Source organism: Petaurus breviceps, unplaced genomic scaffold (genome assembly GCF_028583685.1).
Source record: "Petaurus breviceps papuanus isolate PSGF00001 unplaced genomic scaffold, PetGlider_PUasm1.0 37, whole genome shotgun sequence".
Classification (NCBI taxonomy): Eukaryota; Metazoa; Chordata; class Mammalia; order Diprotodontia; family Petauridae; genus Petaurus; species Petaurus breviceps.
This window is the reverse complement of record NW_027186296.1, coordinates 51,954,434-52,026,522: the sequence shown is the minus strand read 5'-3', so window position 1 is coordinate 52,026,522 and position 72,089 is coordinate 51,954,434. Positions and strand designations below refer to the sequence as shown.

Genomic DNA, 72,089 nt, shown 5'->3' with positions numbered 1-72,089 from the left:
TCTTTATCGATATTCTCTTTCCTAAGCTCTCTTTACCTAGAGTTGACAGTGGTCTCAATTTTTAACAACGTGCTGGAACACATGTGAAAATAGGTCTTTTTTCACAAAATAAGAGAGCTAGAAATAAACCTACTACTTCTCTATAGCTATGATCTTCATTGTGAACAGTAATGTGGGTCCTACTGGAAAAAGCTCATTACTTAGGTTCAAGAGATCTCATTTGTACTTCTATTACACCCTGACTCATTCTGACTCACTCTGTTACATTGAGCAAGTTGTTCAACCTCTAAATGGTTCCGTTTTCCTGCTTGTAACATGTGGATAACATTTGCTTCCTTCCTTCCTGACATTTATGTTCGAAGGATAAATAAAATGTCATACTACCACCACTATATATTTATACTGAGTATCACTTTTCTTCTGCAGAACTCAAGGCATTCTATTTATCACTACTCTATCTGGTACAATCCAATGAGAATTGACTAAATATCACCTAATAATCTCCTGTATTAAGTACTGGGGACACAAAGACAAAACCAAAAATAGTCTCTGTCCTCAGGGAACTTGTATTTCAAACAATCAATAAACAGTTGTTAGGAGTGCCTATTATGTGCCAGGCATAGTGCTAAGTTCTGGGGATACAAAAAGGTAAAACACAGTCCTTGCCCTCAAGAAGCTTACAATTAATGAGGGAGACAACATGTAAACAAATATATACAAAGCAAGCTATATACAGGATAAATAGAAAAGGATTAAAAGAGGGAAGGCACTGGAATTAAGAAAGGCAGAAGAAGGCTCCCTGTAGAAGGTGGCATTTTAGTTTCGATGTAAAGGATGCCAGGGAAGTCAGTAGTCACGATGAAAGAGGGAAGACATTCCAGGCATGGGGAACAGTAAAAAAAAAAAATGCCCAGAGCTGAGAGATGGAGTGTCTTGTTTGTGGAACTGCCAGGAGTTCCACAAACTAGATCAAAGTGTAACTAGATCGAGGAGAACATGAATCAATAAACATTTATTAAGTGCCTACTAGATGCCAGGCACTGTGTTAGAGACATACAACATATGAACAGAAAAGCATATACAAGCTGATATGATAGGGAGAAAGCACTGTTAGCTAGTGATAGTACTATTAACTATTTTTTCCCATAGGAGGGTGTCCATACACTGAGCACTGAAGCATATTTGGAGGTTTATGAGTCAAAGGAACAAGGGGGAGTGCATTCTAGGAGTGGGAGATAGTTGTGCAAAGGTATGGACGTGGAAAATTGAATAATGACTCATAAACCTGAAAAGGTAGGCTAGAGTTAGATGCTAAAAGACCCTAAATGCAAAGCATTTATTTTATTTATACTCAAACTTCTTTTTAGAGTGAATAATCACATGTTATTTATATGTCACCTAATAGGCAGAAGTTTTTCCTAATAAATATGGAGCCAGGTGATGCCAGCCCCATCCTTCTTTCCATAGTTCTTACCTGATACCTGCTCCCTATGGACAAGTCACTTAATCTCTCTGAGTTTCAACTTCTTCACTTGTAAAAATGGGAATAATACCTGGAGGATCTATCTTGTAGGGTTATGGTGAGGCTCAAGAGATCATAAAAAGGAGTTTGGAAATCTTTAAAGTGCTATAGGAACAACAGTTATTATTAAATTAGTGTTATTGCTCTCTGGGCAGCTAGGTGCCACAGTGGATAGAATGCTGGTCCTGGAGTCAGGAAGAATCATCTTCCTGAATTCAAATCTGACCTCAGACACTGACTACCCATCTGACCCTGGGAGAATCACTCAACCCTTTTTGCTTTGGTTCCCTTATCTATAAAATGAACTGGAGAAGGAAATGGCAAACCATTCTAGTATCTTTGTCAAGAAAACCCCAAATGAGGTCACGGAGTGTTGGACACAATTGAAATGACCCAACAACAAATTGCCTCTGCACAGAAATCTTATTGATTCTACAAGGCTTTCTCTTCATTTTTCTAGAGTGGGTAGCATGTAAATCTCTTTTTGGAGCTTTCTGTGAGGGATAAGAGCGGCTGACTCCCTCCCCCATCTCTGGAAGTTATGGCAGCGTGGAATAAATGTGTTGGGATTATGGACTTCTAGTTGCCTCTTCTACTTTCTGTTTCTTTTTCCTGAGAACAGGTGCCTGAGTATTGATCTTGAGAGATGGACCTTTGGAGAATGACTACCTTAGGAATTTCTGGTTTCCTCAGTCATAGAAAGGATCTTCTGTAGCTACTATAAGACACCTCAGAGAAGGTGACTATGGACAGAAAGAAGCACCCAGTCCCTGGCCTGGTTTGCCAGAAGACATTTACCTTGAGGAAACAATCCAGAAGGTGTAGAGCCAAAGGAGAAGGTGCAATGCTTATTCACCACTTCGACAAATCATTTCCTGTTTGGATGCTTTAGGTATTTAGGTATCTAGCTGTCAGGAGTTGCTATGCTACTGCTTCATATTTAAGTCTTTGCTAATACACCCATGTGCATTGTTTCTGTTTTGAGCATTTCTTTTGTTTGTAGCAAATACATGGTCATTCTCTGTCTGATCTACAATGTCCACTGACTATCTTTGTGCTTCCTTTTGGGGAAGAACCTAGACATGAGCCAAACCTAAGTTTCCAGGGATTCTCCCCAGGGCTCTGGCTTTAAAAATCTAGAGAATTAGAGAGAAGAGACTGGTCTGCCACCATTCAGAGGTCAGTTTTCCCCTAATACTGGGTCCAGAGAAAGAGGGCAAATATCACAGCTCCCGTGGACTCAGTAGCATTTTGTTGTTGTTCAGTTGTGTCCAACACTTCATGACCCCATTTGGGGTTTTCTTGACAAATACTCCAGTGGTTTGCCATTTCCTTCTCCAGTTCATTTTACAGATGAGCGAACTAAGTCAAACAGGGTTGAGTGATGTGCTGTAATGGGAATGGGAACCGTGATCATGGGCACTGTAAATATTGCATTGGCACTACATTTTCCCAGGGTCACACAGCTACTAAGTGTCCAAGGGTGGATCTGAACTCAGGAAGATGAGAGTCTTCCTGACTTCAGGCCTAGCACTCTATCCACTGTGCCACCTAGCTGCCCTCTGTAGCACTTTGAGTTGTTGTATTTCCATATTGGAATTTATTGCTAGTGCATACAGCAAGGGTTCCATGGGCAGCTTTTCCAAATGCCACTTATGAATTTTATTTCTTTTCTAACTGATCAATTCATTATTGGAATAGTAGCCTTCTTAGCCCATGACATTCTCATATATCTTATAAACTTGGGTGGTGACCCATATACTTGCATCGTCTAAAACAGAAAATCATGTCTTGTCCTGTCAAATGTCTTCTTTAATCCAGGCTGACTAGGTCATCCAATCATCTGGTCTCTTGCTTAGTATGTTTCAGTATTTCTCTTAAGGTGACTAAGCAGATTGCCATCTCTATTCCTTTTATTGCACTGTCTTGGGCTCTGCTGGGATTTCTCTATGCTGATGGGCTTCCTGGCAAGACATACTCAAAGTATCATTTCACAAAACTCATTTTCCTCATGCTGCAGTTTGGTTGGGGTGGGGGGTGGGGGTCTGCTTCTCATTTTTATTTGCTACTAAAGTAATATATGATGAAAATGAATAAGCTTTTGGCTATTCCAGTCTTCTAATTTCTTTGGCATCCTACATTTTCATTTTTGAAACTGAGAATGCAGAAAAGATTAAATGATTGTTTGAGCTTCTTATTAAAAATGGCAGTTTAATTTAAAATTATAGTTGCATTTCTTTTTATAACAGTGGTTGGCAATGTAGGGGTAGCTAATTTAGAACCAAAAGGCAGCTGTTCAGTTCTGAGTCATGAATGGTTTAAATAGCTTACCTGTAACTACAGGTGACCACCCTTGTTCCAGAAACTTCTTTTCACATTTTTAAATACTTGTTAGTAAGCACTCTACTTTACCTAGCAATTTAAGAAAGCTTTGATGTGCTGGATACAATCACAATGGTAGAATCCCCATTTTTCAGGGCCTCATGCTCCCAGTAAAAGTAATATGTGTATACATTTGTATAGTTTTTGTTTACTCACCACCAATTCCAACACATCTGCTTCTACATATGATAGGCCATATAAACCTAGGCTGAATATCAAAGGACTATTCATAAAGCAAGGTTATGATGAGTTTTAAAAGCTAAATGACCTCAACCAGGGAACCAGGGAATGATTAACTTCTCAATTAAAATATTTAGAAGTCCAAATCAAAGATGGAGACTCAAGGTTTGGAGATATTGGCCCAGAATGAAGCATAAAAAAGAAAAGTAGGGGAATGTTAGCCTTGCACTGCCTTTAACTGGTGCCATGTATGGGCATGCAACTAAGGGGGTGTGCTCTTGGGGGCATTGAACTAGGACATATTAAAGAACCAAAGGTAGCCTTCTGCTTCAACCTTCATGGGACCAACTGGCTATGGAATCTGTATTCATTACTTAAGGCAGGGGCGTGCTAGTAAATGTTTAACAACTAACTCTGTGGGGAAAAAAAAGTATTCAATGCAAGTTTAATACGCATTATTAATAATTTCTCAAGTCTATACCACCAAAAAATAATAAAGTCCTGATTTGTAGTCTTTGCTGATTTCCGAAATGCGAATGCTCACACTGAAAATTTAACAATCAGCTTGTGAACCCAGTTGGACCTAGCTCTAGCACATCTCTGCTCTGCAGATATCACTGGAGAAAAGTAGAGGCTAGGGCATGTAAGTGTGTGTGTCCCCCTCAAAGTGTGAGGGACTGATCCCTCTACCATTCTTGACAGAGATTAACATAAAACTTGCCTATTCCCCAGGTACCTATGACCTAGGCTTTCACTATCCTCAACCTAGGTTAGGGCAAGGGAAGAGAACAGGAGAATTATAATGTCAATTCAAATTTCACCTTCTATGATTTTTCTGATGAATAAATAACCAGAGATGAAACCAGCAGATTTAAAATTATAAAATTATGGAGAATTATTTTTATGGGATTAAAAAACTTTTTTGGTTTCAGTTCTTTAATTAAGGGATAAGGGAGCAGACCCCACTTTTACCATGGCAAGATAGCAGTTACCTAGGACTGGGAAATGTTCTGGGAAATGTTTAAAAACCGGTTCTCCAGGAGGGATGAAGTATGCATGACACATGTTTAAATTTAATCTGCATTATTAACATTTTCTCCATTACTTTCCTAAGTCTAGAAACCAGCAAAGCAATAAGTGAAGCCTTGATTTACAGTTTGCTGATTTCTGAGGCACAAATGTTCCTAAATGAACTGACTCGAACCCATCCCTGCTTAGGACACACCCTGTGCAGGGAGCAGGGAGTGATGAGCAATATTTTAAAATATTGGTGGTTTGGTTTGGTTTTTAATTTACTTATATGAATGACAGAGATGACATTTGATCCTAGATATTTCTAAACCTGACTAATCCACTATACCAACCAACCTCCCTTATCTGTGATACATTCTAGTTGTTGACACTTGAAATCTAAGATTTTAAGTTTCAGAGCTGGTATAGCTCTGCATTAGTAAAAGCTTCTTCATTTGGACTCATGATGAAAAATGTTTTCCACAACCAGATAAATAACGGTTGGACTCTAAATGCAGATCAAATCATGCTTTTTTCACTCACTTTATTTTGTGTGTGTGTGTGCGTGTGTGTGTTTTCCTTATGGTCTATTTCTTCTTTCACACCTGTGACTAATATGGAAATATGTTTTGCATGATTGCATATATATAAATATATGTGTGTACATATACAAACATGTGTGTACATATATACATATACACACACATATATATATATATAGATATATAAAACCTATACCAAATTGCCATTTTAGGAAGAGGGGAGGGGAGAGAGGGAGGGAAAAAAATTTGGAACTCAAAATCTTGTAAAAATGAAAGAAAGAAAAAATTGTCTTTACATATAATTGGGAAAAAATAAAATATCATTTAAAAAGTTTCCTTATTTGGAGCTTGCTTTACCAATTAAAAAAAAAGGACCGGTAAAAAAAATGTTAATGTCATAAAATTCCACTATTGATAATAACACATAGTACTTATTTTATGTTATAATGGAGAGTCAAAGCTTTGGTATTTAGCAACAAATATCTTGTCTCTGTTATGTGAACTGTTGCCTATTGTATTGGTATGTGAGACTAATTTCTGGCAGATTTCAGAAAACATGGAACATTAGAATGTTGGAGCTGGTAGGGAACTCTGAGACCACAAGATCCAGCCCCCTCTGTTCACAGGTGAGAAAATGGAAGCTTAGAGAAGTAGTATGTGTTCACACAGCTAGTTAATGGCCAAACCACAATAAGAACCCATTTCTCCTGTGTCCAGAGCTCATCTGGTTAAGCTTGTAGACTCACATAAGACCCTTAGAGAATTGTAACTTTTGTGGCCATCTATAACAAGGGTTGTCTTGGGGTTTTTCCCCCTTCCTTCTAGGATCACGTTCTATTAAGGGGAATGACATACACAGATTGATACAAGGTAAATGCCCTTTGTACGTTTAGAATTCACAAACTCAAGTAATAAAAATGATTATTTACAGGTCAGGTTGCCAATGGATCAGGAATACATCACTTTCTCATCCAAGCTGGTCTTCATCACTGTCTAATTGTTCTCTCTTCTTCAGTGTCTTAATAGTATGTTCCTGACTATATCAATATTTCCTATATGTCTAGAAATTTGACAAAGCACCCCAGATCTCCTCCCCCCCCAACAACATTCTGCCTCTACCAATTAGTGTATGTGACAAGGAATGTTTTGGGAAATATTTAACAACTATCTCAAACAAACCTAGTTCAAAAGAAAGATTTCCTTTCTTTAACCAATAGTTCTCTGAAAAAAATATACACAACACATTTTTAAGTTTAATCTACATTAACATTTCCTTCATCACTTATTTTTAGACAATCAACAAAATAATGAATCAAGCCCTGATTTAAAAAAAAGAAAGCCTTTGCTTTTTCCGAGGTATAAGTGCTTACATTGAAAATTAACCATTGACTATCTTGAGCCAGTTTGAACTGGCTCCACCACACCTCTGGTCTTGACTTCAGCAAGCCTCTAGGGAGGAGTTACTCAAGTTACATGAGGCTGCTTCCCACCACATCCTGGGTAAATGAATAAGCAGAAAAAGCCACGTGATTAGATCTTCTACCCAGCTCCAGTAAAGCATTCAGATTTTTTTTCACAGGAAATATTACCTAACTGTCCCCCACTCCCACCCCCATTCTGTACTTGTGAATGTTTTATTTTTTTCCTCTTAACTTTCATTCTATTAGATTTGATCAGTCTTTCCAATATTTGGGGATTTTCATGGTTCATGAGTGCTATCTCTTCAGACTTTGTGTCTTCTCCAAATTTTACTGCCATGACATCTATATAAGAGTAATGGAGAAGGGTGGGTGGAACTAGCCAAGAAGGGCCCCAAAAGTTCTTAGAGCATGTATATCTGCTTGCTGCCAAGCCACATGAAGGCCTGGTGAGTCTGTTTCAGGAAATTTGTGATGGAAGGGCCTTTTCCCCTCCCTAATTTAGAGCTCAAGCAAGTATTTTCTAATTTCTCAGAGATGAAAATCAGTCTGGCCAGAAGTAAGTACTGTATTTTTGCATACAAGACTTGAATAGGGGAAGTTTGACTCTCTTTTCTTTGTTTTGTTTTTGTTTTCTTTGAGCTAGGAGGTAGAGGAAATGTTGTGAGTCTCTGGGTGAGGGGAGAGGTAATGGGAAAGCTGCCCTATGTCTTCACCTAGGTTGTTCTGTTAATCAACCAATCCACTAGAATTTATTAAATACTGACTATGTTCCTGGATAAAAAGATAGAGGGAGGAAAAATCTCCCTGCATCTCAAGGAGTTCACTGCCTAACGGGGGCCATTCATCTACAGAAGATTCTCATCTATGTAAGATTCCCAAAGGAGTATGAGAAATGAAAATTATTCAAATGAAATAAATCACCCTAAGGCAACTTGGAGAGCTTTATGGAGAAGTAGCTTTTGAGCAAGGGTGTTGAAAATGTAGGTACTCTTTCCCTCCTTCCTTGCTTGGAAGTGATAAGATCTGCAATCTGGAGGTAACAGAACTGAAGGTTTGAAAAAGTCAAACAGAAGGAGATTCTGTCACTCCGAAACTAAAGTTTGAAAGATCTTTGTAGCACTCTAACCTAAAGGAGCACTGTAACACTCCAACTGAAAAGAGCACAGTACCCCTCAGCCTAGTCATTGGTTAAAAGAGGAAAAAAGATCATAACTTTCCATTGAACAATGATCCACAGATCAACCCATCCAGCAGAAACATCATACCCAATTAAGTGCCCAGGAGTTGAACAAACTGCCAAGCCACTGCCCAGTCTAGTCCAGACACAGTGGAGCCCAAGGTGTGTCTTCTGCAAAGTCCCTAAGTAACTTTCTTGAGCTGATTAAGCAGCAGGTTGACCTATCCAGCTGAGATACTGTACCCTAGGAGTCAATCAGTGAACAAACCTTTATTGAATTTTTACTGTGTGGGGACTGTGCTCAGGAAGAAGAGTTTATCAAATGCTTACTATGCTCTAGGCCTCATTTGATCCCACAGCAATCCTGGGAGGTAGTCACTGTTATTGTTCCCATTTTACAGCTGAAACTGAGGCAGACAGAGGTTAAGTGACTTCCCCAGGGTTATATAACTAGTATCTGAGGATAGATTTGAACTCTGGTCTTCCTGACTCCAGGTCCAGGACTCTATTCACTGTATCATTTACCTGCCTTGAAGGAGAATGAGACCAACAGAAATATACCAGCTGCAAAAAGCCCTGCATAGAGCCAACCCATCAGCCCATCTGAACAGCAGAGTGACTCAGAAAATTTCTTGAAAGGAGAAAGGATATTGATGATGTATAGTTTCTAAGTTGTGAGTTGCCCAAGCTGCATATAAGCCCTACAACTATGACAAGTGCCCAGGATCTTATAGATACAAGGACAAAGGTGGCAGGGTCAAAAGAAATACCAGGTAGGTGAGAAGAGTGTTGGACTTACTCTCAACACCTGCTGTCCTTGAGTTCCTGGAATTAGCAGCACATGACCATGGTATATCCCATGCCCTGTGACTCCAAAACTTTGTCAGTCTGTCCCACATGCTTCAGGGGTAGCACACGTGGTGTTTCTTCATTTCTTGTCTCTATCTCCTGGGGAAACCCTGAGATAATTGCTGCCACAAGTGTTTTTTTCAATGCCCTCTTAATTTTGCACTACATGACAAAGTTCTGAATGCCCTCCCCTAGTTATGTCTTTGTCAAGATGGCATGTAGTAGTATAAGATATAATTCTTCACTTTTCATGGATTGTATGGATGTTCCAAACAGCTCTATAGTAGATATGCACTTAATAAATTCTTGTTCTTTTCCCATTCCTCCTAGGGCTGGTCTGTCTGTATGTCTGCTCTCCACCGAATTTTCTATCCACATGTCCTAACAAGTCCAAAGGGATATCACAGTAGAAAAAGATGCTACTAAAGTAAGGAGAGGGTAAGAAGAATCCTGCATGCACTTTCTCTACTTTACAAATGTTGATTGATTCATAGACTAGATAGTAGATCTGGTTGTTATCCTCATTGATCTGAAGCCCTGTGAGTAAATCAGCTCCCTAAGGGAATCAGTGTAAACAGAGAAGATGGAGCTTTACTGGTCTCTCTCTTTTTTTCCCCACATGCCTCAGGTTTTCTGCCCATCAAGGGGGACAGATCAGCACGTCTCACATTGGAACTCCTCTGCAACTTCCTTTCCCTGATCCCAAACCTCTCCCTCTTGAAAAATGTTGCTGTAACTTGATGAGATGCCATGGATTTCCTTCATCCCTTTGGGAATATGATGAGCAGAAACATTCCACAGAATTGGGAAGGGTACAGGGCATGGAATTGCTATCAGTTGAGTCTATCAAAGGTGGAGTTGGGCAGGGACATATTACATATAAAACTCTGCCTGACATGTGGAGCTCCTGGAGCCTCACTTTCTTTGCTCCTTTTGTGGGAAAAAGAAATAATGGAATAGTTAAAATTTACCTCTTGGTTTCTCTTTCTAAAATGTTCTGTCTCCACAGCTCCTCCCTCTTCCCTATGGCACCCTAACAACCTCCCCCATATACAGACATTCAAGCACATAATATCTTCATGTTCTCTTCACCCCAATTAAATCCTCTTCTCTAGCAAGGAGACGGTGAATGTGCTCACATTAAGGTGTAAATAACTAATAAGGTTTGAAGTACTACCCATCCCAGGAGAATTTGCATTTTAACAGGAGATTAAACCTTCTGACACCCCAAATTCACCCTCCCTACTATTAATGGTGGAGTGGAGGGATTCCCACCTATGGACTGCCAACCCTTGGCAAGATTGAAACTGGGAGTGAATCCATTAACAATCAAACTTACTTTCTGTAGAGTTAATACATAATTATGTCTCAAAAAATTCAATGTTAATATTTTCAAAGACATGTAAATACTGTTGTGATTAAGAAAATTGAATACAAATTCATTTAGAAGTCTGAATTCACAGCAGCTAGTCATCATTATGTATTTTCTCAATCAATGAATCTTAGTAGTACAATCAGTGTGATGTGAAGAGCCTCAAAATTTTCGGGGGGGAGGGGTTCTAAAAAGGAGAGCCTATTTAGTTGAGATTCAACATTTAAGAAAGAAGATAAATTCAATCTCATTCACCCCTCATATCTAATCTGTCACCAAGTCCTGCTCATTTTACCATAGCAACATCTCTCCCTTATATCCCCTTTTCACCTCTGAACAGCCACTACCCTGGTGCAGCCTCTCATCAATCCTCACCACCCTGAAACTGGACTATGACAATAACCTTCTTGTTTATTCCTGCCTCAAGTCTCTCCACACTCTGGTCCATCCTCCACTCCATTCGTCTTTCCAAAGTTATTTTCCTAAAGAGTAAATCTGACCATGTCACCCCCCTCCTTCTTCCCCACTCCATAAACTCTACTGACTCCAATTATCTCCAGGATCAAAGTATAAAATCCACTAGTATTCAAAGTGCTTAATAACTGGCCCTTCCTCTTCCAGTTTTCTTTTCTTTTTTAATTAAAAAAATTTTTTTTCCCTTCCAGTTTTCTTATATCTTAAAACCCCCTGCCATATACTCAACAATCCAGTGACACTGGCCTTCTGTTTCTTGTTGTTGTTTGTCCTCTCTCAAAGGGGACCATGGCATCAAGAAGGTGATGCCATGACTTGTAAATGAATTCGATTTATGTGAGGGAGGGCTATGCAAAGACAACAGCCTCGCTTTCTCCTCTGGAGTCATCTGGGTCCAGTGGAGACTCGGAAATGTCTCTCAGCCTCTCGATTATTCCTCAACAAGACACACCTTTTCTGGACTCTGGCAGCATTTCCATTGACTGTCCCCTCTGCCTGGAATTCTCTAGCTCCTCATCGCCACCTCCTGGCTTCCTTAGCTCCCTTCAAGTCCTTGCTAGAAAACTGCACCTTCCACAAGTCTTTCCTAATTCTGATTAAATTTAGTGCCTCCCCTCTTTTGATTGTTTGCAGTTTATCCTTGATATATCTTGTATTTTCATAGTTGTTTGTATGTTGCCTCCCCCATTAGAATGTGAGTTCCAAGAAGAAGAAGAAGAAGAAGAAGAAGAAGAATGTGAGCTCCTTGAGGGCAAGGGCTATTTTTAACCTTTCTTTTAACCCCTTTTGACCCCAGAGCCTAGCACAATATCTGGCACATAGTGAGTAAGCATTTAATTAATGCTTGTTGACTAGACTTGATTTGAAACAGGGAATTTACCTAGCTATTATTTATTTTAAAATTTCATTTATTTATTTATTGATGTTCACACAGTGGCTTTTTATGGGTAGTAATATAATCTGTGATTCTATTCCTTTGGTATCATTTTATTCCTGAGAAAGAGTTATTATAACATATTATTCTTTTTTAAAAAAAAAAGGATGGAACGAGGACATATACCAGTCTGTGACATAGCCACCCAGGAGCTCTTTGTCCTGATCTAGGAAATGACACAGCACATTAATTAACTCCAGTCAGGAGTTGATCAGCTCTGCTGGAACTGCACAGTAACCTGAGTGGCTTTTGAACATCTGGACTTAATCTGTTTTGTATGCAGAAGTAAACAGAGAGATCAGAGCAAATTTGGGAATATAGGGTAAGCATACACTCCCCGATTTAGGTTGTCATCTATACATCTCTCTTCTCTCTGAAGGAAGGGACCTAGTCTGACCATATGACTCTGAAAAGATTGGAAACCACTGGTACAACAGGAAAAATCCTGGAGGAGTCAAAAGACCGGGTTTGAGTCCCAGCAAAATATTCTACTGGCTTTTTGACCCCAGGCCAAGTAGTTTTATCTCCTTGGTCCTCAGTTTCCTTGACCATTAAAGGGGAATAAAGGGGGACAGGGATTTTTTGAGGAATAAGATGAGGTCCTTAAAACATTTTTAAAATGTGTCTATTATAAAGTGAGATCGTCTTCTTCTTTGGCCTTCTTTTCCTTAGCTGACTAATAATTTTGAATTTTTATTATTTTCCCTAAGAGCCAAAAGATGATGGTGACTTAATGGTATCAATTTATGACTTGGGGTTCTTTCACTAAGAATTGGGTTTCTGGGCCAAAAGAAGTGGCGGTTGTTGTTCAGTCATTTTCAGTCATGTCTGACTTCATGACAGACTTCGGGAACTGAGACAAATGAGACAGAGACCTTCTAGCAGTCATTGAGGGCAGAGGCTAGTAAAGCTACAGTAGATAAGTGGCCGACTAGGAGTCAGGAATACTCCTCTCCCTGAGTTCAAATCTGTCCTCAGACACTTACTACCTGTGTGACCCTGGGCAAGTCACTTAACCCTGGTTGCCTCCGTTTCCTCAACTGTAAAATGAGCTGGAGAAGGAAATGGCTAGAAGCACCTGAGCTGCTGCCAGGACCTGCATTCCTAGCTGCAGAAACAGGGAATGGCAGCAGAAGAGATGAATTGAACTAGGAGTTAGAATTGACTATCAGGAACCAATATACAGAGCAGAGTCTAGACCAGGTGTAGGGAACCTGCAGCCTAGGTCCTTGGGTGTGGTCAAAAGAGAGGGTCCAACTTTTACAAAACAAATCCTTTTATTAAGGGAATCTGTTTTGTAAAGTTTGGATTCAGTCAAAGGGCCACACCTGGGGACCTAGAGGGCCACACGTAGCCTTGAGTCTGCTATTTCCCCACCCCTGGTCTAGACCTAGTGAAGAGTCAAAGTTTCTGAAACCCCCAGCAGCTGGTGCAAATGCAGAGAGACAATGGTGTCATCAAGGATCTCTAACACTTCTAGATAATTAACATCCCCAATCACTTTCTTCATTAGTCTTTGAAAAGTGTCTGGTGCCCTTGGGATGCCTCGGGGCATTTGCTCAAACTGCTACCCGTGTTTCCCCGATAATAAGACCTATCCCAAAAATAAGCCCTCTCTTTACTGTGTAAGATTCCTCTAAAATAAGCCCTCCCCCCGAAAATAAGCCCTATTGAGATTGCTACTGTAGTGAAGGTGATCCCCTGCGCTACGCGCTACACGCTACATTACGGTACCCTCTGTATGCACCGTCCCCCCCCCCTGAAATGCACGCCGCGCTCCGAGCTGCATCCAATCAGAGCTGCAGTAGTGAGCGTGTCATCCTGTTTTGCTTGCTGGCGCCATTGAGAGCAGTGCCGCGGAGGAGAGCTGAGGCAGGACAACATAAGCCCTCCCCTGAAAATAAGCCCTCTGGTGTTTTTCTTTCTAAAAAATTTAATGACAGTGTCTTATTATCGGGGAAACACGGTAAAATCCAGCTGGACAGATGAAAATAATTTTTTGCTTGTTTTTTCTTGGGCATAGGAATCTGGTAATATCCATTATGCAAATTCAATACCAAAAACCACGAGCTGCCTAGCAGACAGTCCAGGGCATAGTGTACTTGCCCACTTTAGTCCTTTTGCTCAAAGTTTGGTAATCAAAATACATCCAAATCTTTCCATTTTTCTTACGTACCACCACAATGGTAATGTATAAGGATTGATGGATTCTCTGATGATGCTATTAACCAACATTTCTTTGAAGCAGTTTTCAAGATCTTCCACCATAGACAGAGGAATCTTCCTGGATCTTTCTCTGAATGGTTAGGAATCAAGTGAGTTGGATTCTGTGGAATGTACCTCAAGTATATCCCACATGCCACCCATTCAATGAGAGCACACCTATCCTCTGGCTGGGTCTAGGCTCAACCTATCCTTCTACTCTTATGGTGTTGAGGAGTCCCCAAAGTCTAATACCTCAGGTGCTGGGAGGGAGGTCTTCAAAGTCTACTACCTCAGGATATAGTACAGAGGTTGAATGCTTGGGGCTCTCTAGTGTGCTCTGGACTCTCTTGTTTCCATTCTCTCATTAGTCTCTGGACATGGTCTACATGGATGGTCCAAGTGTGCAGGTATTAGGTCCCAGTCTATCCCTATCCTACTAGAATTTTGAAAAGATGAGCATTAGTTTTAGTCAGTGCCAACACTCCAGTGAGTGTCAGAGGATTTGGACATACCAGAACCAGAGTTTCTACTTTTCTGTTGACACTAATAACTTTCTTAGGAAATTTCAAGCTCACCTAGATGTGTCCCAGGTAGGATTACTCTTTATCACACAAACTACCAAATCCAAGTCCTAACATAGGCTGTAAAGCTATTTCATCCAAATACTTTACATATACAGATTAGAAATTATGGTAACCTGAGATGCACTGTCCAAGATAGCGTTGTAGTTCAGATTCTCAATTTTACCGTCACTCCAGCATGAGATCCTATGAGTCTAAGTGGAATAGATCCATAAAGAATTGGTTCTAAGGTCAGCTTGACTGTCCTTGGGGCCAGTGACCTCCCCTAGAACCACTCTGGTTTTCTGAAGCAACTGAAAGTTTGGAGAAGACTCCAAGTACCAGGTTTCACCAGTACTCCTCCCTATACTTTGCCTGTTTGCGACTGTTTATACTGTCTGATAGCAAGAGGAGAGCCAAACAGGAAGAAGCCCCTTTCCTGAATTCCTTCCATGACCCATGGGAGCACATGCTGTGGGACTGACTGTTTCTAGGCACCCCAAAGAAACAAGAAGCTAAGGGGAAAGAGGTTTGGAGAAGACTGGGTGAATTGAAGCACTACACTTGTGACCTGCTTTATGATTTGGGGGCAGTTTTACTTTATTATGCTTAATAAACCACGGGCCCAAAGAGAAGTTGATTACCTGTGAATCATCAATACAGAGAGCAGGAAATTTCCCAGATGTAGGGTTAGAGCTCATGCCATAGAAATGTATATATTTTAATAATCTCGAACCATATTTTATAATCGTACCCTAGATTCATTCAGGACCTGGGTCAGTGAGAGGGTCCTTTTGCCCAGTTCTTTGAATTGGCACAGCTTGTCAGGGTTGGGCTGCTTGTGCATATGTGCAGAGGGGAGATTTTGTCTTTCTGATAAAACTGAAAAACAAAAAACCCATCAGCTACTGGATGGAGCCGCTCGCCACCTGGTGGGAAAAACTATAAACTGCACTACTTTCCTTGTTAATGGTATGGTGAAACCCCATCTGCCTGTGAGCCTTCAGGAAATGAGCCTGGTGTGAACTGCAGTATCTCCCACCAAGTGCATATGTAGTTTATCCCAAATGCTACATTTACCAGAAATTAATTTAACAGATAACTCATGTATACTTTAATATTTCCATGGATCTGCGAACTGATAGTTTCTCCATTTGGGGAGGAACTATGTTTCTGCATTGGTGAAGATTACAACTTCAATTCACTGGAAATTGTGTTATTTTTCCATGATTCATAGTCATACAGCATTACCAAGAATACAGTGATGTTGACAAAATGGCTTTTTGTGTCAGTGATAGCTTAGAATTCCTAAAAGCACTGTGTAATTTACCAGAGGCAATTCAATCTATGCTCATCCTTCAATTCAATTATGGGCCCAGATCATTGTCTGTAGTGCCTATCACATATTATATAATACACACATATTATACGTAGTATAATAGTTTCAGAGCAATTTTAAACTTTAATAATATGTGTGTGTAATATCAATACCTTGTTACTTTTTCCCCTACCATTAATCGTCTATGGGGATGGACTGAATCTGAGAAATTCTATAGTGTTTTTTAAATAACTCTAAGATGTCTCTGAAACAAAAATTGACTTTATTAATACCATTGTACTCCTGGTAAAGCTATGTTTACAAATCACGAAATACCACAATTTCTAAAGAACTAAAATTATAATCTATATATATACATATACACATATGTATATATGAGTTTTATATTTTTATTATACACATATACTATATATTCCTGTGTATGTGTATATAAACACATTATATATTAAATATGTATAATATATGATGTGCGCATATATACATATACACAGGTGTATAGACTATTTAACTATATACATATCATAATCTAGACAAAAAGTGTTTTTCAGCTAAGGGTCATTGGAGTACTTGGGCTCAACTTCAGTTTTGGGGACTTCTCTACAGATCATTGCCCCAACCCAAAAGTATTCCCTGGTAACTACAGAATCTTTTTGTCTCTCCAATGGTTTTCTAATACTCCACAAGCATCAAAATCCCAAAGCATTAAGGCAGAGTAGGTTTACTAAAGGTATGGAAATAACAGTGAAAGGGCTCATGTCTGAGTCCCTTTCACAAAGTACTAGATATACTTGTAAACTCAGTTTCTCTCCTTAGGTGGGATTCAGTCACAGACCTTGCAAAACTTACTCCAGCAATGAGTGAAGATGTAGCAGTAAACGAGAGTTAAGTGATTTAGTAAAAGGCTTCATCTAAGTATAACCATTTGTCTGGCTTCCTTCCAAGGCATATACTAGCTTCCTGAACTCAGTCTCACTCTTGTGGCAATTATTCTTGGCTACCATCTAACACCGTTTTTCCTGGTGTGCTATGTGTGTAAATAGAAATTTCATTTCAGAAGCTGAAGTCAGAAAGAATGACTGGACTAGACCGAGTACACACAGAGGAAATCTGTGCTGGAGGCTACACAATCTTGAAAGGATTAAGTGATCCTTTTACAACATAACTATCTCAGGAAGAAAATGATACCAAAGGAATGAAATCAGATTATTTTACTATCCATAAAAAGGCATTGTGTGAACATCAATAATAGCCGGTCTATGCCTCCTTTCACATATTTACAAAATCTTTATAAGTAAAGATACAATTAACAATATATCTTTATATATTATTAAATATATATGTCTTGTGGATACAATAAATGCTTGTTGATTGACTGAGAGTGATATTACTTATAACAGATGGGGTCTCAACCTGAGATTTAACTGGCATTCCTGGGTGAAGGAACTCCTTTTTGAGTGAAAGTTGACACTTTCTCTAAACTTAGTCAGTGAGAGTTATAAAGGGCACTGAGAGATTAAGAGATATGTCCAGGACCAAACAGCCACTATGTGTCAAAGATAGGATTTGAAGGCAGATTATCCCAGCTATGAGGTCTGCTCTTTGTCCATCCTAGCAGGCTACCTTACATTTACCAGTACATAAAGGCAGGAAATTGGAACTGGGTAAATATGACAATGTTTGCCTACTTCTCAATTTTGGTTTATTAGAAAAAGGATGCCTATCTAGTTTCCCAAAGAGAAAAGACTTCTCTGAAGTGAAGTTCTCAAATTAAAAAAAAAAAGAATGTTTCACAAATACAAATATGAGAGGTATCATAGAGAGGCAGAAATAATACTAGAGTAGGAGTCAGAAGAGTGGATTCTAGTTCTAACTCTGCTAATTGTTACCTTGACGATTTGGGGAGAGTCACTAACTTATCGAAGCTTTATTTTCTCATACTATAAAATGGATAAAATACCTGCCCCTCACACAGAAGAATTGTTGTGAGAATCAAATGAGATAACATGAAAAGGTAAAGGGCACTTTGTACATTATAAAATACTACACAAATATAACTTATTATTATGCAGAATGAAGATGGATGAGGCCACTGCATTCTTCTTTGTTCTCTATCAATTCTTCTCACTTTGGAAGTGGTTTTTTTTCCATGGAGTATGTTTGGGAATGGGACTGCAGAGACTGTCCCATAGCATCTAGGATATTTCTGGGGAAGCCTGTGCTCACCTCTTCAGGATTTGTGGCTTTGCAATGACACAGTAAATGCTGAGAAGTCTGGTCCCTCGCTCCTGATGGTTGAAAGCAGAGGAGGCTTTGTCAAAACTTCATTAGATAGGATTGGCTACTGAAGCAGTAGGAGTAGCCCACTCAGTCACTATACCTTAAAAAGGGAGTGACTCTATCTTCTGTCTCTCCCATCCTTTGACTCTCCAGGATACATGGCTAGAAACTCTACTATAACATAGGGGTAGGGTGCTGCCTTTCCTTTCTCTCCAGACACATGGTGGCTATAAGAAAATAGCAGCCAAAGTATGTGTCTTGAATGGGTGAACTTAAAAGTTCAAAACTTGGATCTTGGAGCCCCAGCTTCCTCTTTTGTTTTGTGTTTCTTTGTCTGACTAGGTGACCAAGAAGTGATACTAAGATGGACATTTACAGCCTTGGGGGCCCTCTTGTTAGGCTGAGAGACTCAGAAATCCTCAAATGTTGCTGGAATGTCTTCTCTTCATTTACATAGCATTTCTTGGGGGAGAAGACATCTAGCTAGACTCTAGCTGCTAGAGGATATGCCCAAACCTTAGGCTGACTTTCCAGAATATATGCAAATGGAAGGAATTGTTTGGACAGTACAGAGCCAAGGTAAAACATGAAATGCCTATTTGACAGTCACTAAAACTTCTTCGTATTTGGATAAGTCCTGACCTCTTGGAAGATTATACAATAGTTATAATAGTTACTGTATAATTACAAATTATTGCTTCCGTTTTGAGTCTTTGTCAATATTTGCCTTGAGTTTGTGTTTCTTAATTATATCATTTGTGTAGAGAAAAATAAATAGCTGTCTTATACCTTATCTACATTGTATACTGAGTGTCTTTCTACTTTCCTCTACTTTGGGGAGACCCTATATATCATTTAAAACCTAAGGTTTAAGTCATTTCCCCCAAGGACTCAAGAGTAGAAATGTACAAGGCCAAAGAGTTCTATATAAAAGAGCCTAAATCTTCTATGTGATCAGGATTCTGAACCTGATCCAAGAACTGAGAAGGGCCCCTCAGAGGAAGAGAGGGCAAAGCACTTCAGCCTTCTTGGGCTTAGCAGTGGTTATTTTTTTTTTCCTTTTTGCAGGTGGGGGGCAGGGCAATTGGGGTTAAGTGACTGCCCAAGGTCACATGGCTAATTAAATGTTAAGTGTCTGAGGCTAGATTTGAATTCACATCCTCCTGACTCCAGGGTCCAGTGCTCTATTCACTGTGCCACCTAGCTGCCCCAAAGTGGTTGTTATTTTTGCATTACGAAACAAGAAGGAGTACGAAGGGAAGAAAAGGTAGAGGTTTAAAGGTTAGGGATTAGGGACTAGATTAAATAAAGCATTTATTGAGTTTTTACTATATGTCAGGCACTGGGAATACAAAATTGTCATTTGTCCTTTGTTTTCAAAGAGGACCAATGACATCAAAAAGTGATATCTTGACTTGTGTGTGAAGTGGATTTAAGTGAAACAGAATCGCACAAGTCTTCAGCTTCATTCTCTTTATCAGAGTCATCAAAGTTCAGTGGCAAGACAAAAGTCAGGACAACTGGCTATGGCCCGGGATGCAGTGGATGACCTTTGTGTCTCTTGTGCCTGACCAAATTCTACATGTTCTATGGTGCCTGCTTCAGTCTGCCTTCATGGCTGTTGGAACAAATTGTTCTCATTAATCCATTCCTCTGGGAGAAGTCTTCACATGCTTGGGGTAAACATCCCCCTAACTCAATGAAGGTTTGGTGCCTATCAGTTACCCTCAACCCAGTTTAGTTTGTCTGTCAAGATGCTGTTACCTGGGTGGCCATTGTGCATGCTACAGCTTTTTGGAGCCACAGGTGACAGTTGGGTGACAGGTAGACACCAAAGGTGGATAAGCAGCCATGAAAAGGGCTCAGCAAGCCCTCACACCAATGGTGCTAGTCCTTCCTGGACATCCCATAGACCCCAGGAATACAAAATACCAGCAAAAATACAATCCCTGCCCTTGAGGAGCTTACATTTTAATTGGTGAAGGGAGGGAGGCAGATAGAACACATGAAAAGGAGTTGAAAAATGTCGGCAAGATAGAAAAGTCTGGAAAGCCAGGATTGACCCAGGTTAGAAGCATGGTTGGCATGGGTCTTTCCTTAAATAGAGGTTCCAGGGAGGAACTCATCAATCAGAGGAGGATAGGCATCTCCAATCTGTGAGGGTGGTCATGCAGGAAGAAAATTACTCTAGGGAGTAAAGGACTGAGTCGTCTTAGAAAGAGGCAAGGCAAAGAGAGAAGTAGGCAACAAGGGAATTAAGGGAAAAATAGAAAAGAGCAGGTAAGGAAAGAGAGGGAAGGGAGATAACTCAGGTCACCTCTCTAGTTGGTCATAATATTGAAAATAAGACCAAATACATGCTTTAAAAATCAGTGGAATTTCCCCTAACAATAGCTATACAGAGGTATGGATAGGATAGAATGGTGTGATGGGAGGATAGAGAGAGCTGTCCAAAGAGCAACTCTGTTTTCATAGAGTACCTTCCCAATATAAAATGCTCCTCCACACTTACTGGTAGCTAGGAGGCTGTCATTTGGACTAATGTGGAAAATGACCTCTTCCCCCTAGACTGGAGCTATTTGTGTTTCATAATAATGTCTTTGGAAATGAAAGTGAACATCTTAAATACTGTGACGTCACAATGTTTCCAAGAGTTTCTTTTTCCCAACTTGGGCTGGGATGCAACAAGATGACACTGCTGCTCCATTCTATATTCCAGGAGTTCCTAGGGGGTTCAGAAAGGGGTTCAGCAGGGACCAGACATCATTTGTCATCAAACAGGGAGGCAGGAAAGTAGAGCTTTAAGAACAAGCTGGCAGCACCTGTTACTAACAGGCCTCTTGTTCACTCTGAGGCTACCTATAGGAAGTATGTAAAATCTGGCAAAGCTGGGATACTGTTTCTTACTGCCTGTACTACCTTGAGCAAATTGCTTCATCTCCCTGGGCCTCGTTTTCTTCATTTACGAAATGAGAAGCGTGGCCTAAATAATTTCTATGGTTTGTCTAGCTCTAAAGTTATGATCTAATAATAATAATAATTACTATATTTATGATGATAGCATTTACGTAGAGCTTTAAGGTTTACACATCACTTCATGAAAATTATCTCATTTTATTTTTACAGCAACTTTTAGAGGTAGATGTTATTATTAGATGAGGAAACTAGGGCAGACTTGATCAGGGTCACACAGCTAGTAAGTGTCTGAGGCCAGGTTTGAACTCATGTCTTTCTGACTCCAGGTCCAATGCTTTATCTACTTTGCCATCATTTGCATATTGTATGTCACTTAAGATTCTTTTTACTCTAAATCCTATTATCTTATAAAACGACATTTATATAGAAGCTGTAGAAACTGCTTTTCTGAAAGGAGGCAAAGAGAGGTAGGTAAGAACTTTTCAGGGCAGAGTACTAATGCCCTTGGAACTCATGGAACCATAGAGGTTTATCCTGTGCTGTATGTGTCTCTAGAAAAATGTGGGTATCAGACGAAAATTACCTAAAGTCTTTGAAAGAGAGGATACCAAAAGACAGGATGATAATGAACTCCGGATCCAAGGTCAGCAACGACTTATATCTTGATGACACCTTCTGATCTTTTCTGTATTCTCTTGGGCATGTCAGGGACTGTAGGACCCTGATGAGGGATCTTATGTCAGGTTGTAAAAAGTAATATTAATGGACATTCTCCACCACTCTAAGTACTAATCATTATCTTAATGTATCCTCATAAAAATCCTTGTAAGAGACAGTATAAATATTAATATTCATATTTTACAGATAAAGAAACTAGGATTCAGAGAAACTAAGTGAATTTCCCAAGAAAACCTAGTCAGTAAATGGCCAAGTAAGAACTCAAACCCAAGTCTTTTGAGGGCAAGCCCAGATTTCTTTCTATTATGCCACACTGTGTTTTGGGATTAGCCATAAGAAGTATCAGGAAAGGAGAAAAGGAAACTTGGATAATAGAATGAGAAGAGAAGGAAAGTTGTGAGAAATGGTTACATTTATGTCAGATGCTTTCTTCTAGTTTTAGAAGAAACTAAGACTAGGGTAATGTTAACATTCTGGAACAACAAAAAAGGCAGCTCAGCAGCTGCAGAAACAAGGAGGGACCAGGAATGGTCACTTGTACTGGGATTTTGCTTTGATATGTTCACTCCAATCTAGGTTGCCTGCAGTAGGAAAGACACTCAACCCTTACAAATGTAGGTAAAACTGAACCTTTGTAACACTGCAGTCATAGACACAGAAGCAAGGGAACAAGGGAAAGGAGTCAAGTGGGACCTTGCAAGAGAGAGAAGTAGTATGGCTACAATCCATCCCCTAAAAAGTATTTTCCAATATCTTTGAGTTACTGTGCTTTGCTTGTACTTTGCCCATTTAGGAAGGGAAATGGTAAAGCAAGCTTTACATACCATAGCCATGTTGTTAAAATGTCTCAATGTCTGTACCATGAGAATCTATCACGAATCTGTTCTACATATTTTACAGATAAAGAAACTGTGAAGAAAAAGCGAAAGTTGCATCTCTAATAGTATATCTTAGGACTATTGCTTCTTTCTTCAGGTGTGCTTGTTAAGGAGGTTAAGGAACTTTGATGTGGTTTTGTTCACAGTAAGTAGGGTAAGTGAAAGGAGTCTCTAATTCTACTAAAACGTGATAGTACAATGGTAAGGATCAGGATAAAGTCTGGACTTTTTATTTCATTTGTAAAGGGAATTCCTAGATGAGGACCCTGCCTCTACTAATTAAGGATGACACCTTCTCTGTAACTTTTAGTCTTTTTAAAAGTTCAATCTTCTTTTAATTTTTGTTCCAAATTCTCTCCATCCTTTAACTTCTCTATCCATTGAGAAGGCAAGAAAAACAAAATGCAAAGCAAATGTGTGTGGTCATGCAAACAAATTCCTGTTTTAACTATGTCAAAAAATAAGAGGAAGAAAGAAAGAAAGAAAGAAAGAAAGAAAGAAAGAAAGAAAGAAAGAAAGAAAGAAAGAAAGAAAGAAAGAAAGAAAGAAAGAAAGAAAGAAAGAAAGAAAGAAAGAAGGAGAAAAAGAGAGAAAGAAAGGAACGAAGGAAGGAAAGAAGAAAGAAAGAAAGAAAGAAAGAAAGAAAGAAAGAAAGAAAGAAAGAAAGAAGGAAAGAAAGAAGAAAGAAGAAAGAAGAAAAATAAAGGAGGGAAGGAAGAAAGGAAAGAGAAGAAACTATGCTTCAGCCTCCACTTTGTTATGGTTTAAATTGTTCTCCTGGTTCTTCTCCCTTCAATTTGTATCAGTTCATACAAGTCTTTCCGTATTTCTCTGAAACCATTACCTTCATAATTTCTTACAATACAATAGTATTCTATTCTATCCATTGTAATTTATAATCTTAAAGAATCATCTAGAACACTGAGAGGTCAAATGATTAGTCCAGGGTTACATATCCAGTATATGTCAGGAAAAATTTGAACTCAGATTTTTTTCTGACTGAGATTCAATCAATTAGCATTTATTAACCATTATTACATTATCAACTAATATCTATTATGCATTTGCCAGGCACTGGATTGAACATTGGGATACAACAAAAGGCAAAAAAACAGCCTTTGCTCTAAAGTAGTTTGCAGTCTAATGTTAGAGACAACGTGTAAACAACCATCTACAATCAAGGTATATTCGAGATAAACTGGGGGTAATCTCAGAGAGAAGACACTAAGATTAAGGAGGACTGGAAATGCTTCTTGCAGAAGGTAAAACTTGAACTGAGACTTAAAGGACGCCAAGTAAGCTAGGAGATGGAAATGAGGGACAATCTTTTAGGCATAGAAGACAAGCAGTGAAAATGTCAGAGTTGGGAGATATGTCTCTTTTGAGGAACTGCGAAGAGATAAGCCTCACTGGATCACAGAGTACATGGAAAAGACGTAAATGTAAGAAGATTGGAAAGGTAGAAAGTGTTCAGGTTATTTTATGGGTCAGAAGACCACTCACCCAAAATGACTCAGAGACTTCTCAAGGTAGAAGCAAAAACTTTATTACCATCTTTCTCGAGAAAGGGCATCCTGTAATGTAATACCAAGCAAAGGCAACTTCCCAGGTTCGAAATACCAGCATAGGTGCTCTCTATTTTATTCAGTAACAAACCCAGAACAGAGAAGATCAAAACATGACATCATTCAAAATACAGCATTTACTAAGTGTGATTAAATAATCTCCAAGGCCTACCCCACCCCAGGACTTTCCAATCATTCAATCAATTACAAAGTCTCTGTTCCAAATACTTCTCCACCCCTAGGCTATACCTTAATTAAGTCCACCACAAAGCCCCTCTTCTCAAATGGAGATTAGTTTCCAAACATAAGTAAAATACATTCATTTGCTCAACCATAGAACACAAAAAGGTCAAAAGTTCCCCACCCCTGGATCACAATTGAATCTACCCCAGAGTTACATCAAGTTTAAACACAGCACTTAATACCCAAATGGAGGTCTTTTCTTCATCTTGACACGAGGCAAGTTCTCAGCAATCTTAGTTCCTGGAGAGACAAGGCTTAGCAAGGCCATAAGATACATTGCCAGTCCCTTCATGAATTTATCCTCTGTCTGTAGAACAGCCCTAGAACCCCTGAACACATTAGCAAAGCCCTCTCCCAGGATTTCTGTAAACATACAACAAGAAAATCCTTCTTCAGGGCTTCTGAACCAACAGAAAGGCTCCCAGACCCCTGCAACAACAGTACTGTCCCTCACCAGTGGACAGTATTCATTCTGTCTGCAGGACAGTCTCCAGACCCCTGCAACAACAGTACTGTCCCTCACCAGTGGACAGTATTCACTCTCTGTCTGCAGGACAGTCTCAGGCCTTCTTAACCAAATGCCAGGTTCCAGGACTTCTTCAACAGGACAGTCTTTCACCAGTGGACAAATCTGGCAAAATAACATCAAAACAGACAGACAAAGTACCAGCAAAACAGCCATGTCTCCTCAGTCCTTGGCAGCTCAGGGGGCAGGTCTCAAAAGTCCAGGGCAATTCAAAGCGGCCACCAGCAATTCTCTTAGTCTCTCTCTCTCCACGAGGTGCTGCTTCCAAAAAAGATCTTCCGCCTCTCTCCAGTGTCTCTCCAAATCTACCTCACCAGCTCCTCCCACTTCAGGACTTTCTTTTCACATCAACAAGCCCATCCCACAGGTGGGATTAACAAACTCTGGGTTTTAATGCAATCAATTTGAAAACCAAGCCAATACAGGGGAATCTTTAATTGCCATTACTATCACACATCCCCAAATTCAACAAAAAAGTCAGAAGGGAGGAGAGCACTACAGAAGGCAAAAGCAAGATTACAAAGCCCTAACATGGGAATTCCACACCTTCTCTACTGTCCCACCTTACCATTGGTTGGTAAGGCAAGCTCACAATCTTCTTATTAATGCCAACCAATCATCGCAAAGCCCTCTCCATTCATTACCCTAATTATTACTAATGAGGCTCTAATTTTGTTAGATAACACATAATAAATGAGGTCCACTACGCAAGTGCAGTTACAACCCCAGAATACCGAACCCCCTTCAGTCCAACCTAGATGTGTCCTTGTCTGAGCCTGGTGTCACAAGGACGCTGTCTGTTTTCTGATTGGTCAAATCCACCTGTTGCTGCCAGCTCCTTTTATTCTACATTATTTAATTTTTAGTATTATCTAGGAGTTCTCTAGGAACTGGAACCCAACTTCTTCCCAAGGCTACTGCCTCAACTCTTCCCAAGGCTACTGTCTGGTACTTTTTATCAGTAGTCTTGTTTCAGCAATTCTTGCAGTTCTATAGAAATTTAACCCTTTGCTACCTCTCATACTACCATTCCTTTCTCCAAACTAAAAACACCTCTAATTTGGTCTCAATAGTTAATCTAGTCAATTGTATTAACACTCAATAGCTTTTACATTACCTTAAAATACACAATGACCTACACACACACACACACACACACACATATTATATATGGGGAAATGATACTGAACTTAGTTACAAAGTATAAGGAAGTAATAAAAATGTATATAGGATGTTCAGAATGGGGAAACTTCACTGCAAGTTATCTCTCACATTATGAAGGACTTTGAAAGCCCAAAAGAGGATTTTACATTTTATCCTATAGGTAATAGGGAGCCACTGAGCTTATTGAGTAGGGGAGTAATATGATCTGATTTGTGTCTTAAGAAGATGGATTTGACAGATAAGTGGAAGATGGAGTAGAGTGGAGAGAAGCTTGAGGCAGATATACAACCAGCAGACTATTATAATAATTCTGGCATACGTTAATGATGGCCTGCACCAGGGACATGGAGAGTAGGGGGGCATATATGAGAAATAATACAAGGGTAGGAACAGCAGAACTTCACCACTGATTGTATGTGGGGGGGGCGTGGGGGGTGAAGGGAGGATGTAAGAGAGGGAAGAGTCAAGGCTGATGCCTAGGCTGCAAACCTGGGTGACCTGGAGGATGGTGATGCATTGTACAGTAATGGCAAATTTAGGAAGAGGCCAGGATTTGGGGAAAAGATAATGAGTTCAGTCTTGGTCATGCTGAATTGAAGATGTCTATGGGACAGTCAATTGGAGAATGTCTAAAAAGCAGCTGGAGGGGTGAGACTGGAGATCAGAAAAGAAGTTAGGGCTATTTAAGGAGCTCTGAGAATCAGCAGAAGAGATGCCAATTGAAACCCTGGGAACCCATGAAATTACTAAGCGCATGGAATATAGTATAAAGGGAGAAGAGGGTCCGGGATAAAGAGCCTTAGGGACCTCCACTGTTAGCAGGTCTGATAAGGATGAGGATCCAACAAAGGAGACATAGGAGAGATGAGACAGTTAAGGAGAAAACTAGGAGAGTAGTGACATGAAAATCTAGAGAGAAGAGAATATCAAGAAGGGAATGATTGACAGTGTCAGAGACTGCAGAGAGGTCAAGAAGGATACAGAGAAAAACCCATTAGATCTGGCAATTAAGAGATCATTAGTAACTTAGGAAAGAGCAGGGCTTAGGTTGAATAATGAGGTCAGAAGCTAGACTGAAGAGAGTTAAGGAAGACAAGAAAGGAAGTCTATTCACTATTCTTCACTGCTTCAGCTGGTGTAGGTGTAAGAGCACTAAATCTGTATCCAAAGTGTTTGAATCTTGGCTCTGCTACTTACTACCTGGGTCTTCCTGATTCCGAGGTCCAGAATTAGACTCACCAAATCTGGTGTGACAGGTCAACCTTAGAGACCAACTCTTTTAGGCAGATGGGATAGTTGTTCTTGGTGTGTCACCAACAGGAGTCCAGTTTCCCGAGCCCCCCAAGCTTCTTTCACTCTCCACTACTTAGTGGGGTTTTGTTCTGGGTTGAAACCTGTTCTACCGCTTACAGATGTTAGAAATAAAGTAAAAAGTTCCCAATTGGGGCTTGTAGTCTCGGTGGTGGGTCATTCCCGCAGAGGGCGCTGTTCGGCTATAGTGGTCGGGGTTCGTCCGGAGCTGCTATTGGATGGAGACCCTGACCAAGGAGACTGCTCTCTGCCGGCCCCTCACCGAACCCCACCCAATCTTCCGTTATGTCATGTTGCTTCCCCAGCTGTAGTCCCAGAGTCGGTAGGACTCCGGAGCTGCAGGATCGTCACCTCCGCTGTAAGGGGAGAAGTGGGGGGGAGGGGCCAAGTCTTGGACCCGAGCGGGACAGTTTTCATCCCGAAATTCCAGCGCCCCCAAAAAACGAAGTCACGATGCTACACTGGAGGCTGCTGGGGGGAGATGAGAAAGCTCAGCTTCAGGAACTCAATGCCCGCCTCTACGACTATGTGTCCCGGGTGAGGCAGCTGGAGCAGGAGAACCAGCAGCTCTTGGACGAGCTGCAGAACCGGAGAGGGGAGGAGGACTGGTGGGCGGCATGGCAGGGGCGCTACCAGGCGGAGGTGAGCAGCCTGAGGCGGCAGCTGGAGGAGCTTAGCTGGGACAAGTCCCTGGCCGAGGGGGAGAGGGACAGCCTGTGGCGCGAGCTGCAGGAGCTGCGGAGGCTGAGCGGGGAGGCGCGCGCCGTCCGGGGCCAGCTGGACGCCGAGCTGGGTGCGCAGCGGCAGCAGCTGAAGGAGGCCCTGGGCGCCCGGGCGGCCCTGGAAGCGCTGCTGGGCCGCCTGCAGGACGAGCACCAGCGCCTGCTGGAGGGGCACGCGCGGGACGTGCGGGAGCTGCGGGAGCAGGTGTCCACCTTCTCCATGCGGTTCCGCGCGCGCCATCAGCCCCGGGAGCCCCAGCTCGATTTGCGGGAGGTGCACGACAGCTACGCCCTCCTGGTGTCCGAGTCCTGGCAGGAAACTTTCCAGTTGTACCAGGACAAGGTGCGCGAGCTGGAGGAGAAGGTGAGGCTGGGGCAGGAAAGTCGGCAGGAGGCGGAGGAGGAGAAGCGGCTCTGCCAGCTCGAAGTGGAGTCCCTTCATCGAGAGGCCCAAGAGTTGGACCAGCTGCGCCGGAGGCTAGAGGACGAGCTCCTGAGGATGAGGGAAAAGTACGACCTAGAGATGGAAGAGAACCAGGTGTGTGACAAAAGCTCGGTGATAACGCGCGCTTTCCCCAGAAACACACTGTGAGAAGGGGTTAGCCCCGCTTTACGGATGACTAAATAGAGGCGCATAAAGGTGAAGTGATCCCATAGCTAGCAAATGTCACTCAGAAGTCGAATTCAGATCCCTTGACACCCACATCTAACACTCTCTTATCCCACGCTGAATACGTTTCCTTAGGACGGTTTTGGGATGACTTCTCTGCTTTTTGTGGTTCTTCTGTATCTCCATCCTAACGCGGAAAGCCAAGATTCCCCCACAGCAATCCATGAGTGGCGACTTTTCTGGCCGCCCTGGGGCGGGGTCACTGCACCAACGGTTCGGGGGAGTAGAACTTCGCTTTGGTCTCTGAGTACTTTGGGAAGTAGGATTCTTTAGAGGGAAATGTATAGTGATCCCCTTGCCTGTTATCGAAGGGTATTCTTTCAGTGGCAAACGTGCCTCATCACTAGGGAGTGTTCCCACCAGGGAACGATCCCAGAGAAAACCAAATTAGGGGCAAATGCAGGGAAGTTCTCTCATCCGCCCTGGCACGCATGTCAGTGTTTGGAGGCGGAGAAAGGAGGAACGTAGGGAGAAACTGCACTGGGCAGTGGTCCCAAGCTTTTCCATCCAGCGAGTGGGGGTGGGGCTCTCCCTGCTGTGTCAGGGTCGGCTTTTGGAAGCCATGATTCTTTCATATAGAGACGTGTGTCTCTCCCTCTTAATTTGTAAGAAAAACATTTGGTCCATCACTTGATTATATATAGTGAGGAACTCCCTTCTTTGTCCTTGGAAATGACAGGAATATGGGATAAATAGCTTAATCAGATATAATATTGGATGGTTACAAATTTAAGTCAGATTTTACTTCCTCTACTCAGTTCTAAGGAATTATGAAAAATAATGACTGGGTATGACATTTTACAAGATCGTACCCTACCTCTTGCATTGGATTAATATAAACAGTGATATTTAGGAAAAGCGAAAGTCATACTTTCTTAAAAGTAAATAATGACACCTGGAGTTATATAGGATATAGCATAGGATGCAGTTGGCACAATCCAACTTCTGTCTCCATAAGACCTGATTGGAAATAATCCTAATTGTTTGGGTAGCAGTTCTCTGAGGTGATAATTTTAAAACTATGTAATTGCATACTTTACAAGATCAGTTTGTAGGAAACTGTTTGTGCTGTTTTGATTTTATGGCCTTTTTAGGTAAGACAGAAATGAAACTGCCTATTTTGAGGCAGCAGGAGTCCTAGGATCCTTTCTTGAAACATCAGCTTGAAACTAACCTCATAATTTTGAGCAAAGCAGCTAACTTCTCCGTGTCTCCGTATCTTCATTTCTAGGTTGCAAAGGACAGTATGTTCTTTACTAATCTCACAAAATTCTTACGAATAAATAGTAAGTGTAAAAATACTTCAAATGTCAATGTGATATATATTTGGTCATAATTATTGTTATATTACTAAAATTAACCTTCCTTAAAAGACATTTGGTTTCTTTTTAAGAGTTTTATAAGCCAAGTAGTCCTTTGCTTAAATGACAACAAACCTTATATAACACCTCCAGTCTGGTGTCAGTCAAACTAGCAAATATTTACTGAGTATCTTTCACATACCCAATGCTGTGATGTGCTCCCTGAGGCATACAGAAGTTTAATACAGGGTATCACCTCTCAATTTGTAATCTAGTTGCATACCCCAACCCCAAACTTTCAGGCTGTGATGTTGACTCTAAAACTAATCCCTTGTTGCCTAAGATCCTCTGAGTTAGTAAAACTGCTTTTGTCATAAAGCTCTTATGACAAAACCTTGATTAACAGGAATGCTGACCAGTTGGGTTTTCTAATTGTCACTGTTAGCCAGAAAATCCTGTATGCACAAAATAGAAAATCTTTCCAAAATATATTAATCCATTTAGTTGTATCCAGTAAGTTCTTTGATTAAGGGCGTTGAAGTATGTCTGGAAAATCTTTCTGATCAATTTTCTTGAATGTATCCTGGTATGCCCATTAGAGAGTATGAACCCAAATGTCTCATTTGTGTGCTGTTAGCATTTTTGCAATGCTCATCAGCAGCAGAATGCTGAATCAATCAGTACTGTTAAAAGGGAGTTAATTCTTTTTGGATTAACACAACATAATCTCTATAGAACAGACCCAAGACTTCTTTTTTTTTTTTTCTGGCCTGACCTTGAAATTTTTGTGAAAAACAAGAGGGAGGGGTATTGAGGGGATGAGAAGGCATACAAAATTCCCATAGAGTGTGGTTTCTTTACTCTCATGAATTAGAGTGATGTAATTGGACAAATTGAAGGGAATTTTTTTCAGTTAGGAAGGGATTCTAGGGATCTCTAATCCAAAACCTCCATTTTAAAGATGAGGAAACTGGAATTCCTACCTTCATTGATACCTGCTAATGACCCTGCCTTCTTTTGGAGATAACATATCAATGTTACAGTAGTAAGAGAAAGTTATATAGAATAGACTTTGAGCAAATAAGTTATTTCCACTATTGTAAATACCCAAATTAACTTTAAAGGACATATGAAGAAATGTTATCTGCATTCAGAAAAAGAGTTGATAAATAGAAGTAGGTATAGAATAATTTTATAAATATATACCTATTTGTATCTGATGGTAGCTATCTCTAGGGCGAGGGAGGAAGAAAGGGAAAGAAGAGGGAAGAAAAAAAGGGAAAAATAAATTTACAGGATAATTTTATTGTATATTTGAAAGGAATAGCAAGTTATGCATAGTAGTTTTGCAGTTTCATGTACAATCATCTTTTTTAATGCACTATGTAATGGAAATGCTTATTTTATTCCATAAATTAAAAATAAAATAAAATCTTTAAAGAAGAGAGAGATGTCATAGAATCATAGGAACTGGGCTCAAGTCCCAGATCTACCATTTATTAGTTGTATAATCCTGGGCAAGTCATTTAACCTCTCTGAGTGGGCCTCAGTTTCCTCATCTGTAAAATTAAGTGGTTCGATTAGATTACACAGTGAGAATATAAACTTATCAAATTTGTAAATTTTGTTTGTCTCTTTTAAACTCATTAAAATAACGTAACTATCAGTTAAACAGTATACTGTTATGTGGTTTAAGAGATACAAGAAACTGCTTATCTGATTATCATTATTGGGACTGACTCTTGGATTTGTGATAGTAAATCATCATTCTGTATTGAGGAACCAATTTATCAAGCCCCTTTTATTAGCAACTATTGCATCATAGAAAAGGAAACCTAATTCTAGTCTTTAACAAGTGTCTGATTTAGTACTACAAATGTAAGTGATTAAAAGAGCAATTTTGTCATTTAGAAATAGGAAACAATGATATCTTTTAAGTTTAAAAGGAAAGTGTTGAATGCCAAATGAATTTATTTTTATTTATGAAATCTTACTCTTGTCACTCTTTTCTCAAGGTTGAAAGTCAATTTAAGATTCATTAAGAAGCACAAAATCATAAAATTCCTGAAATGGAACTATTGTACTATTTACATTTGAATTAAAGAACAACGATTTTGGGAAACGCAACAGCTAAGTTTTCAGGAATGTTAATTTGTATAATTAAATCTTCAAAATTTAATTTTAATAAGTTACTAAATTTATTACCTGAACTGGGACTCTACAATATGATGGCATTTGTAGTACAATTTTTTAAAATATGTGCATAACTGAGGAATAGAATGTTTTTGTTTTTTAAGGAACCAGAAATTCTTGATTTAGATTTGGGGACTTGTTTAACTTTTACAAATTTTTTTTAATTTTAAACTTTTAAAAATTAGTTTTTTAATCTCTAAATTCTAATCTAGACTCTATTCTCTGGATTTTGATTGACTCATTGAATAAATTTCCTTCTTTAGTATAGTGTACTAGAAAAAATGACATTGATGAAAGCATAATTTTGACAGAAAATTGCTGTATACTCAGTAGTATATAACATTTGAGTCAATGGAAATATATTTTCAGATTTTTATTTCAACCTTATTAAAATATTTGTATGTGTATAGTATGCCATATTCAAAATCAGGTTGGCCTGCATATTTAACAAACTCTAATGGGTTCTAATCTCATATAGTGGCTAAAATTTGTCAGCATGAGTTTTTGATTCAAGAAAACGTTTTCTCCCCCAAAGTAAAAGCCCTTCTTTCTGTTTAGAGAGTAATTGACTTCCTGGAAGATGAAAAGCAGAATTTGACCATGACCCTCACAGATCGACTAAAAGACTACCAGGAACTATTACAAGTGAAAACAGGCCTAAATCTTGAAGTTGCAACTTACCGGTAAGGAAAAATAGTGTTATATTTTCTTCTTTGAAAACAAAAATATGAAATCCATCTAGACATTTTTCTTCCAAAGAAAACATCATTGTCATTGTTATGGCCACATTTTGAAAGGTAGAAAGCATCTCTTTGAATTTCAAGGCCAGAGCTATATAGTCAAAATGAAACAATGCCAAGTAAATTATACAACAGATTCACTATCATTCATACTGGTAAATTGGTTTTGCTTTGTCTTGTTTTTCTCCTTCATTAATACAGATTACAAATTCTTATCTTTATTGCTCAGATGCACTATATAGATTTAACCCTTCCTCTGCTTTGTTTCAGCTCTGAAGATTTGGTTTCTTGGAACATATCTTCAGAGCATACACAAGGCAGTTGTTTTGGAGTTCTGAGCAGATGTCTTAAATTGAGAGTAACCAGAAATGAATGGAAAATTGTTGAATCCTAGTTTTCTTTCCTACTTGAAATGTAAGTCAGTGGACTATCATAAGGACAGGTGCCTTCACATGGAGCATGGTTAGAAAGGAAGAACTATTCCCTATTTCGTGTATGTGATTAAGGAGTCAGAGAGAGAGAAAGGATGAGGCATGATATGTTGGATAGCAAGATGTTTATAGGAAAACTTGGATTCAAATCCTGTCTCTGGTGATACTGGTTTTCTTGAACCTGGGAAGCTGCTTAATCTTTCAGCGCCCTAGACAACTCTCTAAGATTGTAAATTGCAGAGAGTATGCTAACCTGAATTGGTGGGAGTTTCTTTACCTGGGAGTTACCTAGTTCTGTGAAATCGTAGGTCTAGGCCCTATTCTCCCTCCTAATTAGTAGTCGGAAGACTTGGCTTCTAATCTAGTCCCACTGTCTGCTAGCCATGTGGTCTTGTCACATTACAGCATCTAGGAACCTAAATTTCTTCTCTTGAAAATCCTTTTACTACTTACATGTCAGATTTATTATGATCATATTAGATATATCTGAAAGGGAATTGTAACCTGTAAAACATGATGCATATTTTAGCTATATACAATAAAATTATTATCAACAATGACAACAGCGATCATCATGATTAGTTTGTCAGGATGGGACCTTGGGCATATGTATACTATATATGTTGCACCTGTTGCACTAATGTATAATGCACTTGTAAAATGTAGATCTACTTCTCTTTTGACTGTTATGAGGACCGTAGGTAAAGCTAGTGTTCAGCTTCTCAGGAGGGTTGAGAGAGCTTTTGATAAAGCTTTTAGGGCACATAGGGAAAAATCAGAGAATCCTAGATTCCTTTAATATTAGACACTGACTAGCCACAAACTTCCATTTTACATATGACTGATGTGACAGAGGCTATTTCCAAACACAAAAAAATATGGTTATTCTTTAGAGGTCTCTAAACTCCTCTGACTCATTTACCCCACCTAGATGAAACAGAAAAAATGTCACTATCTGGCACTCCCCGATGATAGTCCTAGTTGTCCTGGTAAGCAGCTCAAGTTCAAAAGGGTTTGTACAGAGCAAGTTTTATTTTCAAGGTAAAGGGTATAGGGATCCCATAGAGTCAGGAAAATATTTTTACTCCTCTTTGGGTAAAGTTGGGAGATACTTCATTCCAAAGACCTGCAAAACTCAGTATGGGCTCCAGTGAGGAGGGAGGTTGCATTGCTCATTTGTTCACCTCTCAACTCCCAGCCAGACTTTTTGCTGATATTGTTATGTCTCTTTTGTGCCTCTGAAGACAGAATGTGTCTGGTGTACTTAATTATTTTCTTTTTAAATAACTGAATATCAACCACATTCCATAAACAAAGGATTCTTCAGATGCTATGGGAACTGCCTTCTACTAGCCTCAGCTAAGTTCCTATTTCCCACTACTAGCTTAATTAAGGTGAATTTGCCAAATTTATTTCTTCCCTCTCCCAGTAGCAAAGTGGTATGTCTTACCCTTCCATCAGTACCTTCCATGTAACCTTTGGTAGCTTGAAGAGGGTAAGCCTACTCCCTTTCCATTTATATTTCCACTCTGATCTTCTCCCAGAGTAGCTGGTCTGGGACATGCAAATTATTCCAGGGCCACTTGGGGAAAGTACTAGGAAAGGGCAGGGGACAAACAGCCTGATCTTGAAAGGCTGGCAAAGATTTAGGCCCCCCACTGCATATAGATGATAAAACCAACGTCCAGAGGCATGAAGTGACTAGTTCACAGTTGTATAATTATTTACTGGTAGAGTCAGCAATGGAATCAAGGTCTTTGGACTCCAAATCCTATTCATTGTTTCCTTCTATACTACCTTATTAATCTTAATCATTATTTTGATTATTGAGGACTGTTTGGTTACTATGATGTTTATAAAAAGCAAGATTGATTTAAAAAAATTTTATTGTATTTAGTTGAGTTGAAAATTTATAGTTTTGACTTTCTCATTTCCTTCTCTCAGAAAAGATTCTAAGTTAGACTTTAATCAATTCTTTTCTCTTAGTAAATAGAGAAGTTAGGTTGTAATTTTGGTCATCTTTATGAACCTTTGTAGGGAGTAGTCAGGATGGGGAATTCTTCCCTGGGGCATCATAGTCAACATACAAGCCATGGAGTTTTCAAAAAGGAAATTATTCAATATGACCCAGGGTAGAGATATTACCCTATGGCTTTATCAAGTCTAATACTTGATAACTTTGCTGTGGTTGACTTCTAAAGTGAAATATTAGTAGTGTACAAGTCCTTTGTTAGAGACTCTAATGGCAGATAATAGCCTTTAGAGAATTTTCTCATTCTCTTTGCCTGCAGCTTCTACCCAGGAGACCTGGTAAAATGTGTATATATGGAACCACTCCTCTCCCTACCCAGTATACTAAGACTGAATTCCCACTTGCAAAAATACAATTCACAATATTACAGAATAAAGTTTTATTAATAGGAGAAAAACAAAACCAAAATCCTTGAATGAGTGACAGTCCCAAAGTCATGTCTAAATTTCCTAAATAATTTCCAGTCCCCAAATCTAAGGGTTTTTCTAGCATAGGGTTCTGCCTTTCATTAGGTTCTCTCTTGGTCCATTCTTAGTTGCTGATTTAGAGTTGGGGGCTTTGAAGGTTTCTCTTTCTAACTTCCTAGAATTCCATGTAGTGTTTTCAGAGCCTTAACATGGCTGCCTGTCCCACCAATTGATCAACCCAAGAAAGTGAGAGTTTTGAGTGTTCTCCCATCTTTCTGGGCCCTTTCCTTGTATAAAGTGAGGACAAAAACCTCCACCATTCTCTTCCTCTGCCACACTTGTTTCTGCTCTCCCTTTTGACTCTTCCATACCTTTTTCTCTCTCTTCTCCAATCTTTCCTAGTTAGCAGCCCCATCCATTGCCACGCACATCACATCATAGGGCAAACCTATTTCATTATCCTCATACTCAAATGTCAGAAAGAGAGATTGGGGAAAATGTCCCAGCACCACCATGGGCTTTAAAATAACCTATGCCACTTTTGTAGCAGGCAGCCCTGATAGTGCTGTAGTGTGAAGATGAGATCTACTATATGAGAGAGACTAAGAAGTACAAGACTGTTTCTTTTTCCTTTGCTCCCAAGCAGGGCACCCATTGTACTTTTGAAAACTCCCTGGAGTTAAACAGTTATAAACCAAACTGCTCATTTTAAAGTGTGCTGACAAGTTAATTGGTAAAACTCCAGAAGGTCAGATTATATTTTCATTTTCAATATTTGATGAGGACTTGGTATTTGACATATTGTTCATTGGGTAAGGCAGGTTATTTTACTGGTGCATTTCACTACAAAAGTATTTGAATTTTACCATTTGCTAATGGTAGGTCACTGGGATGAAGTCAGGAGACCTACATATTCTGTGTTTTCCCGGGCTTTGGGCTATTTGTTTCCTTCTGCTAAGAATACTGAGACTATACAAGCAGTGTCTCCAGAGGACTTCAGCTGGGCTATTTTTGAAGGCATTTATCATCAGCCACTGTTGCTAAAACAACAGGCAGCTGACACAGGATGCAGAGTTGTATTTCTTCTTAGTATTGATGATCTTTCATAACTCAATTATCATGCTGACTTTGCTCTCTGATAAATAAATTAGGAAGCCATCAGCGTTTTCAGGGAAATGAATGATTGATATAACTGGTTGTACATTCTTCATTTTTTTTCCACGTGGTTTTCAAAAGAGAGACCTAATCTCCATACCTAAGAGCCTGGTCCAAATATAAGCCTGCTTATCTATATGCCATCACCCTCATCAGGAGTACTGGCCTGCACTGTGTTCAGTACTTACAGCTTAAGATAGAAAACACTGATATAGAACAACGTAATGACATGCAGACAAATGAACATAAATTAAATAGTAATGGGTTGCTATTATACGCAAGTAAAGGATTAAAGGCATTTAAAATGATTTATATGCTGATGATAAGTCCCTGTTTTAACCTGTGATTACCTGATTTCAGTATACTTTCTCCCCACATCCCACCCCTCATTTTGTGTTACTTTCTAGAAGACAGAATGGTGAGGTAGAAAATAACATCAGCCTAGGAGGTGGATGATTGTCCTGATTCTGCCATTAAATTGCACTGTGACCTTGAGCAAATCAATTCCCTCCTTTTGGGGAGAATTTGGACCTCCGGATCTCAGGAGTACCTTCTAGATCTAAATCTTGTGTTTCAGGGCCACCGACAGCATTCTTTCCAGCAAGTCTACTAAAACTTCATAAGAATAGATGAATATTTAGGTTTGTGCCAAAGTCCATTTAATGCAGTTCTGACTTTTTTTTTTCATTTTTCAAGGTGGCATTTGTTCTTCAGAAATCTTGATTCACAACCCCTCTAAAACGTGAAATTTCTGGTTTTTCTACAGCTCTGCTTTACAAAGAGCAGGGCTAATGTATGTAAGATTCCCATGGAAGCCACAGCTCAGTGAATTCTGACAGTCTTGCTATTCCCATGGGTCCAACTCTTTAAAATTCTTGACAGTTACTGATAATGAGACTACAATCTTTTTTCTTTCATGATTTCATTCTAATTTGCCTCAAATTTTCCCCATTGTGGCAACTTTACCTAAAATGCCTAATTGAAAGTACTTATCCTGCTGAAAATTTGGGTGGCAAACATTGTAAGAAGTCTTTTATTAGTGTGGTACATTTCAGACCTTGACATAAATCTATATTCTGGACCTTGTAGCAAAATTTGTCAAAGGGATGACTCTTCAGTTTACTACTGCCAGAAATAGCCTTACTATGTTTCTTGGGGCAAGTTGAGGAAAGAAGAGAGAAAAGATAGAAAATCATTCATTTGTGCATCTCCAGGCATTTTCGGAGTTAGGAGCAACCATGTTTCTCTGGATATCAAGCCTGGGGGAGGTTTTATTGTTGTTAATTAAAAGGGATAATTATGTGTCTAATTTCTAATTCACATCTGCTGTCTATACTATATGATTCAGAAAATTATTCAGAATCATATGATTCAGAATATTGGGTGTATCATTTTTATTCAGGGCTTATAAAGACATATACAATAAAATTTCCTTTGTCTAGGAACCAGCCTTATATCAAGTTCAAGTAACAGAACAGTGCAAAGGACATTGTATTTGAAGTTGGAGGACCTGAGTTCAAGTCCAAATTCTTCTACTTACCACCTGGGTGATCTTAGACAACTCCATTAGTCTCTCTCAGTTTCTTTATCTGTAGAGTGAGAGGAATTGGGCTAGATCTCCAAAGTCCATTCCGGTTCTTGCATTTGATGGTATTGGTCCTGTCTTCATGTGTATATATATATATATGTACTGTCAAACATTTGAACTAGAAAAGAGGTTTTTTTTAATACTCCTAAATATAGTTGGGGATGTTAGTATGTTTTCTTCTAGATTTTTGTTTATTCATCTTGTCCTGTTCTTCTGAGATGTATTTTTGCTTTTATCTGCTCTCATTTCCTTTGGAGTTTGTTAGTGATGCATTCATCATTTGGTTTAGTAGACCCTGCCAAATTCCAGTCATCACGAGGGCACTTAGCATTTTCCTGATAAGTAATATAAATCTGTCCCTTCTCAACTTCCATTAAAACCTAAATATAACTGCATTTAGTCCTCTTCCCTCTATGTACTATTTCCTTGAAAGATATCTTGGGTATCTTAGGATTTACTGGCTAGATTTCTTTAAGGACCATGCCTTAAACCCAAATCACTCTGGCTCTTATTGACTGGCCAACAATAGGTGCCATCCCAAGGCTCACTTGGTTATTGTTTGGGCTCTGATGGCTCTGTATTAGTATAAATAGCAATTGTTTCTGTTTTGACCAGAAATAGTCAAGATTAAGAATACTTGGGACCATCAAAAACCTTACAGACTATAAGTTCTGACAGGAGCTAGGAAGAATAAAATAAAGTCCTTCCCCTCCCAGAAGAATTTATTTTTTTACCTTGTAAAAGAGTCCATTCTTTGCCTCATTTCTTACCTAGCCGTAATCATTAAATGGTGTTGCTTCAGTCAAACTGGTAACTGGGAAAGATCTTAGCTTAAAAAGGTCAAGGTCTCCCACTGCATCTGGGACCATCTCCAGTGGTCCTGATCTATATATTGCCATTGGCCCCAGATGACTCTTGAGGAGACAGTGAGTTTGCACAACCCTCCCTCGAGTAAATCCCATTCACTTGAAAGTCATGGCATCACTTTCCTGATATCATGGTCCTCTTTGAGAATGAAAGGTGGGGCAGCTAGATTGCACAGTGAATAGACTACAGACCCTGGAGTCAGAAGGACCTGAGTTCAAATCCAGCCTCAGACACTTAAACACTTACTAGCTATGTGACCTTGGGCAAGTCCTGCTTCCCCCCTCCAAAAAGAGAAAAAAGAGAATGAAAGACAAACAACAACAATCTTTTGAGCAAAGTGATGGTCTGGAGTTTATTGTTGTTGTTTGCCAACATAGCATTACTTCATGGAATATAGAATGACTCAGAAACATTTCCCCTTCACCCCTTTGAATATAAGATATAAGAACATGAGAACAGAAGACATAACAATATAAGATATGTTCTTTAAGCTTGTATAACATTTTATTACACTATTCAGCTGAATGGGATTGGCAGGTGATACAAGATGGCCAGTTAAGTAGAAGATGCTTAATACTGAACAATAGATCATAAAGTAGCTGGTTTCATACCAAAGTGGAAGGGACTTTAGAGGTCATCTAGGTCAATTTTGTTTTACAGATTAGAAAATTAAGGTTCAGAGGAAGTGATATGACTTACTCAAGATTTTCTATCTAGTTAAGGACAAAAATAAAGAGTATCCAAGTTAACCTTTAGGATAAATCTAATAGTCATCTGGAAATGAGGTTAAGAGATATAAAGACAGGTAAGAGGAAAAGTTGAAATGCTGGAAACATTAGCACCCACAGGTGAAAACTCACTCATTTCCATCTAGGTATACCTATATTCAAATGATCAGAGGGACCCTGCTTAGTTTTAGTGAGTGCTTAGAGAGACGTTGAAGTATCACAGATTAGTAGAACGTTAGAGCTAGAGGTACCTTCAGATTCTAGTTCAACCTCATTTTGTAGGTGAGGAAACCGAGGCCCAGAGAAATAGAATGATTTACCCAAGGCTACAAAATTAGTAGCAGGGTCAAGACTAGAACCTTACCTACTCACAGGTCTCTTGGCTCCCAGGTCATTACTTTTTCTACTATGCCTCCATATAAGGTAACCAACAATAATAGCCATCTTTAAATGAATCCTATGTCAAAGGAAGGAATCCATGGAAAGACTTTTGAAGAATTGAAGAAATGTAGGACATGACTTTAAGGAACTAAATACTAAAAAATAATTGAACACAATTTACAGAAACGAAATTATTAATGCTGATGTGATATAGTTTGTTAAATAGAACATTGGGGTCATTAGTGTCTTTAAGAACAAATCTTTTATTTGTTTGAAAGTCAGACAAAAGCATTAGAATGTTTTTATTCTTCCTAGCTCCTGTCAGAACTTATAGTCTGTAAGGTTTTTGATGGTCCCAAGTATTCTTAATCTTGACTATAGAGATGTGGCCATTTACTTATTTATCCATTGGCAGATAATGGCATATAGATCATAAGGTACATTTTACAGAAAAACCTAGCTGAACAAAGACTATACTAATGCCTATTAATAACTACTTTAAGTAGTAAGTCAAGTAAAATCAAGAAACATTTAGTGCCAGTTATGTACAACACACTGAAATAAGCACTCTGTACATACTGTATTACAGTAGTATACTCTATACACTGTAGTACATACAGACAAGTTTGAGATAGAGTCTCTACCTTAAAGAAACTTATAGCATAGTTGAAGAGACAAGAAAAGTTAAAAAAGTAACTGATATTTATGGAGCCCTTTACATTTTAAAAGTACTTTACATGCATAATCTCATTTAATCCTAACACCAGCCCTATTCGACAGATAAGATAACTATTATTCTTCTCATTCTACAGATGAGTAAACTGAAGTCCAGTACAATTAAGGGATTTGCCCTGGGTCACTGGATAATAGATGAAATGTCACAAGGCAGTATAATTAATTTCCAGATTAATGGTAGATGGTTGCTACAGAAATTGAGAAGAGGCAACATTATTTTAGGCAGTTCAGAGAGTACTTTATAGAGACATTGGAATTTGACTTAGTTCTCTTTAAAAAAAAAAAGGATTTAAATAGGTAGAAAGGAGGAGGGAAGGCATAAGAAAATTGGTATGAGCAAAATGGGCAGTTGGAAGCATAAAACACATTTGGGAAAACAGAGAATAAGTTAGGATGGCTTTAGCAGAGGTTTTAGGGGAAATGGGAATGAGTATGAAAAGATAGGTTGAGGCTAGATGGTAAAGACCCTTGAATTCCAGACTGAGTGGTTTGAATTTTGTGTTGTCAGCAACAGGAAATCATTGATGGTTTTTGTTTTTGTTTAGGTGGGGGAAGAAGAGATTGGAGCCAGGGAGACCAGTTAGAAGTAGCTGGTAAGAATATAAAGGCCTAGACTAAGGAGTAAATATAATGAAGAGTGAGGGAAAAGGCTATCTCTATAAAATATAAACTGAAGAAAAAACTAGAAATTTTGTAATAGTCTAGTAAAGATGCATTACAAGTAAAGATCACATTACAAGTTCACATTATATGGAAAAATAACTACTCTCTCTCATAATCTGGAAACTGTAGAATAGTTAAAAAAAAAACACCTATCACAGTAAATGCCCTGCATCCAACAGATCAATGGTATCAAACTAGGGCCACTAAACTTTACATAAGAATTCTTGTGGGCTGTATATTGACTTAGAAAATCACATATCAACATTATCTATATCCTATTGCATTTTTGTTAATTTTGTTAAATCCTTCCCAGTTACATGGGCTGCAAATGGCAGCCAGATAGCATATTTGACAACACTATGGTAGACCTTCAATTCAGAAAACTTGGTAATTATGGATGATGCTGAAATGTTCCTGAGAAGGAAATACAGTAGCAGCCTGGTTCAGTGATCAGATGTTGCTCCTGGTGTAACCAGCAGCTTGACTAATTTGAAGAGGTAACAACATGGCACATTGGAAAGGCCCAGAATCACAGAAACTCAGTTTGAATCCCAGCTCTGCCATCCAATATCTAGTCATCTCAGATAATTCACTTGATGTCTCTGGGCCATGATTTCCTTATTTGTAAAATGAAAAGTTTAGAATCTAAACTTTAGACTGAATGACCTCTAAGGCCCTTCTAGCTCCAACTCTGTGATCCTAAATCAAAGAGACTGATGCAGTCCCAGGAGATTTGAGGACTCGTACACAAAAACACCTTCAGGATTCACTTTGAAGGACATTCATATGCTATTTACAACCACCAAGGGTCATAAAGTAAGGTTCTTAAAATTGTGGCTAATACAGAAAAATCTGCATCATCTCTGGTTTGCAGATTAGGTTACAAACCATTTATTGATCATTTTCTTAGTTTCCTGAAAACTTCTTAAGGTTTTTGCTCCTGCTTTTGACCTATGGAAAGCACAGTTTTGATCAGAGGGGGAAAATTGATTCAATGTCTAGTTTAGATTAATTTTTCTAAATAAAAATCAACTAGAGACAAGTTGGTGTTTATTTACATTTTGTATCATCTCTTTTCAGCCACTCCATTGTCTTTTAGAACTATCCCTTAATGTTATCGTTTAAACTTTTAATTTTTTATCAACTTTCATTTTTCAGCTGGATAAAATCTGAGGAAAGATAATATTTTCTCCTTTGGGTTTATTATGTTTAGATAAAGACATCCTTAATTTCATATTTTAAAGAAGTCTTTTTCAAAATATATTGAGCATGAGATTGATGGTATCTACTAGATAGAAAATTTGCAAAGTGTTATATTTCTTTCCTAGATATTGCCCACCATTAGTCTTCCATATGCTTATTATTTTCCCGTTTCCTAGACTAGGGATTGTCCAGAAAGCTAGTATCTGCAGCATTTAGGCAGGATTTCTGTAGCTCTTCCAACAGTCCTTGATCGGTTAGAAAGATCAAAATTGAGCAACAAAAGGCACTCCTTACCCTTACTGTGGTATATGCCTAACCCTTCCTGACAAGTTGACTGAGAGAGTGAGTCTGAAATAGAACTTGGCTACTCTCACTAAGTCTCTGCGTCAGGCTTCTGCGTCCTATTTAGGGCACCACTCATTTTGCTGATATAATATGTTTTAAAAGAGCATATTCTTTTTGATGAAAATCTATAACTTGAAAGCATGTCCTATAGTGCTGATGAGGTTATTTTCCCAGTGAGAAAAATTATGTCCATCTGGGAACTTGTATGCAAGCCTGTCTAGATTTATATATAAGAGGCTGGCCAAAAGAACACCAAGTTTCAGTTGTACTTAGTGATTTTACTTAATATGAAAATCTGGAAATAGAAACCCATTCTGTTAAATCTATCTTCCTCTGACAAGGCATGTAAAGATATATACACATAAATATATATAAATATAAATACACACACAAATATATGATATATATGGAATACATATCTAATCCTCTTGTTTTTCCACTAGCTTCTCTGTAGAACTATCTTTCATAATATATTTTTTTCCAGACATGTATTCCATGAAAAATACGAACAGCATGTATTTCCTTCAAGTTTCCTTTTCCTCCTTTTTCTCTCCTGGTGCTCATTATTTTACTTTAAATTGCTAAAAATGTTCTGTTTTTTGTAAGGTAAAATCATATTTAAATGAACAGAAATAAATTGTGTGACATCTCACACAACATTGAGTCACTCTTCTGATTCAGGCTTTGAGGGATCTCGGTTTTCCACTACAGCTCATTTTCAGTAGCTGTATTGTCAGTTCTAAGTTGGCCAGGGACTCTGGTGCCCTTTGCCATTTTCAGTGTATTTCCTGGAACTTATTTTGAATGACTTAATACATTTCTCTAGCAACTGAACGACTGTTGTCATCACAGCAGTCAAACATCCTCAGTCAAATTCTCCATTTTCCTGATTTACATCCTTCTATTTATTAAGTGATGAAAAATCACCCTTCTCTTTGTTTTCTCGGAGTCCTGTTTCAGACACTGAAGAGCCTAAGAGCACACGATTTTTTGTGCATATTGAAGGGGAGTGGTATTGGTGGTTGGGATGGGAAGGGAGAGACAGGAAGAAGGGTTGGGGATAACAAGGAAAGAAGATATTTGCCATTTTCCCTGTACTTCCTTTGCTTCTATAAAATCATTTCCCTTGGAGAGAGATTGTAATTTAGAATTATATCTTTGCATATACCCACATCTAAAAGGAAGGCCATTCCAGGAAATGATTGTAGTTTGTGACACTCCAGGAGGATATCCAGGTAGCTCAGAGGATAATAATAACAATAGCTAACATTTACATCATAGTATGTGCCAGGCTTTACAATTATTATCTCATTTAATCCTCACAACAGCCCAAGGAGGGAGGTGCTATTATTATCCCTATTTTATAGTTGAGGAAGCTGGGGCAAACAGAAGTTAAGTGACTTGCCCAGGGTCACACAGCTAGTTGGTGTCTGAGACTGGATTTGAACCCAGGTCTTCTTGACTCCAGACTCAATATTCTATCTACTGCATCACCAGCTGCCCCTAAAACAATCTGAGCATTCAGAGGATGTATCTTGTTCAGTCATTCAGTTGTGTCTCACTCTTCATGACTCCACAGACTTGTCTATGGGGTTTTCTTGGCAAAGATACTGGAGTGATTTGCCGTTTCTTTTTCTGGTGTGTCTCCATTTTACAGATGAGGAACCGAGGCAAATAGGGGTTACGTGACTTGCCCAGGGTCACACAGCTAGTAAGTGTCTGAGGCCACATTTAAACTCAGATCTTCTTGACTTCAGACCCAATGTTTTATCACTGCACTCCCTGGTTGCTCCTAAGCAACCAAGCAACTCCAAAACCCAGTTGGAAAGTGAGAACTCATTTGAGCAGATTACTTTGCACCATGTAAAACAAACCAAAAAAGGCTTCTGAACATAGCAAGAGGTATTTTCTTTATGGCCCTAGAAGTATTAGATGATATGGTGAATCCAGCCCTACTTTATTCAATTCACTGGAAAAACAAAACAAAACAACTTTATTCCAACCAAAAAGCAAACAATAAAAACCAAAGCTCAAGTTCTGGTGGAGGTTTTTTCTTCTTTTTAGTTAGTTTTGTTGGCATAATTGGACTACAGCCTGGATATCCATCTTCGCTTAGTTAGTACTGATAATATCACCAGAAACTAGGTCATCCAGTTGCCCCAGGAAGTATTGAATGAATTTAAGCTTTAATAGTTTAAAACTTTTGAGTTTATAATGTATAGTATATAGTGTATATATACTATAATTATTGTATAATTATATATTATAATTATATTGTATAATATAATGTATAATGATAGTGGTCATGGATCCATTTGTCACAATTAATTTACAATTGTAAATACTCAGAAATAAATCCATTGTATTTCCCTGAAGTGTTCTTATTACTCTAAAACTAAACTGATATGTACAGTGGAGCAAAATATGATCACTAAGAAATTTTTTTTTAATGCCTTTTAGGGGTTGATAGGAATAGCAGAAGGTAACAACTTATGTTAAATGGTATATACATACATAGTATATAAATTTGAAATGTTAGTATTTTATTCTTTTTGGGGGTTAGGTGGGGAGGAGGGTTGTGGGAAGAGAATTATCGTTTCTTCTATAGAGATAAATAATGCTGTTGTAAATGTAATCTAGAATACATTTTTCAGTGATTAAAGATCAAAGTCAGAATTGTATTACCTTGTCAGAATTGTATATTTCTTTAAAAATGACAGAAAGAAATCCTAAAATACAAGAAATCATATTTCAACTATGTAGCAGTGAGGAAAAAGTAACTATTAAAATTAGCAGAATGTTAACTTTTGCATTCTCTTTTCTCACTAATTTAAGTTGCAAGTAATAATACCAATAATTTACATTTATATAGTGCTTTAAGATAACAAAAGATTTTCCTTAAAACAGCACTGTCAGTACAACTATTACTCCCATTTTCTAGATGGAGCAACTGAGACTTAGATTTTTAAATTTCTGCTTGTGTGTGTGTGTTAATCAAGAAGATTAAGAGATGAAAGCAAATATAATTGATTTAACTGCATAATTGCTATAGTGTCTCTTTGCACTATATAGGAATAACCTTCCACTTTCACTATATGTATGTGTGTGTACATACACACACACATAGATTTTTTCTTTACTCAGTTATTTGAATGTTGTCTTTTCTACCAGAATGTGAACTCCTTGAAGGCAGGGACCATGTTTTTGCTTTTCTTTATATTTCTAATTATTAGCAACATTCCCTGACATACTGATTGATTTCTGACTAGAGATTAGGAGTAGACCTGTGATTTCATCAATATTGGGGAATTCCCAGATAAGGAAACTCCCTCTACCAAATCATATTAATACCTTTTCTGCAATTTAAAGTCTTTAAGAGTTGCCTAAGGCACGGAGTGGTTAAGTGACTTTGCAAAGGTCACATTGCCTTAGCCAGCAAATGTTTGATCTCAATGCCAAGCAGAGAGCTGTGGCAGCTAAGAATATTACTGATTCAGAATATAAACTTATTTATAAAGTCTTATAGAGGATTTTTGAGCACTGTTATTTCGCAGAATGGAGAGAAGTGGTAGGGGGAGAAAGGACTTCACAGAACACTTACTGGTAAACCCAGTTAAAACAGATTGTCCTGAAAGAATTTAGGTCAAAATTTTTTTTTCTGGTGAGATATTTTGCATTTTCTTCTATTTTTTTAAAAAATATTTTGACTTTGTTTTGCTGTTCATGATGACTCATGAAGTCATTAGTTTCTGCTTGCCCAATTCTAATTTTTAAGGAATTACCTTCTTCAATGATCTTTCATGCCTCTTTTTTTTTTATTTGTACAATTCTGTTTTTTTAAGGTGTTATTTTCTTTGGTATTTTTTGTGCTTCTTTTACCAATCTATTAATTATCTTTTAATAATTTTCTTCCTTTGTTCTCATTTCTTTACCTAATTTTTCCTCCACACTCTTTTTGATTCTTGTTGGGTTTATGTTCAAATTCAAATTCTGGTGGAGGCTTTGCTTCTAACTCTTTTACATTAACATTAATTTAATTTAATTTAATTAATATAACATTGTCTTCTGAGATTGTTTCTTGCTCCTTGTTCCCATAGTAGCTTTTTAGTGGTCAGATTCTTTTTTTAATTGTTTGCTCATTTTTCCATGCTATTTCTTGATTTTGAACTTTGTGTTAAAGTTAGGCTCTTAGGGGCGGCCAGGTAGCACAGCAAGTAAGAGCACCGGCTCCAGTGTTGAGAAGACCTGGAGATCGAATCCCGGGCTCAGACACTTAGCACCCACCCAGAAACACCTGGCCGTGTAACCTTGAGCAAGTTACTTAACCCCAACTGCTTAGGGGCGGCCAGGTGGCTCAGCGAGTAAGAGCACCGGCTCCAGTGTCGGGATGACCTGGATCAAATCCGGGCTCAAATACTCAGCACCACACCCAGAAATAACTGGCTGTGTAACCTTGAGCAAGTTACTTAACCCTGATTGCTTAAAAAAAAAAAAAGAAAGTTAGGCTCTGCTCCTGGAATGGTGGGTAGAGGGGCACTATCTAAAATCTTTAAGCTTTTTCGAACTGCTGTTTTCAGAGTTAGTTCTGGGGGGTTGGAAGTTTTTGGTGCTTCCAAGGTGGTATGATCTGGGGAGAAGTTTGGCCACTGCCCTCCTGGTTTGCACTCTGGACCTTACCCAGGAAGACCCCCGATCCCTTGGGATTGTATCAATACTCCTTTCAAGTTCATAGGACAGTTATTGTGTTCCTTTACAGTTTTCTCCAGGTTTTCTTTCATCTGTTCTTCATATAGCATAGGCTTGAGATGCTTCACCATTTGGTCTACCTTCCTTGAGACCATGAATGTACATAGCTATTCCTAAAGCCATGATTCCTGGAACTAAACATAATAAACCAAGATGTGGTCTAATATGGTTTATGTTTTTATCCGAAGTAGCATTTTTTATTGTCAGAGGATCTAAAATAATATTAATTATATAATTTGTGTTGATCACTCTCTCCTGGATACTCTAGGTTTTTGAGATACTAGTCTCTCCTGGTTTTCCTCCTACCTCTCTGACTGTCCCTTCTGTCTCTCCTTTGCAGGACTTAATTGCCATCTCCATACTGATAATTCTCAAATCTACCTTTCTAGCCCCATTCTCCCTGCTAACCTCCAATCTTGAATTTCCAGCTTCTTTTTTTCTCAATTTATTTATTTTTAGTTTTCAACATTCATTTCCAAAAGATTTTGAGTTACAAATTTTCTCTATCTCCATCTTTCCCCTTCCCCCCACCCCAAGATAGTGAGCCCACTGAATACTCCTTATCTCAATCTGCTCTCTCTTATGTCCCCCCCTCCCCCAACTTTCTAGTAGGGCAAAATGGATTTCTATAACCCAGTGACGGTATATCTTATTTCCTAGTTGCATATAAAAAAACAATTAAAAAAAATATTTGTTTTTAAAACTTTGATTTCCATATTCTTTTCCTTCTTCCCTCCTTATCCACCCCAACTGGGAAGACAAGCAATTCAACATAGGTTGTACATGTGTAGTTATGCAAAATGTTTCCATAGCAGTTATATTGTGAAAAACTAACTATATTTCCCTCCATCCTATCCCATACCCTACTTATTCTATTTTCTCCTTTGACCCTGTTTGCTTCTAACTGCCCTATCCCCCAATTTGTTCTCCCTTCTATCATCCCCCCTCTTATCCCCTTCCCCACTACTTTCCTAGAGGGCAAGATACCCAACTGAGTATGTATGTTATTCCCTCCTTAAGCCAAATTCAATGAGAGTAAGTTTGACCAATTCCCTTTCACCTTCCTGCTCTTCCCCTCCACTGTAACAGTTTCCCCTTGCCTCTTTTATGTAGATAATTTACCCTATTCTATCTCTCCTTTTCTCCTTCTCCCATTAGATTCCTCTCATACCTCTTATTTTATTTTTTTAATTTTTTAGATATCAACCCTTCATATTCAACTGATTCTGTGCCCTCTGTCTATGTATACATGTACACACATATACACATACTCACATATGTAATTATACACACATACATCCTCCTATGCATACATATATATGTAGGCATACATATATATATACCCACACATATATTCCCTTCAATTATCCTCATACTGAGAAAAGTCTCATGAGTTACAATTATTATTTTTCCATGTAGGAATGTAAATAGTTCAACTTTAATAAGTTCCTTATGATTTCTTTTTCCTGTTTACCTTCTCATGCTTCTCTTGCTTCTTGTATTTGAAAGATTTTCTGTTCAGCTCTGTTTTTTTTAATCAAGAATACTTGAAAGTCCTCTATTTCATTGAATGACCATATTTTCCCCTGAAGCATTATACTCAGTTTTGCTGGGTAGGTTATTCTTGGTTTTAATCCTAGCTCCTTTGACCTCCAGAATATCATATTCCAAGCCCTTTAATTCCTTAATGTAGAAGCTGCTAGATCTTGTGTTATCCTGATTGTGTTTCCACAGTACTCAAACTATTTCTTCCTGACAGCTTGTAATATTTTCTCCTTGACCTGGGAACTCTGGAATTTGGTTATAATATTCCCAGGAGTTTTCTTTTTGGGATCTTTTTGAAGAGGTGATTGGTGAATTTTTTCAATTTCTATTCTGCCCTCTGGTTCTAGAATATTGGGACAATTCTCCTTGAGAATTTCTTGAAGGATGATTTCTAGGCTCTTTTTTTGATCATGGCTTTCAGGTAGTTCTACAATTTTTAAATTCTCTCTCCTGGATCTATTTTCCAGGTCAGTGGTTTTTCCAATGAGATATTTCACATTGCCTTCTATTTTTTCATTTGTTTGGATTTGTTTTATAGTATCTTGATTTCTTACAAAGTCATTAAGTTCCATTTGCTCCAATCGAATTTTGGAGGAATTATTCTCTTCAGTGAGTTTTTGAAATTCCTTTTCCATCTACCAAATTCAACTTTTTAAGGCATTCTTCTTTAAGGCTCTTTGGGCCTCTTTTGCCATCTGAGTTAGTCTATTTTTAAGGTGTTATTTTCTTCAGTATTTTTTGGATTGTCCTTTAGTAGGCTGTTGACTCACTTTTCATGATTTTCTTGCATCATTCTCATTTTCTCTTCCCACTTTTTCTTATACTTATTCTTTTACTTGATTTTCAAAATCCTTCCATGTTGTCATCTGTGAATGTTGTCAGAGCTATGAAGAGGGAGACTTCTCTACAGCCCCCACAAGATCTGGCACACTGGCCACACACTGCAGAACCACCATCCAAGACTGTGACCCAGATCCAAACAGGTCAAAGCAACAGCAATTACTCTCTGAATGGTTGCTTGGTTCCCCTACAGTCTGCAGGCCAGGAGCTCTGGAGGCAGTTATGCAGCAGCAGCTGCAGCCATTGTGCCTCTGCCACCTCTTGCCCTAGGGGCAGGAGCCAGACCTTGCTCTTCAGTCACCGAGTTCCAACAGAGTTCCCCACTGACCTCTTGTTTTCTCTTTGGTGTTTATGGGTTGAGAAGTCTGGAAACCACCACAGCTGCTGGTGATTCACTCTTCCGAAGTCTGCTCTGGCCCATCTGTGCCGCTGGTCAGGGCCACCAGTTGGCTCATGCAAGACTGCACTCAGCCCCAGTCTCAGCCCAATGTGACAGACTCTTCCTGTTGGTATGCCAGGTTGCTTTCAGCAGGAGATTTGTTTCTCTCTGTCACTTTGTGGGTTCTGTGGCTCTAAAATTTGTTTAGAGTCATATTTTACAGGTGTTAGAGGTAGTTGGTATGGGAACTTAAGCTAGTTCCTGCTTTTATTCTGCCATCTTGGCTCCCCCCACCCCCCAGCTTCCTTTTAGACATCTCAAACTCCAAAACAGAACTCATTATCTTTTCCTCTAAACTTCCCTTACTCATTCACCCTGCCTTCTAACTTCTCTATTGTTATATAGAGGACAATACCATCCTCCCACTCCCTCAGCCTTGTAACCTAGAAGTCATTCTGGATCTATCTGCCTCAAGTCCCTACTCTAGTCCATCCTCCATACAGCCACTAAAGTGATTTTCCTAAAATGTGGGTCCAGGGTATCCCTGCCCCCTTCACTCAATAAAATTAAGTGACTTCCTGTTGCCTCCAGGATCAAATACCAAGAATCAAATATCAAATACCAAGCAACCATTCAGAGGGTAAATGCTTTTTTCTGGCATTCAAAGCCCTTCATAACCTAGTTCCCTCCTACCTTTCCAGTCTTCTTATATCCTAATTCCCAACATGTACTCTTCAGTCCAGTGACACTTATTTCCTGGTTGTTCCACAAACAAGAAGCTCCATCTCTCCAATCAGGGAACTTTCTCTGGCTGTCCCCTATGCCTAGAATGCTCTCCCTCCTCTGCTCCAACTACTGACCTCCCCACCTGCCTTTATGTTCAGTGGTTCAGTTGTGTCCCAAACCTTCATGATCTTGTGGATCATAACATAGCAATACTGACTGTGGGGTTTTCTGGGCAAATATACTGGAGTGGTTTGCCATTTCCTTCTCCAGTGGATTAAGGCAAAAAGAGATTAAGTGACTTGCCTGGGATCACACAGCTAGTAATTGTCTGAGGCTGAAATTGAACTCAGGTCTTCGTGGCTCTAGGCCTAGTGCTCTGTATACCGAGCCATCTAGCTGCCTTTCCCTTACTTTTGTTGTTCTTTAGTTGGATCTGACTCTTTGTGACCCCATTTGGTGTTCTCTTGGCAAAGATACTGGAGTGGTTTACCATCTACTTCTCAGATGAGGGCACTGAGGCAGTTAAGGTCAAGTGACTTGTCCAGGGTCACACAAGCTAGTGTCTTGAGGACAAATTTGAATTCAAGGAGATAGTCTTCGTGATTCCAGGCCTAGCACTCTCTCTACTGCCACCTTCCTTTAAGTCATTTACTAAAATCCCATCTTTTACCAGAAGTCTTTCCCAACCCCTCTTAATTCTAGTGCCTTCCTTCTTTTAATTATCCTCTATTTATCCTATCTGCATTTCTTTTTTTCAGTTATTTTTCAGTCATGTCTAACTCTCTGTGACCCCATTTGACGTTTTCTTTGCAAAGATACTGGAGTGGTTTGCCATTTCCTTCTCCAGCTCATTTTATAAATGAAGAAATGGAGGCAGCCAGGGTTAAGTGACTTGCCCAGGGTCACACAGCTCTCAAGTGTTTGAGGGCAGCACTCCATCCACTGTGCCACCTAGATGCTTTGTATATATTTATTTGCATGTTGTCTCTCTCATTAGATTGTAAGCTCTTCAAGGGCAGAAACTGTCTTGAACCTCTATTTCTTAGCGCAGTGCCTGACACATAGAAGGCAATAAATGTATACTGGCTGATTGATTTACAGTTGTGAAATGTGATTGACTTAAGTATAACATCTCCTTTTCAATGCCATAATAAATGTTTAAAAGGCCACAAGGACTTTTTGGTGGACATAAACAAACCAACCCAGATTGGAAAATGGAGCAAGTCAAAACTCCAGTACTTTTTAGAGTGGGACCAGGGTCTGCACTTCCTACCTGTGTGAAATAGGGAGTTAGAAAAAAAGAAAGAAGACTTTATAGAGCTTTGCATAAAATAAAACTAAATATGAGTAGAAAAGGCAGTGTGGTAAAGTCAATAGAGAGCTAGCCTTGGAGGCAGAAAACCTTGTTTCAAGGCCTGCCCTGACACATACTAGCTCTCTAACCATGGGAAATAATCTCAGGGCACCAGACAAATCTCTGACACTGCAAATTACAGATAAGTTTTTTATCTGCATCAGCAGAGGGAGACTTCAGAATGCAAAATACCAGTGAAATCACAGATCCAGATGCCCCTTACACATACACACACACACACACACACACACACAGCCTTCTGTAAATAAATAACATTAATAGTTTTATTAGGTAATTGTTTTGTTGTCAAGTATAATCCTCTGCAAAATTATGAAGATATTAAAAATATTGACTGAAGCTAGTTGAGTCTCCATGGAAAATGAAAGATGCACAATTCACATGTGTTTGTGAAATTCACCAACATTATCTCTTACTGATAGGAAGTAATACTTTAATAAACTAAAGAGACCTCAGTCCAAACAAATCCTTTAAATCACAATTCAAATGCTACAGCATCGACAAAGCTTTTTTTTGTCCCTCTAGTCAGTGACAATTCTTCCTCCCTTAGAATCTTAAATTGTAGTTGGTTTGCATCTGTCTTACGTACTTATGTTTTATATTAGTTAATTTTTGCATATTTCCTATTTTTCTTTTACTAAACTTTAAGTTGTTAGGGCAATAATTCTTTCTTTGTACCTCACCAGAACCTAATTTGATGTTCTGAATGTAAGTATCCACTTGATAAATTATATTAGAATAAATTGATAGCAAATATAAATGTGATCCAAAGAAATGAGTTTATTTAAACTTATCTCTTTTCTGGCCAAAGATCTCTTAAGCTCTCTCTCTTTCTCTCATACACATACACAAATATACATGTCTCTTCCGAGTTCTGGTATAATATACATTCAAGGTTGTCATCGTCTTCCTTCCTTCCTTCCTTCCTTCCTTCCTTCCTTCCTTCCTTCCTTCTTTCCCTCTCTCTTTTTCTCTCCTCCCCACCATTTATTTCTTTTTCCTTTCTGCTTTCTTTCTTTGTTAGTTATTTTCCTCTTCCTCCTGGAGTTTTCATTCTCCTGAGGGATACAACATGTAAGGGGATAAATTAAAAACAAGCTAAAGGAAAGAGTGAGCACTGACAATTCAAGGAGAGAGGTAAGGAAGGCTTTTCACAGGAAGTGGTACCTAAGGTGAAACTTGAAGGAAGGTAAGAATTGTAAGAAGCAGGAATGAGGAGGGGGAGTATATTATAGGCAGGAAGGACAGCCTCTGGGAAATCACAAATCACATGCCAAGGTGGGGAATGGCCAGTGTGGGTGGAATTTAGAGTGCCTAAAGAGGAATAATGTGAAATAAGTCTAGTTAAGCCTAGAGCCATATTGTGAACAGCTTTAAATTCTAAACTGAGGCATTTATATTTTATTCTAGAAGTAATAGGGAGCCAGTGAAGGTTCTTAAGCAGAGTGACATGGAAAAAAAATTGTGCTTAAATTGGCTTATTTTGCCAGCCTTGTGGAGGATAGGTAGGAGAGGAAACTGACTAAAATAAAGGAAAACAGGCTATTGTAACTGCCTAGGTGAGAGGTGATAAGTGCTTGAACTAGAGTTGCAACTGTGTTAGTGGAGAGAAAGGAACAAGTGCAAGAGATATTGTGGAACTAGAATTGGCAAGTCTTGGCAGTGATCAGATATAGAGAATGTCCTCCCTCTGACAGCATTTCAAAGTGACATTTTTTTCAAGAAGAAGAATTTTCAAATAATTTTCCATTGTAAATTTGGAATTGTTCATAATCAATAATCAGATTTTTGTTAAAAGTGTGTCTGTTACCATGTTGTCACTTTATGTAAAACTTTGCCTTTAGCCAGACACAAATTATTTAATATTTCATGTTACAAAGGAATAAAAAAAACCCATACAAATAAAAACCTAAGATTTCCTAAAATATAGCTCTTTTCTTGAAGTCAGTTTTTCAGGCATTAACCCTGCAAAATCATGACTCAGCTGGACAGTTGGCCAAATCTTATATAATGAATTAATCAACAGTACGTGTCTCATTGTTTTTATGATAATAAATTGAATTTTTCCCTTCACAGAGCCTTATTGGAAGGAGAAAGTAATCCGGAGATACTAGTATGGACTGAGCACATACGGAATATTCCACGAGGTATAAAAAAAATTTCATTTTTTCTTTTTAATAGGTTTTTCTATTACATACTGCTAATTTATAATTAGGTTAGTAATAATTTTGAATGCTATTGAAATGGATAAAATACTAAATTCAACTAAAATGTATTAAGTGTTTGTAGCATGATATAGTGGATAAACGGCTGCCCTTGGAGTCAGGAAGACATGGGTTTAGGTCCTCCCTCTGTAACATATATGCTATTTACTTCTGGGCAATTCACATAATTCTATAGCACCCTAAGCAATGCTCTTAATTTATGATGGAACAGATAGCCGTCTGCATCAGTTGAAGGCATTTCTTTATCAAAAGTTCCCTATATCAATGAATTTTCAGGTCTATCATCCCCCCCCCCCCACCAGAATGTGTGTGGCATTATACTAGGGGGCAGGCATACAAAATTGAAAGAAAATTAATGGAGTCCCTGACTTTAATAAGCTTATAATCTTGTAGAGAAGATAAGGCATATGTATAAAGGCATTTACATAAATAAATATGATAAAGATACAAGTTTTTAAAGGCAAAGGAGAGATCCAAAGTACTTTAAGAAAATGTTAAGAACTTAAGTTTTCTAGAAAACTGAACCTTATTCATTTTAAGTGCCAAAACTTTTGTTTAAATTTAAAATGCTTTGATTTACATCTTTCTGGAATGTTTTACTCAAGCCATCTCTTCTTTCAATCACCATGGTAGAAAATAAAGGGAAGGATGGTTGTAGCCATTGCTCAATCACTGGCAAACAGTTTCTGGAGTCTTTTCCACCCTGCAGGACACTTATATGGGAGATAGTACTCAGGGTTTCATAGAATCCCACTGTAAGCACCAGATGAAATCAGTAATAATGAATTCTATTTGGGTCAGTTCAATATGTCATACATAAATCATACTGTTTTTGTGATTGGTCCTGAGCTTATCATGAATGTGTCTCCCTAACCCCTCCTTCGAACATATTCCAAGAACAATCACAGTACAATAAGCTGTAGTGTTAAGGACTTGGGCTTCTTGTTAGATCAAACATTTTTCAAATAAGGAGACTCATGGATAAAATAGGAAGAGATTAAGAAGCCTTGAGAAATTCTCAATATAGCTAATTTTTAGAAGACAACAAAAAGGTATTGAAAACTATGACTAAGAAGAAAACATTAATGGTGATCATACAATGTGATTTAGATGTGATTTTTTTAATTTAGTAATTGCTCTATGCACTTTGCAAATATAAAGATTTTTCCAATTTAAATGATCGGGATGGCTATCAAAATGGACAAAATATTTACTTCTCTTCAACAAATAGTAATATTAAATGCCTGCTGTGTGAAAAGTAGTCTCCTAGGGGTCAGATATACAAAAATGCAACATGACACAATCCTTGCCTTCAAAGAGTTTATATTCTAGCATATATACCGTTAAAATGAGCACTAAAAAGTTTATAATTTGATAGGGAAGATACAAATAATTTTGATCCAACAGAATTTTGTGAGGGTAAAAACAGACATTATGATGAGAGAGAAATCAGTTTCCCTTAAGAAAATCAAAGTAGTTTTAGGGAGGAAGTATGCTCTTTCCTATAGAAAAAGAGAAATAACAAAAGGAGAAAATGTACATGATAGTCACTGTGTGAGTCCACAGAGGTGTAATTTGGCTGGATTTGGTAAGTTGGACCTAAGATGCTACGTTAAGTAGTTTGCACTGTATCCAATAGGGAAAGGAGTCACTGGTTTTCAAATAGCTGAGTGACAAAGGCAGATGTATACATTAGGAAGATTATATTGGTAGCTCTATGAAAGAGGGATCATGTAGAGTAGAGCCTAGACTCTAGACTCTAGATTCCCATTTGGAGATTTGTAATGGAGTCTATCTAAGAAGTGATAAGGTCCTATAAAGTGGCTGTAGTGAGAATTGAAGAGGAGCCAGGAGATGCAGGAACTTTTGTGGAGTCAGAATTGACAAGACTTGACATTTGATTAGATGTTGTAAATCAATTAGAAGAGTCCAATTTAATTGTGAGATTCTGAGCCTTGGTAGAAAGGAGGATGGATAATGCTGTTATCCACAGAAATAGGGAAGTTGAGAGATTTAGGGGAGATGAATTTAGTTTGGGATAAAGTAAGTTTGGTATCTCAGCAGGACATCTTGGTGGAGATGACATAGGCAGCATGATGTAGTGGGTAGAGAAATAGATTAGGGAGAACCTAAGAAGAGTTAGGTTCAAATCTCACCTCACTACACTTATCTGTAATATTGTAATTGTAATAATGTGACCCTCAGATTTTTAAAACAAGGAGTTAGACTCAAGGAACTCTAAGTTTCTTTTGAGCTACAAATCTATGATCCTATGATCCTGTGACCAATAGATAGTTGGTAATATACTTAGTTGCATAGATTTTGGTGTTGTATTCATAAAGAGGATAATTAAAGCAATTTAAGTGGATGAAATCATCACTAAAAGACAGTTTAGAGAGAAAAAAGAAAACTAACAACAGAACTTTTGGGGGGACATCCTCAATTAGTATGCAGAAAGACAAAGATGATCCAGCAAAAGACCCATTAGGTAGCAGGAAAACCAGGAAAGATTAGGGTTAGGGAAACAGAAGGAGACAAGTTTCAGGAAGGCAAGAATCAATAGTTTTAAATGCTGGAGATTGTCAAGAAGGATGAGGTATGAGAACAGGCCATGGGGTTTGACAATTAAGAATGTAATATGATTATCAGAGAAAGTAAATTTCAGCAAGAGTGGGGATGGAAGCTGGATTTCTGGGGGCTGAGGAGTAGTGAGGTGGTGGAAACAAGAATGTAGATTATGCTTTCCAGAATTTCTGCAGTGAACTGGGGGACAGATATAGTATATATATATACCTTGAGCAGTATAGGAAATTTTATTTATTTATTTATTTTTTTAAAGCAATAGGGGTAAAGTAACTTGCTTAAGGTTACATGGCCAGTTATTTCTGGGTGTGGTGCTGAGTATCTGAGCCCAGATTTGATCCAGGTCATCCCGACACTGGAGCTGGTGCTTTTACTCGCTGAGCCACCTGGCCGCCCCAAGAAAATTTTATTTTTAAAGGATAGGTATGATCTGGACATGTATGTAGACAAAAGAGAAAGAGACAGTGCAGAGACAGAAACTGAAAATGAAAAAAAGGGGCTGACTGGTTGTAGAGGAAATGGGAATGAATAGGATTACGCGTACACCTGGAGTTACATATTTGACTTTACTTGGAGGAGAGCAACCTCACCTTCTGAGTTTGGAAACAGGATGAGAATGGACGAGGACATTTGCTCTCAAAATTTAAAAAAAGGAATTTTTCATTAAATTATATTTTGAGATTCATCTAAATGATGATGTGCTTCTATGTATATCCTTATTGTATTTATGAATGTTGATATATGTAGCATGTATTTACTTGGACCAACAATGGTTTGATTCTGTGAAAAACAGATAAAAGAAATTATGCCAAGGAGCATATGAAACATTTTGAATGTGGTGAATGTAGGAAAGGCTATAGGCAGAGGGGACATCCTATTATTATATATCAAAAAATGAGGCTTCATTTTGTTATTGTGGATTACCTCATTAAGCACTCAGAATAAAATAAAAACATTAAAACTGAGAATATTGAAGAGTTTATTTATTATTTCATTTCAATCACTGTTACCTTTTAGCTATTAGGGTATTGGGACTATTGCAAGTACAGGAGTCAAATGAACTTCTGAAACTAAAAATCCTTGTTCTCATTCTGTGATGATAGTTTGCTAGGTATTGCTATCCATAGGCACATGTGACTGAAAATATTGGGGTGTTCCTGCATGCGTGCGTGCGTGCATGTGTGTGTGGTGTGACCCAAAGTTAGATTAAAAAGTTTGGCTTTATTTGTGAACAGCATTTGTTTAGTATCATGATGAGGTTACTCAATGTTGCATCAGAAACACTATCTAATTTGGCTTAAACTTTTGGATTATTTCTTTCCTGTGTTGAATTTTTCAAATGCTTCTGTCATCTTTTGTCATAGGGTTATATTCTTTTATTGAATTATCATTACCTGGTAGAAGACGATTGAGAATCTCTCAGCAACAGATAGGATCTGACCTTGTCAAATAGATTCCCATCTGAATATTTAGCTGTAGCATTTGGAAATTTACTTATCAAGATGTTTATCATAATTTATCTCTCATAATTTATGAGAGATATTAAAAGACATAATTTGTCTCAGGTTCTTTTAGAAATATGAAAGTGTATAATGCTACTTAATGATTGGTATTTAATGGTACCCCTATTAAAAGAAAAACTTTTGTTTTTTTCCCCTGCTAAAACTAAATGTAAACAAAATGTACCCAATTAGGAAAAGTTGATGTAATTATAAAAACTTCCATCTGCTGGTATTCCTTTTGCATTTGCACACAGTAGGTTCTTAAATAATATTTGTTGACTTAATGAATATGCAGTAATTCAAAGGAAATATCCTTTTAAATTCATTCATATTAATGATGCCTTTTCACATCAAGACTGAAAAGGTAGTCATTTTCTATCATATGGAGAAAGTACAAGAAATGGCACTTTCTTGGGGGATTTGTTTCTTATCCTTGTTTCCCAGAATTAACTATTTCCATTTAAAATGCTTTCTTTTATGAAAAAAACAAACAAACAAAACCAAATCAACTTACCCTGTCTAGATTTCTTCTTTTCCTTGTTAGTAGTGGCTTTGGTTTGAGGCTTATTACAATTGGTAAATGCTGTTATGTTTTTTCTTATGCAGATTCTATGCTCCACAAGTAATTGTTTCATTTTTGTTGTTGAATATATGAATACTAGAAGAACATGATTGAGGAAAGGCATTTTTTCATAGTGAAATTATTTGTAATCTTGAATTTAATTATAATAGCTCAGTAGTATTGGCATTATGAGATATTAGCTGGGACGTGGAAATGTTTGCATTTGATGCAGGTTGTTTAGTTCTCCCCTCCCCACAGTCATATGGGGTATATACAGATAGAGATACAGTGACTATGGAGTATCCATGAATGTAACTGCAGACTCCAAAGGAATTCCACTAAGGCCTGGTTAGCTTTATTTAACCACTTCAAAGTTGGTATGTATTAAGAGATTTCAATTCCATTTGTCAAATTCAATATAAAACTGCACAAGGCCTTAGAATTTGTGAGTCATTTTGTGGTTGGGTTATTATTGTCTAGAAAGTGCCAACTTTATAGGAACAATTAAGTAAGTAGCCTTATTTCCCCAAGCTAGACAAAGGTGAGTGTTCTAAAAGTTTCAGTTAGGCAGATCAAAAATGTACACATCTTCTCATACCCTCCTGGTGTAAGTGAGAAATCCACATGGGTTGTATATTATTCAGTAAACTCTGTAGTTATATCATCTTAGTGTAAGGATTTGTTTCTGTCCCTGAAATACTAAACCTAACTTATATAACATTATATTGATTTTTTTGGTATTATATTACTTTTAAGATAAACAGTGCTACAACTATAATAATTTTAGTGCATTTTCTGCTTAATTTCTGCAGAAGTCAGGAATACATCATGCCAGTATACCAATTCCATATTACAAAGAGAAAACAAACAGAATATATTCTCCAGAGAGAAAATAACCTCATCAAATAAAAACATCTCAGTACCACATACAAATCGATCAACATACTTTGGCCCCCAGGCTACAATAGTAACTGGAAGCGCTCCAAGAAAAGATTTCCTGGGTCCAAGCTATTCTTCTTCCACTGTTAGACAAGAAGCTTTATATGAAAGAACCGCAAAAGATCATAGTGAGCTCAGAACACTTCCTACAACACACGGCCTTTTAAGAAGCACAGAACCTCAGGTGAAAGTGATTCCTGATAGACAGAAAACAGAAAGTAGAAGTAGCATCACCACATATTTAACCAAAGAATCAACAAGTGCTCAAAGACCAAGCCACCAACATAAAGATGTAAGGATGAGTACATCTGTAAGCACTCGATCAAATGAAATGAGTGTTCTTCGAGAAAAGAAAACAGAGGAGAGAGCATCTACAGAGGAGAGAAGACATAAAATAGAACTAACTAAACCAAGACAAGAGGAGAAAATGTTTGACTCTAAAGAAAAGGCTTCTGAAGAAAGAAATTTAAGATGGGAAGAAATGACCAAACTAGATAAGGAAGCAAGGGAGAGGGAAAGTATGCAGTTGAAGGGAAAGGCTAAAGGAGGTGAATCAACCAAGGAGAGAACTACAATATTTGGAGAAAAAAGAGAAATACAAATACCCGTTAGCTTTGAGGGTCAAGGGCATGTAAAAGTACCACAAGATGGCAAAGTAGAATTATCAGTAAAAGATATACAAACATTTCAAAAAAAGAGTGCCAGTGATAGTAAAACGAAATGGACAGATGAGAGAGGGTTGAAATTCAAGATAGATGCCAGTGATGCTGCTGATTCCACCAAAGATTCCACCAGAAAAACCATAGCAGAAAATATTGTTTCTAGTATTCTTCAGCAGTTTGTGCAGCCTTCTGACTTGGAGACATCTGCTAGTCCTCCTCTAGATACAAAAGTCACTTACATGGAGAGGAAAGAACTTCCTGGAGAGGGGAAGGCAAAGACTGAGATTATTGTGGAGTCTAAATTGCTTGAAGAGATAGATGTTTCAGATGAAGATAGCCTGAAGCATCTGTTAAACAAGGGTGCTAAGGAAGTAGAGATTAAAGGGAAATCGGCAGAAAGCATGATAGGAGATATAATAAATCTTGGCCTGAAAGGAAGAGAAGGGAGAGCTAAAGTAGTTAATGTTGAGATTGTTGAAGAACCATTAGGATATGTAACTGATGAGAAGGCTGACTTTTCAACTCCATTTGAGGTAGAGGAAGTAGATGATGTCTCTTTAGGCTTTGAGAGGCATTACAGTGATGAGGAAGGTGAGGAAGAAGCAAGTATCTCCTTCTCAGGTAATCAATTTAAAAAGACAAAGCAACCTCATCAGAATGTAACTCACTTTGAAGAAGTAACTGAAGCAGGTGACTCTGAAGGAGAGCAGAGATACTTTGTTTCTACTCCAGATGAATACTCTGGAAGTTATGACAAAGATGAAGATTCAGTGTATGGGCAGATTCATGTTGAGGAAGAGTCAACTATCAAGTATTCTTGGCAAGATGAAGTTTCACAGAGCACAGAGAAAAGGAGAAAGAGAAATAATTTGCCTGGAGATGAGTTTTCAAGCACGTCAGAAATCTTTTCTCCAGAAGAGGATGTGGATTCCAGTCACTGGAAGGAACACTCAAAAGGTGACGAATTGCATGCTGAATCCATTGTCATTGAAAAAGAAATTAAAATACCCCATGAATTCCAGACCTCAATTAAAGAACTCTTCTCCAAAGATCCCAAACATCAGCTGGTGGAGACAATTGGGCAGCTGGAAGGGAGCCTCCCTGAAAGTGTGAGAGAGGAACTGTCTGTTTTAACTAAGGAGAGCCAGGGGGACACTGACAATATTTCAGTGAAAAAATTTGAGAAAACCACTGATGGTGGATCAGTCACGATTGTTGCTGAAGTCAATCTCTCGAAAACCCTTGATGCAAATCAGTTTGATCTGGAACAACTAAGTAAAGACAACTCTAGCAAAGTAGAGAAAATATTACAGTCGGCAGTTGTAGATAATTTTGAAAAACACCAAGCCCAGGAACCTGAAAGCCCAGATAGTAAAAATGGTATAGAAGTTTCTGGTTCCAGTATTAAATCCAGTCGTTGGGCCAGTAGAGAAATTTACAATTCATCTAGTGACAGAAGCGGTGGTGGTGGAGGACATTATACCGCTGAACACGTTTTTTGCCAAGGTCCAGTTTCTGCAACTGTGGAAGTTAGCAGCCCAAGAGGTTTTGCTCAATCACATGTCTCAGAGGACATAAACCAGTCTGTAAGGCATGTTAAAATAGGTCCCACTGAAATTCGGAGGACAGAGCAAATCTTTTATGAAGGACCCACTTCAGAAGTGGTAGAGGTAAGTGTGGAAGCACAACTTAATGAGATAGAGGGCTCCAAAAGTACCCATAGGTCTGTGAGACATTCTAAGTTGGGTCTTCAAGAAAATTAATTGGCTAAAGAAATTATTTCTATAGGTCTTCTCTCTACATCTCAAGAAGTGGGTGGCACAGAAAGTCTTAGGAAGAGTTTTCCAAAGATACTAACAACTCTTTAGGGCAATTTTTATTAGGTTCCAAACAATTTCATATTAATTAAGAAGTTATTTTACATAGGTCCTTTCTGAACCAGGTAAATTTGGAGGAACTAGAGAGCATTCCCAGACAGAAAGATCAGCAGGCACCCAGAGTTCTGTGGGGCTCCTTAAATTAGATCCCAAAAAAGTATATACTGAACAGATTATTTTCAGTGCCCCTCTCTCTGACAGGAAATTCAGCCTGAAAGGAGACAATTCTCATATCGATGAATCATCAGATAGTACATCAATCAGGCACATTAGAATTAGTCTCCAAGAGTTCCAGACAACTGAACAGATAATTTACCATGGACTAATTTCTCATCATGTGGAGTTTAGTGAATCTGGAAACATTTTTCACACAACTGGTTCCTCAGACACAAACAGATCCAAAATAAATTACAAATTAAGTCAGAAAGATGTTCTTGTGTCTGAGAAAAATATCTTCCAGGAGTTTGTCTCTGAACATCCAAAGGGAAGGTATTGTAGGAGATGTACCAGAGGCAGAAGTACCATCAGGTGTTAGCAAATCTTTCAGGCATATTCAGCTGGGCTCCACAGAAAGTCAAACCACTGAAGAAGAAATCTTCCATGGGCCCACTTCTAAAACTTTCACACTGACTGGCTCAGGTGACACTTCTGAGTCAGAAGGGTTAGCAGAGAGCAGCCAGTCTACACAACATATTAACCTGGGGACCAAAAAATTTCATTTACTTTTCAGATGGATGTGACTAATAGAGAAGAAACCCCCAGCACTGCTAGAGGCACACGAGAAACTACCATATTCTTTCCCGCAAGGAAGGAAGCAAAAGTTCACATTGCATCTGATGATGGTGACTGGAGAGACAGTGAAAGCAAAAAAGACAAAGAAGCAAGTATGAGTTTTCAGGTTTCTGCTGCTCCAGACAACCAGGCTCATGGTGAACAAGTCACAGAGAAGGTTATGTTTGATAAAACAGTACAGCTGCAGAGAATGGTAGACCAAAGGTCAGTGATTTCTGATGAAAAGAAAATTGCTCTCCTCTATCTAGACAGAGAAGAAGAGGAAGAGGAGAATGATGGACATTGGTTTTGAAAATTCAAATAGATTGAGTTTTAACAGAATGTTATACAGTACCCTAACCAACACACTGAGAGTTTAAATTGATTTTTCAAAGGGATTCACTGGTTGGGATTGCTGATCCTAAACCCTTTTCGTTACACAAATTAATTTAAAAAGAGAGCTCCAAACACTTTAAATTTATTTCATGGACTCATTCGTGAAGGAGTCATATTAATATGTAGCATATTTTGAAATTTTGAGAATTTTGGAAAATTACTATTTCTCTAATCTTTAAGAATTTTTTAACTGGAGTTTTCTGTCCATTACCTGAGATAGTTTATCAGTTTTGTCCTGGGCCAGACATCTATTTAAATGAAAAGCTCTTATCTGTAACTAAGATGATTAAGAGTAACTATATAACATTTAAGGGTTAATTAATATGCATGTGCTAATATCATATAATAAGCTAACATTCTAGGGAAAATAGACAATTAGTTTGAGTATCTGTGAGAGACAACACTGCGTTTCTGGACTTAGAGGAGACAGGTTTTACAGAAAAAGAATTATAACTATAGATTGCTGTTTAGTTCAGTATTTTCAGGAAAACATTTAATTTGCCATAAAAGGAAAATTCTGTTCTAGGATGTGAATCAACAGATTTCAATTTTCCTAACTTTAAAAATGTCATATTTATTTATAGTGACCAACTAAATATTCTATTACAATATATTTAGTCAATATGCCTGTTCTATATTGTAAAGCTTTAAGGAATTAAGACTAGAAATGTGTATAGGTTATAGTATTTGGGGTGTTCAGGAAGCATGAAGACAGTTAAGATGTTTATTTTGTAGCTTTGTGCTGACAGTTTCATCATAACCCTAGCATAGGAAAAGCTCAGTTCAAGTCATATTATGCTTAAACTTCTCCTTACTTTTATGAAGCTCATAGATCCTCACATTCAACACCAAGAAACATTTACTAAGCATCTATTTTGTGCAAGGTCAGGGAAGACAGATAGATGAATGAAACATGGTCCTTGCACTCAAGGAGTTCATAATCTAGTTAGGTAATTGCGTTCAATTCATCAAACACACACTAGGGATATGAGGTACAAAGATAATTCTGATGTAATTAAAGAGTATAAATGCCTATAACACAAGGAGGTATAAACAGTGTTAAAAAGTAGCATGGTACTATAGAAAGTGCACTAGATTTGGAATTGGAAGATGAGAGTTCATTTGTCCATTCTGCTACTTATTAGCTAAGCAACCTACAGCAAGAGATGTAATCTCTGTAAATTTCAGTGTTATCATCTATCAAATGGAGATATTATATATATATGTATATATATATATATATATATAATTAAAAGGATTTTTGTGAGGAAAAGACTTTGAAGTAGGATATGTTATATAAATGTGAGTTATTACTATTATTTTTGTAGAAGGGAGTTTAGGCTGCAGTCAAATGATATTAATATAAATGGTCTGTGATATGAATCTACAATATGACATCATATATAATGATGAAAATGATACTAATGTGGAAACCAACATTAGGTGAAAGGTCTGCAGTATAGCTATAAAAAGTAAAATATTATACCTTAAGGAAATGACAGTCAAACAACACACTTCTTTCAATACCATTACTCGGGTCTTTTCCTTTCCAAATTCAAAGATGAATAAAGAATAGAAATCCTTGGTGGAGATTTTTGCACTTTGAGAAGAAATAAATAGAAATAATTATTAATTTTGCTCAGGAAAGTAAATAACATGTTAAAAACTTAAAAAAAAACTGTGTGTGTGTGTGGGGGGGGGGGGGTGTTGGTAGGGAAGAAAATGACAGCAGCTCCTAGATCACAATGCAGTACAAATTCACTAGCGATTGATGCAGGATTGAAAATGCTCCATGCTACAGACTACAGAGATGTATATGAGTACAAATAATACATAGTGGAGATAAAGATGATAATTACTATTGGATCAGCTTTTATCATATGTTCTAATGATATGATTTCAAAGCTGCTATCTTTAAAGGTATAAGGGTATCTCATAAAATAATGTCTTGAGCAGCACAAGTTCTAACATCAAGAAAAACAATCAATATTTTAGGCAAGGAGGCAGATTGTTTTTTCCTTATGTTTCCTATGCCGTTTGCAGTGGTTCCATGTAACTGTGTTGGATAGGAGTAAGACATTAGGAATAAAGTGCTAAGGTCAATTTCAACTTCAGTGCCAAATTATCTTGATTTTTGGTTGTAATTGCAGTTCAAATTAGATTTACCATCCTCAAATATTTTAATCTAAAAGGTGTGTATAATCATAGAAATCATATTTTTAATCATTTTAAGGTATCCTTTTAGAACCATTTTTTTTGGCAGCTGAAACAGATAAGATTTATGAAATGTTATTTATTTTAACCTGCATATTATGGAGAGATACACATTAAATACAGCCCAACTTTTAAGATGGTCTGTTTTTTTCTTTTTTAAATAGCCCTCTCTGTATAAATGGAAGTAGGGAAAGGTGGGTAATTACTTTGAATTGCAGTGTTTTATTGCATTCTTTTTCTTTGGCATAGAATCATAGGATTTAGAGCTATCAAAGGACCCTCGAGACATTGAGTTCAACCCCATCATTTGGTAGATGATAAAAATGAGGCTCAGGAAAGTCAAACGAGTTGCCAGATGTCACCCAGGTGGTAAAGCAGTAGCAGACCTGGAATTAGGATCAGAAGCTGAATCTCCCAACTTCAAACCCAGTGCACTTTCCATTTTACCACACTGTTTCTCTTGTGGCCAGAAATTAAATGACAATATAGCTCACTATTCTACAATCAATTCTCTGTTTCAAAGTTTTATTTCAAAAGTGCATGAGAATTTTAGCTGTAGTTTGGACTATTTATGTAATCAAAATATTGGTCAGAATTCTTCATAATATATCCACCATGACAATCTATTTTTATTGCTAGAAGAGATCATTTCTGCCTTAAGCTTTTTTAACTTATACAACCCTTTTAGTTGACTATCTTCAAAGTATATGTTTATTTTTAAAATGACATGGACACATTTAGTTATTCTTTTTTCCAAAGTGGACTTTAAAAAATTTACTATTATTCTTGAAGTTGAAATACATTTTTCAAAGAAGTGAAAATATCCTTAAACAGTGGCAGGGTTGGCAATTTACAGGCAAAATATGCAATGTTACTGTTATTTTGCCTTATTACCTAGGAACACCTCATGTCTATTTTAACTGTATAACTATATATCACAATAGCTTAGTGTAGCCAACACAAATACACCTACACAGTTTATTCAGAAGAGCAATTTCATTAAACACACACACATATACACAAAAATGAGTCAAGACTACAATTTTGCAACGTTCAGGCAAAACACAACACTGACTTACGGAATTTTTCACTTTTCAATGGATTTATCTGCCATGATGTAGACATAGCGTATGATTATTTGAAGTGTAACATTAAAAAAAAACACAAAAAAACCTCTGAAGAGCATGTTTAGAAACTGTTTTGCAGATTAGCAGTAACTATGAATCCTATACATCTCTTCCAATATCAGAAGACCCTGGATTCAGGTAGGAAAAAGCAAATCAGGAGTGATGAGACTTCAATAAAAATTTAATGCCAAACAGTAATAGGCCCCAAGTTAAAATGAGAGGTCATTCATGTTGATATCAAAGAGAATGCTTTTCAAAGATTTTTTTTGTTCGTATTGCTACTCAAACTATAATTAAAGTAATTTACTAAGCGCATATGGTCATGTAAATCTTCTTATTGCAGCAAATATTCACAGCTTGGGTGAAAGGTACTTAGAAGGATTTCCAATGTCTCAAAAATGTTCAAAATAGTGTGTCAACAATAAATAAACATAAAACATGAGGTTTTTTTTTTAAGCAATCGGGGTTAAGTAACTTGCTCAAGGTTACATGGCCAGTTATTTCTGGATGTGGTGCTAAATATCAGAGCCCAGATTCGATGCCAGGTCATCCTGACTCTGGGGCCGGTGCTCTTACTGTGCCACCTGGCCGCCCCTAAGCAATTAGGGTTAAGTAACTTGCTCAAGGTTACATGGCCAGGTGTTTCTGGGTGAGTGCTAAGTGTCTGAGCCCAAATTTGATCCCAGGTCATCCTGACTCTGGGGCTGGTGCTCTTACTTGCTGTGCTACCTGGCCGCCCCAAAACATGAGTTTCTGAACCAGAACTTGTTAGTTACTCAGAACTTCAGAGGCTGCCAAATGGGGTGAATTTGGGAAAAGTTTCTTCATAACTTCAAAATGAAGTGTAATAAATATAGTCTGTAAGCCTTTCAGAAGAGAGTACAGATGGAATGTTTGTTCCACCTAGAAACATTGTTAAAAAAAAAAAAAGTCTTTTAGTCATTCCATAAAGACAGGGCTTGGGAACATGGGGCATCATAGATAGACAGCCAAGCTAGGAGACAAGACAATCTGGTTTCAAATACTGCTCCAGACACATACATACTGGCTGTATGAGCTTCAGGGTGGTGATAGTGATGAATGATGTCATTTAACGTTTCCATGCCTCCAGGAAAATCTTTAAGAACTGAGCAGGTGCTGATCTGAATGTATATAGAAGGAGTTTCTGTGTTGGGAGTTCCCAACACCGTCTAGTCTTAAAAAAACAAAACAAAACAAAAAACTTTATGACCTGTAAGCTTTTGCTACAGTCTTTTTTCAGAATTGATAAACAAGTGAAAAAAGGTTTAGATTCTCTAGTTAGGCCAGTGAGTTCCATGAAGGCTTAGAATTTAGGGAGTGGTGGGCACTGACAGTGAAGAAACTTTATTTTCTTTCCATTCGCACAGAAACAACTATAACAACTATAAAGAAGGTAAGTATTCTTATAGTAGATGATATTATAGGGTGAATTTACTACAGAATGTTTTCTTCCATGAGGACCCAAAAGGAAGTTCTGATAAGACAGTTCATATTTCACATTTTTTATTTCAACCCAATACAGATTTTTCTATGTTACATATTTAGTCACTCAGACAAATGATTTTTAAAGCAATTGCTGGGATTTATAGGTTTCTTTTTCCAGCTGCAGTGAAAGCCCTTTAAGAGGTTGGATCCTGGTTTCTACTGCAAGTACTTAAGAGACATTTAATTGATTATCCAGTTCTCTTAAATTAGAAAAGATTTTTTTATCATTTAAAAGAAATGTTACTAAAGATTGGTTGGGATGTTGCAAGTGTACAACAAAAACATACTTGGAACCTGATGTGGATGTCTGCAAGACTTGTTTAACAAACTGTCCATAACTGGAGAGAATCAGGTCCCCTTCTAGACCCAAGGTAATTCTTTTCTGCAGTCACAGATAAATGGGAAAATGCAGCTAATTATCTGCCTAGTCAAAGTAGAAATTTTTTCCCCATTAAGTACCTAGAGAATTACAACAAAAGAATTTTCTTTGGCTTGAAAAATTAATTTTCATCTTGGATTTATCAGTGGATGCCTGGTATGTGTATGCCAGAATGAAAAAGAATTTAAATTGGGATTATAATCCTTGGCACTTCATTTGGAATTCTAAGAGAAGATTCTCTCCTTTTATCCCCATGAGTAGAACTGATAGTGTAATAGTTGCAATGTTGTAAACACTGCCATAATTCAATTATTTTCGTTCATTGTCCAGATTACCATGAGAAACTAGGTCATCTCAACTGATTACAGAAAGACAATAAAAAGGTATATAAAATGTTATCTTTGAAAATCTTACCTGTTAACGGTACTTGGGCATCAATAGTCAGATGTACTAATGGTGCAGAGAATTCAGTTAATGTCATTTCACACAGTTATATTTTCTGTAAATACACCTGTCAATTTGAGAATTTTTTTCTCTCTCTATACTGATATATGTGAAGTTTCACAGGTAAAATTCTGCACTTGTAGAGGAATTCTATACCTTGCACACAGTAGGCATTCAAATGTTTGTTGAATGAATAAAATCAGGATCAGTTGTAGGGTAAATTTTAGTAGCAGAGATAATATAGAATATGAAATATTGAAAACATTTTCACAGCACTAAAATATGCACTACAGATTTTTAGTTAAAACTGAGTCACAGAATTTGAAAGTTAAAAAGTAATAAACTAATTTTCTTGCACAGAATCTTTGGTTTCTGAGCTTAGATCTGCATTAGCAACACTGGTTTCTCTGACAGCTCTGGATTAGCAACTATGAACGATTATCTGATAAAGATTAATACTTAAAAGAGCAACTACAGTATCACAGAAGTTTACTACTGGAGACTTTTTTCTTTTAAGATGAAAGTAATAAGAAAATAATTTGTCCAATTCAGGATATGCATGCAAGTTGCATTTGTGTAATTTTATAATGTAACATACATCTAACTGGTATTTTGTGCTCTTATTTTTTTTTGTTGCCTTCTCCCCATTCCCATTATTCAGAATGAAAAGAAATTTGTATGGTTTTTTCTCAGTATTGTGAAGTACTTGAAACTAAAAGGGAGAAAATTTCAGTAGTTGAGTCTTATTGGTCTGATCAACATCGAAAAAGGTTCACAACCCTGACTTCTGGTCCAAAGAAGGAAGGAAAAGTAGCACCAGTGGAATCTGCCTATTGGAAGAGGGCTGGGACACATCCAGATACAGTTAGTACACATTCTTTGTGAAAGGTAAAGAATGGGGCAAAGGCCCTATAGGGATTTCCTTGGGTTAGAGAAATCTCTATCTGAAGCTCTGTTTAAGGCATTTTATATTTTTCCTAGAAGTAGGAGTGAGAGGGAGAAGGAAAATATGAACAAAGAAGAGATGAGAAGAGTACAAACAAGGCTAGGAAAGAAGAGTAGGAGAGTGATAACATGGAAAGGACACAGAATGATGGGAGGAATGAGAAAAATTAGTGAGAGGATGAATGGGCTATTTTGTGAAGTAATGCTACCATCACTGGAAGTGTTCAAGTAGAGAATGGATGACAAGTAGATTAAAGAAGTGGTTCATGAGATTAAGGCTGATGGAGATGAACTCAGATCTGTTTCCGTTTCAAATTTTGGTAATATAGAAGAAATAGAAAAGGAAGAAATTAGTGTATGGCAATGCATTTCTTTAAAAGTCCACTTTTGTAACTAGGGGCATCCAGTATTGAACCAACGTGAAAAAAATATGTAGAGGAGAGGGAAAAATAAGCCATTACTACAATTACACAAATGGAAATTTTAAGAAAAAGAATAAATTTGCTAACTCCAGTGCTTCCCCCCTAAATTTCATCCTACAAAAGTAGTAAACTACAAGATTTATATCTAGTTTGAAATGAAAGCAGGAAGCCATGGAGTTGGTGCAGTTCCAAGGCTAGGCTAGGCAGAACTAGATCTCAAAACCTCATACCCGCCAGCAC

At 38.0% G+C, this 72,089-nt stretch overlaps 1 protein-coding gene across 1 annotated transcript; it reads left to right on the top strand.

Annotated features, from left to right (window-relative positions):
• The first annotated feature begins 27,952 nt into the window (after positions 1 to 27,952).
• On the top strand, positions 27,953 to 68,468 carry SYNM (synemin). Its single transcript, XM_069098496.1, has 5 exons — positions 27,953 to 28,786; positions 32,971 to 33,095; positions 55,372 to 55,442; positions 60,980 to 63,438; positions 64,376 to 68,468. The coding sequence occupies exons 1-5, from the start codon at positions 27,980 to 27,982 to the stop codon at positions 64,727 to 64,729; spliced, it is 3,816 nt and encodes a 1,271-aa protein (XP_068954597.1). The 5' UTR covers positions 27,953 to 27,979; the 3' UTR covers positions 64,730 to 68,468.
• Positions 68,469 to 72,089: the final 3,621 nt, after the last annotated feature.

Bases quoted from the DNA above. Each gene is read 5' to 3' on its own strand.
- SYNM (XM_069098496.1), top strand. From the start codon at position 27,980: ATGCTACACTGGAGGCTGCTGGGGGGAGATGAGAAAGCTCAGCTTCAG. The intron at 55,443-60,979 runs GTATAAAAAAAA...TAATTTCTGCAG, and splicing joins CATACGGAATATTCCACGAG to AAGTCAGGAATACATCATGC. The intron at 63,439-64,375 runs GTAAGTGTGGAA...TTTACTTTTCAG, and splicing joins CCACTTCAGAAGTGGTAGAG to ATGGATGTGACTAATAGAGA.